The sequence below is a fragment of the Falco punctatus genome (assembly GCF_963210335.1).
Source record: "Falco punctatus genome assembly, chromosome: 1".
Taxonomy (NCBI): domain Eukaryota; kingdom Metazoa; phylum Chordata; class Aves; order Falconiformes; family Falconidae; genus Falco; species Falco punctatus.
Genome location: NC_137580.1, coordinates 35,244,005 through 35,316,093, shown reverse-complemented (window position 1 = coordinate 35,316,093; position 72,089 = coordinate 35,244,005). Strand labels below are relative to the sequence as shown.

At 36.9% G+C, this 72,089-nt stretch overlaps 1 protein-coding gene across 2 annotated transcripts; it reads right to left on the bottom strand.

Annotated features, from left to right (window-relative positions):
• Nucleotides 1-18,184: 18,184 nt before the first annotated feature.
• HPGD (15-hydroxyprostaglandin dehydrogenase) lies at nucleotides 18,185-55,581 on the bottom strand. 2 transcript variants are annotated; one of them, XM_080373144.1, is made up of 7 exons: nucleotides 44,613-55,576; nucleotides 44,364-44,487; nucleotides 40,152-40,258; nucleotides 30,514-30,610; nucleotides 22,318-22,394; nucleotides 20,223-20,386; nucleotides 18,185-19,122 (listed from the first exon to the last, which is right to left on the bottom strand). In XM_080373144.1, exons 1-7 carry the CDS (start codon nucleotides 44,703-44,705, stop codon nucleotides 18,984-18,986), a joined length of 801 nt encoding a protein of 266 aa, XP_080229270.1. In that variant the 5' UTR covers nucleotides 44,706-55,576; the 3' UTR covers nucleotides 18,185-18,983. The 2 variants fall into 2 exon arrangements, with proteins under 2 accessions (XP_080229270.1, XP_080229271.1); XM_080373145.1 differs by lacking the exons at nucleotides 22,318-22,394; nucleotides 30,514-30,610 and having other exon boundaries at nucleotides 44,613-55,581.
• Nucleotides 55,582-72,089: the final 16,508 nt, after the last annotated feature.

Sequence of the window (72,089 nt, the reverse complement as noted above, 5' to 3'; positions counted from 1 at the left end):
AATTACTAACTGTAATCCACTGAGCTAGAAGCCAATGCAACAGGATGAAATCTGTAAAATAAAATTAAGATTTGAATATGTAAAAGCTTCTTAAGATTGAAATCTATGAAGAAAGGGACATTTGATAGCAGTTGTGGAAATCCCAGTATGGTGGATTTTTGTAGAAAAAACTACACCAAATCCTGTCTGTGAGGAGCAGCCTGTATTGAAATATGCTGGATGATCTAATCCAGCAGGTCTGGCTAGGATTTTTTTTTTTTTAACAGCATAGAAAGACTGGATGCAAAAGATAAAGAAAAAAGTTAATTTTGAAATCCTATACTAGCGTTCTAAAAATAAATGAGTATTAAGGTGAAATGCAAAATGAAAACTCACTCCAAAGTTTCATCTAATTCCTTCTAGTAGGACATGTATTTCCCATGCAATACAAGAACATGTTTTAATTGTGACTTTTCATTATCATCTTTGAAAACTGACTTTCACAAGAAATTGTATTTATGTGACCTCAGATATCAGAGAATAACATTTTTGAAGCTTTTGATGGAGGAAGTTAAATGAGTTTACAAGTGACATTATTTTTATCAAGCTTATTTAAACTTACTTTATGCTGAATTTTCTTTGCAGTTTTCCCAGTGGGAATATTCAACACTCACATTGAAAAAGCTCCTTTTCTAATTTTGTTTTTCAGTTCACATTTGAGATGACTTTGAAGAAGACATGGTTTCTTACAGGTAATCAGAGTACCAGACCTGTAGAAAAAATGAAATTGTTCTTTTTCATTGGTTTCACAGCATGCCTTAAAAACTAGAGGTGTTTTAGGAAGGTCAGAATGACTTTCCAGATTATGTTGTCTGATGCTGAGAAGCAGCACTAGGTTCGCTAAAGTCCTGTAGATTGCCACTGATAAAGTAGAGAATATAAGGGAAAGTACTTTGATATCGCTAGTACGTTTCTGTATAAAGTTGCATAATAATTTATTCTGAATTTTAATGATGACCAAAACCACTGCATAATTTGAACCTTATTGATACAGCTTGAGTGTAGTTGTAGAGTAGAAACTTTGTACAATATGTTTGTCTGCTGCTGTTGGCAGTCCTGCACTAGAAGTTCATGTGTCTCAGCTGGGAAAAAAAATGGTCTTCTATCATTAGGCAATAGAACTGAGTGGGAGATGGGATCTTGTGCTGTGATGGAGATATGAGATGTTTTTTTGAAAATACACCAGAAGGTCAAGAATTCTTATGTAATGTCAAAGCCAAAGGACTAAAAACCAGTCTGTTACTTTGTAGAGGTAACAAGATTATTTGTATTTTTTAGTTATCTTGAGGATAGATATCTTCTAGGCATGAATCAATTTCAGATGGTGGGTACAGCTTTCCATGTTGATAAGGATCTTGTTACTGTTGCCTGCTTTCTTCTGACAGTGATAGTGACTGCTGTCAGAGACAGGATATGGAAGTTTGACAATTCCTGTGTACCCTCAGATATGTGCATTGTTTGCATAAAGGAGAGGGAAATACTTTTGCTCTATGTTGCTTTGAGTTTTAATGGAGAAAACAGATCTAAAAATACTAAATGAAAAGTCTGTGTGCCAGAGAAGTACTTCATAAAACATGCAGGAGAAGCTCTATGCATTTCAGATGTGTAACTTTACTAATTTTTCTTTCCTTGCCCTGTAGGAAGAACAACAGAAAAGACTATGCTGTCCCACTTTTTGAGATTTCGTAACAATTTTGATCCTTGTTTTTGTGTTTAAAAAAACAAACACCATAGACCAGCTACTGAAAGTTCCCACTTACGTCATCTGCCCGACTGTAGTCAGTTCTGGGGTTCAGGATCTGCCCTGTTTACAGTGACTGCAATTGATAGATGTTCCTAGGTAATTGGATTTGTTTCTAACAGTGTAAATTAATTCTCTTGCATTGAAATATGTTTTTTTGTGTGGAAGTTTTTTAGGAAAGAGAACAAGATTAGAGTAATTACTATACAAAGTGTTCCCAACAAGCCCAGCAAACAAAAGGAAGCCAAGATTGCAAGAGATAAGGAATGTCATTACGAACATTGCTCAGGGCTATTGTGACTTGTGGCCATAAACGCAGGAAGTAATTTTCCTCCTGGATCCTTTTTAAATATAGGAACAAAATAAGTGTGGTGATTGTAGGTAACAAGCATGGGAGATAATGAAAGTTCATGTAAATGTCTGGGCAATAGGATACAGGTATCCCCACGTATTTAGGCACAACAAAAGCTTTTGAAATGATGAATTAATTTTTTTTGCATGTATATGAGTGGTTAACTCTTAATTTTTTTTTAGGATGTCACCAGTAATACACCAGCATCTGAGGCAGAATTACTTAACTACTTAACAGCACTTCCTTTCTTAACAGTCAAATAATGTGGTAGGATGTCCCTGTTCTTATGCTCTGAACAGTATGTTCACAGAATTGCTTAGAAAAACTCATCACTTCAGTTTCCATTATGTCAACTACAAGAAGTACATGCAGAGGCTTTAGGCATTTTAATAATTAATGGGAGAACTGTCTAGATTGATTAAAAGCCCCAGACAAACGATGTATATGAAACAAATTAAACCTGCTGAGAAGATAAACCACAGTTTAATTTCCAGAACTTTGCCTCCTTTTTTAGTACAGATCAAATAATGTGTATGTTTACCTCTACATGTGCAGTGTGTATGTTTACCTCTGCATGTGTTATTTTCTATGATTAATAGGTATTTTTTTAGGTTTTATTTACAGTTCAACCAACAGTACTTTCACTGCTTTCTCAGGAGACTTTATTAACATTTATGTTTCTATAGTATGCATATGCTCTTTAATCCTTCTATAAATATATTCTCCATAAGGACTTTTTTTGGTGTTGAAGTTTAGCTAAGTATCTTGCTATTGGATTTTTGACTCAACCACACATTTTTCATGTTGTATTTCACAGTTAATTCTTGCAAATTGAAACTGATATCATGTTCAGCAAAAAAAAACTTATTGCTTATCTGACCATCTCATTTTCCAGTTGCATATTTTCTGCAGTCCACTGATTTTTCCCGAATGTTTTGAAAAATGAAATTTTATCTGTGAATATTCTTCCTTCACTACTTATTCTACATTTAAATTAAATCTTCTCAAAATCTTTGTACTAAACCTTGAGGGCAAACCAATCGCTTTCGTTTTAGATTCAGACAAGCAGCTTCCAGAACAAACAAAAATGAAGTTTTGGTGAGATGAGCCGAGTTTGCACATTACAGGAACTCTTCCTTTAAAATACAATCTGCAAGTCAAAGTTATCAGAATATGAAATTACAACACTTGGAGTGAAATAGTCATCTGTGTGGTAGCTGGGAATGGCGTTGGGGTTGGTAATAATCTTGCAGGTTGTTTCATTTCTTAGTGTTTCCCAGAGAAAGTGTTGTTTTCCTCTCCTCCACTAATTAAATGCTAGCTAGAAGCAAAGCGTAGCACTGGTTTATATAAAAAGGACAGGTCAAGAGGTTAGAGAGCTACTCAGATATTTGTTTCAATGCCCCATAGCTATGAAGCACCCATATGAATTTTTCCATACAAAATACTGTCTCCATTAAAGAAAACTGTAAAAGCCCATAGATTTTTTGAAGGTAGGATTTAATGTCTCAGTTTCAGGTTCTTCCCTGTAGATCATAGTTGTTCTTTACTGGACAACCAGGCATACAAAAAACCCAACGTGCTTCATTCATGTGAGGATGGGAAATGTAGTAACACATGAGAGCAGTGCAGAATGTGGTTGCAAGACTGGGCTTTCTATAACTTATTTAATTTTGCTTAAATTTGTCTCTGTCTGGACCCCTAGCAGGATTATGATAGTGCAGAGAAAAAATATGAAGTAATCAGCATTCCAGAAATCATACAGTGGACTCTGGAGGAAAGCATGCAAGCAAGTTAAGTAATGCATATTTCATTTCATTAGTGCTTAGAAATTATCAGAATAGAAATTGATCAGAGTGTAAAAAAATATAAAAAATGTTTTTAAAAAAGAGACAGAACGTGACAGTTGACAATTTTTGTCTCAAGGGAAACAAAATGCTTACTATTCAGTGGAAGCATATAAAAAAACCCTTTTCCTTTAAACAAATCTAAAACTTAACATTTATAACATTTAATTTCAATATTTTGTTCATAATTTATAAATATTTTTCCGAAGAAAAAATATCACAAAATTCATGCACATTTTACAAGCATTTTAATGATAGTATACTGGCATTTTACCCCTATCAAGTTCTGTAGGGAAAATTTAATTCAGGTCTCAATGTTAAAAGAAGATAAGGTAGTTTACCACACAGCCTTAAGTCAAGATTGACTATCGCTAGCTATAGCAATGTAAATTTAAAGTTAAGATATTCAAGGTCTTGTGGAAGCATTGGTGACTCTTCTGAAAAGTAGCCCAAGATGCTGCCTTTGGGGAAACTTGCCATAGGACAGTAAAATCATCACTGCAAGTTTCATCACAGTTCTGGTGAAGTCTTGTTTTTTTTTCCTTTAGGCTGCTTTTCTTAGAAGAGGCTCATTTACAGAACCCATATTCAGCAAAAGTCATTCTTCTGAGAAAGAGGTTCTTGGTCAAGTGTTTTAAGAAAGATTTTTGGGTTTGCTGTGCTATTATTAGTCATGTAAACGCTTAGGGGCTCTGTCAAAACAAGCTGAGTAAGAGATTCAGAGTAAACATTGTATAACATTTCTATTGTATCTTTTTATGTTACTTGGAATTCCAGTTTTATTTATTATGACCATCATTATTCACTCTTTGTTTTCTAGTCTCATTTTTAAATCCCTTTGCCAATCCCAGCCAGAAGCTGCTGGGTACTGTTAACTTTTGAAAGTTCCTCCTCTTCGGTATAGGCAGTTTGAGAAAAAGGTTTATGATCAAGGTCAGTGGTTTCGTAGAACCAGGGACAGAGTATGAAGCTGCAACAGGCTCCTGGATGAAGGAGGCACTAGAGTGTGGTCTAGCGAAGAGCAAGAGGAGAACGAATGAGGTTCATAATTAACCTGCCCCTGTAAGCATAAAGTAATTTTTTATGTTCTTTTTCTGTCTTTTGCTGAAAAGAGCTTGCTGGGAGAAGACAAAGAAAGGGCCTGCTTATCAACCACTTAGTACTTCATCAGTTTTCCTTGTTTTTCCCCATATACACTCTGTCTGCAAACCTTCTTGTAGCAGGGAGTCAGGCTTTAGTTATGAATGTAATTTTTCTGCAGCAAATTTTTTTTACTTAAATTAGGGCTACTGATTTTACACTGTACTATTTCTGCTGAGAACAAATTTCACATGAAAATGTCCGTTCCAGGAGGCAGGAATTTCACAAGACATTTTACTTGCAATGTTTTTCTCAATCTTCTCTTGATGTTTGGCTCACAGACCTTTCATATTCTTCTGTAACGTTGGCTGGTGCAAGGTTTCTAGTGAGAGAGAGGACATTCATATGTAGTAAAGAATGGTTTCATAGCATACCGGAAATCACAAATTTTTTTGAAACCAAGGATACATGGAAACCTATGACTGAAATCATACAAGTGCAGAGAAGTAAAAGATAACAAAGTAACAGCAGACAGCTAAAAGGCAGAGAAAAAACCTGAGACCAAAATAGAGAAAATTATAAATGCATAATTTAACTCCCCCAAAATTTCAGCATCTCTGCATTGGCAAGTGCCCTCTGAAGTTTTGAAATTAAATGTTATTAAAAGTTAATCCACTAGGCTTTCCTCCTCGGGCCAAGTGTAAGAAAGAAAAGCAGAACATGCAAGCCTGGTCTGTACTTAAAAACATCTTCCTGCGTGGTCAGGATGTGGGCTTTGGGCTTGCTAGTCATTCTCATGCCTCCATGACCCCATACTAGTGCTGATGCTGGTGCTCCCTGGTGGTGTGAACTGGCTCATCCTTCTGAAAGCTGAGTTACACATATTGTGAAGTACAAGACTGCAGAGAAGCTCTTGGATTCCTTGTGCCACTTTATCAGCAGCTGGCTTGTTTACAGGAACAGCTCATTAAGAAGGCCTGTAGTGTGAGCGAATGGGATGAATGGCTGGCAGTGAAGGAGCAAGGGGCAGCATGGGTATAGTCAGGTTATTGATTCCACTTTCTTTTCCTTTTTAACCTGACATCCTACGTTTCAGCCTTACCTGTGTATGTAACCATAATCTCCAAAAACGTGGCTTTTCAATAAACTTGTGTTATTCTTGGTTTATGCAACATACAGAAGGTGGCATACATTTGTTCCATTTTTCTTCTCATGGAGCCTGTGTAGTAAGAGTGATTATCTGTAAGTTGGAGCTATCTAAAGTATGTTTGTTTTTTCAAAAACTTATGAATTACAGAGTCTGTGGTACAGGTCACATGCTTGTTAGCACATATTGCCACATGTGATATCAGAAACATTGCAATTCAGCCTTTTTTCTGGAGCTTCATCCATAATAATGCAATGTGACCTTCAAAAACCTGCCTGGCTACTTCAAATGTTTACAAGAGAGTAAGGAAGGTATGGTGTGCTCTGCTACACAGATGTTTTGAAAGATCATTTCTTTCTATTAATATTTAAACTCTTTCCCCAATTAGTTTCTTTCCTTCTAAAATATATTGTACATAGAAGTCTAATCTATGTAATCTATTGCAATGTAGTATGATAAATATGACAGCTAGTGTTTGTGAGAAAATATAAATCATATTTGGATATCAATTACTAGGTAAAAAATAAAACTGCTACCCCTACACAATAGGGTAGTTGCAGTACGTAGTTATGCAGGGTCAAAGTGAGTTTCAGTTCCAAACAGGTCATGGATTCTTGAGACTAAATGATATGAGCTCAGGCCAGTAACGCTGGAAATACTTTCTATGATGTAACAGCATACATTATCTTTGAAATAGAAGTGTTTTTCCCTGAGCTCAAACTACCTGCCAAGGAAAATAACTTAAGTGCATCTAATGCTCCTAGCGTCAAATAGACCAAACAAATTCAGGATTGTGTTTATCACTGACAATAACATTTTTATATGAAGCTTTTTTCATCTTTTGGATAAAATGAAACTTCTACCTTTCCCCTTAATGCTAGAAAATATTAAAAGCCTTTTGAACATAATGCTAACACAGCCAACGATGTCTTCTGAGAAATAAGAGTTTACAGGGAAATTAGAAGTATGAGACTATTTTACTAATTAAGAATGTGATATTTTTATGCGAGGAAGCCTGCCTTAACAAAGTAATCCCATTAAATTTGCCTTCCATCTTGAAAACTGTCTGCTTTTGCAAAGGTAAAAAATATTGTATCTCAGTAAATGCTGCAGCAGGGGCCTATGAGTGTAAGTCCCCTCCTTAGCCTTTCAGTCCCTCTTGCCAGCTTCCTTCCTAAGCTGGCAGCTGTGCTTTTTCCTAAGCTGGCAAGCTGTGGAGTTAGGACCAGCCAAAGATGCACTTGATGCATGCTCCGTATCAGCTGATCAGTTCTTGCTGGTGCATGGGCCAAGAACAGGGGAGGAACAGCAGGTACAGTTATGTCCCCAGACCTCCTCCTGGGCAGAGCTGATGCTGGAGGGATATACAGGCATTCAGATTATTCTACTCCATTCCAGTCTGTCAAGTTTGGAGTTTCCTTAATGTAGCAGCATCTGGCTGCCTAGGAAGCCCTTTGAAATGTTAGATACCTCCTTTTCACAGCTGATTCCAGGCCAGCTTAGGAAAAAACCCCTTCTTTTTCTCAGACTGAATTCAATATCTACTTTCTGTCTGTTAATGGTACCTCGGAAACAGTGAAGGCATTGCACATGGTGTCCTCATGCTGCTGGCAGTGCTGGGGTTTTTCTACCATAAACAAAAGTTTCCCTTCCTTCATCAGGATGTGCACATGGAAGCAGCACTTCTACTGTTTCAGACAACCTCACAACTGGTTTCAGATTTTTATGTTGTGTTTTGGTGGGGGTTTTTTTGTTTGTTTTTTCCCCCCCCATTACACTACAGTTAGCATGGCTGTTATCAGTTGGTATGAGATAAAATCCTGCAACCCATTCTTCTATGTGTGATTTCTAAACCACTGGATCTGACATGGGAAGTGGAACTTTGCAGCCATGCTCAGTGACTTCAAGAGAAACCAAGACCTTTGCATCCAAAAAGGTATTTTTCCCTTCTCTTCCTTCTGACCCAAAGCCTAGAAACTGATTTTTTTTTAGGAAGGAAATTCATAGCTGTCCACTGTAAAGTGGGTTTTTATGCCATTACTTGCCACCATCTGTCACGAGCAATTTGTCAACAGATTGGAATGCTATGGTGGTCTGAAATGAGTAGTTCCTGAAGCTTCGTAGTATGGCCCATGTAGAGGCTATTAAAAAAGTAATGTGCAGAACCATAGAGCAGACCAGGTTGGAAAGGACCTTGAAAGACCATCTGGTCCAGCCTTTCATGGGAGAGGGAGCCTAGATGAGATTATGATCATCTAGATAAAGTTCTCTGTCCTGAAGCAGATGCCTCTAACAAGGCTTTCCTGAAGCTTGGGTTGATTCTTGTCTGTCTCCTTTACCCTTTATTCTCTTCACTGGCACTGGTTCATGTTCTTTCCCCATAGGAATTTGGAAAATTCATCGGGGCTCTGGGCTGATCTCCAGCCAGTGGGTAACAAATTCCTCTTCAAGTTCTTTTCTATTTAGCCATCTGGTGAACGAGTTTCACCAGAATTTAAGTGAAACTAACCTGGTACTAATGTGATTCTAAATATGCGGGGAAACACCGATTCAGTGTCCCCTGATTCTACAGCTCTACAGATTCGCTTTGTTAATGACTACCTTCACTGCACCTTCTCATCCTTGACCATCGGACACCCTACCTCAAAGTGTAAAACTGTGAAGTTGTAGGTGTAGAAAGGTCAAATACAAAAAAGAACAGTGTAATTTCATTTCAGCCTGGCACTGACAGAACAAGAAATTAAAAACAATGCTTTACTAGATAAGGAAGAACTGATTGCATATAGAGAGGCCCCAGTCCTCAACTATCAGATGTTCTATCTGACTCTAACCCACACCATTTAGAACAGGAAACCCAGAAAAATCTGTTTCCTCCAGATCATGTTGACGTAATGGTATACAAGGTAATTAATATTCTGGATTTCAACCTGGCCCACTGGAATCCTCAAAGGCAAAATGAGACAAGAAAGCAAACAAAACATTTCCTTTCTTTTCCAGAGAAAGATAAATAGGAACAGCTAAGCAAGCTCTGACAAGCTTTAAGGTCTGATATGGAATTGGATTATATTATACCACCTAAAGAGGATGCCAGAGTCATCAAATTGATAGAAGTTGGTTGTTCCACTAAATAAACCTCTGGTTTAGGAGGAAAAAAGTAACAGCTGGTGACTAGAAACTCTTAATCCAGAACTGCAATGCTGTCTTTGGGACTAAAAGTTGATGGTTTAGAAAGCCTAACTGTTTGCTAGATGTTAGAGGAAGCAAAGCAAATAATTTCTCAAAACATTTATTGTTTTTTGTTGTTCTCAAGCCATTTATTTAGGAAACAACTCCTGGAGGTATGAAATCTCTGCAGGAAGGTAATGGAACAGTTCTCTGAGTGATAAGAGAAACATTATTTCAGCATTACATCCAACTTTAGCTTAAAAAGCAAACGAATGTGCTTGCAGTTTATTACCCTTTTTCCTTAATTTGATTAAGGGTGGGGGGAGAGAGAGAGAGAGAGAGAGAAGCAGACAGAATGTGCTTTCTCTCTCCCCATAGCTGTCACTATCAGTATGCAGCAGGCTAAAGTCGATGCTACTTGTGATTAATTGATTGAGTTTGCACATTTGGTATGTCCACCAAGTTCTGCTGTCAGAGAAGATACAGTATCCTGGTGGATTTAAATTCTGTTCTTTTAATCACAAGTATGATTTGTGGCAAGAGGTTTGCTTTTTACCAAGTTCAAGTTTCCCCCCTTTGGCCACCAACTAAGAGTATGGTGCAGGATGTAGAAAAAAAAATACGCTGATCTTTGAGTACAGTTTTAAAACTAATTTTGTACAAATTTATCACTGATTTTTTTTGATATGGGAGTAGAATTGTGTATCCAACAACAGATACACAAAACTCTCAAATGCTGCCAAAGAATACAAGTTATACAAGTGGGCATGTCACAGGCTGACTTAGTGACTCAAGTCTTGGCAGCTGCCCTATAAACAAAGCTACTGAATTGGTTTGAATCTGTCTAATCATAGAACTTCTTATGCAGCTCACTTTCAAAGTATGCTTTAAGAATTACTAGAGAGTGTAATTTGGTCAAAATGCTTAAGTTGCTAATGAGTTGAAAAATTAGAGTAGAAATTTATAAATCCAATTGTAATAGTTGTATTTCAGTCTCTGAGTTTTAATCAGACATGAATACCTGCAAAATCTAAAGCAAAGATTTGCAAATGAAAATGCATTCTCTTGCTGTGTTTGCACTTCTACTTTGGGGCTCTAACTCCTGGGCCAAGCAGCGCTGTCGTAATGGCTGATCACCTACAAAAACTGTTTTTGAATATCAGGCAAATATTGAGGATATTTGCAGGTTGCTTTGCAGATGATTAGAGGCCTGTTCATATGTTCTGGGTGGTTTAAATATACAAAAAACCAACAGCATGCAAGGACAAAAAAAAAAAGTAATGTATTTAGAAACCAGTAACTATGATTCTGCAGGTCAGATCTTTCCTCAAAGTTCTAATATGAAAGAGGTAGTTGAGTTCCAAGATACAATAGTCATGCTGCTTATTAGCTGTTATTTGCCAGTTTATAAAAGTGTAATGTGTTTATACCCCAGAGTTCAATGGCAATGAGTGTTAAGTATTAGTATTTGTTGAGGATACCTTTGCTAGCATAAAATTACCTGCTTAATTGATAGCAAGCCCTGTTAAGCAAATCCCTGTAAATACTGAAAATTTAGAATGTTTACTACGCTATAGTGCTAGAGTCTTTATAGGTAATTTGTGCTAATCTGCACCTGTGACTGTAAAGTCTCATCTTATGTCAGCTCTTTCTTTCTCTTTTAATTTCTTCCAATGTTGTTTGTTGATTTCCAGAACTGGGGACTTGGTCACCTGTCCATGGAGAGGAGGGAAAGAGTGTGTGTGGCCAATAGGGTTTGACATTGGCATTTCATTTAGAAATTGAACATGAAATCTCAGTTTATGTAGTTTTTCAACTACTGTTAGCAAATCTTCGTGGTTTGTCACATTCTCTGGAGCATCATTTAATGTCAATTAGTGCCCAAATCCATGTAAATTAACACTTTCTTCTGCATTTTCTCTAGAATTGTGCAGCTCAGAAGCTGTGACCCAATACGTATGGAGATGAACTTTAGTTTTCTGTTATAGGCTAAAAATGGCTTTTAACTGAATGTTTATCTGAATATCTAGAAATTAAGGAAAGCTGGAAGCAAAGAGCTAACTACAACCCAGACAGCTAATGAAGACCGCTTTTCTCCAGAAGGTGGAGAGCAATGTTGTGCAGGAGGCGCTGGAGTGAGGCAGAAAATTCCAACTCATTTCTTTGAGGGATTCTTGCATAGTTCTTGCCTTCTCTGACTACAAGCGCTGTCCAAAATGCTTAGTCCTTACAAGAGGATTTGGCAAATAAGGAAAGCTCTGTGCCTTCAGGAGCTGTATGCAGTTAATGCTTCACTGCTATATGCTAACTCATGACTTTTTGTCTATAGCACAGAACTAGACTGATTCAGTTGACTTGTATGCTGGTTTCAGTCTCACTGAAATTGATGGGGTCTAAGCATTTCCCTGAAGCTGAGTGTGCATTTTCAAATACTGCCTTATATACAGATGTTTCTACAAAATGACTAATATTTCAGTGCTGATGTTCCATTTAATTTGAGAACAAAAATATTTTGTTGTAAATGCAGCACCAAGGTCTACAGAATTTAAATTCTACCAAATCTACAGAAATTAAACATGTTTAGTTTATTTAAATGATTATGATTGCTTTTCAAGCTATCAGTAATTGTAAATACCATTAACAAAGTGTAATAGGTTTTTAGTCCCTGTGTCTGTTAAACAGACCCCACAGATCTTTGTTGGTAACCTGTAATATTTTAATTTATGCTTATAAAAATAATCGTATTTTTGTGGTCAAATGTTCTAGGAAACTCGCCTTGGAAATGAAGTTTGGATGCCATTCCAGCATGTAGAGTAATTACTGAACCATTTTTCTTCCTTAAGCTGTATAAATATTTTTTTTCCAGCAGTATGGTTTAATGAAAAATTGAGGGAAAATTAGTGACCAAAAGCAACCTTACTATTCATAACAATATGTATACAGACTCTTTGTTGCTGATAAAGCGAGTCCTGTTCTTTCAGCCACAGTTTGCACCATGTACGTGTCATAGACAAATATCTATACTGGAAGAAATAGCTACTTATCTTCAGTCCAGCTTGTACTTTATGGAAACATTTTATTCTGTTTGGGTTTTTTTTGAATGGTTGACATTATTAGACATAATGAGGAATGACAAACAATAAGGAGGCTACTCAGATGATATATTTGATGATTTTTCAAAGAACACAGTCCCAGAGATGGACCTCCTGATCACATTTTTGGTTTTGGCCACACTGTAACATCTTATTTTTTTTTAAGCAGAACTCACTGTTGCGTTCTGTAGACAGTTATGCTCAATAAATGCAATGTATGTTCTCTTGTGCCTTTTTTGACTTGTCATTATTCTTTGGATGGATAGCTTTCGAAGGCGAGTTGTTCTTTTGGGAGTTTGGGTTTTTCTTCTTCTGTTTTTCTGTTCTGCAAGGAAAAAGTAATAATGCTAGCAGCTCAAACAGCAGGAGGAAGACCTGTATGGAAAAAAGTAAATTTGTTGTGCCACAACAGTGGATTCAGTGATCTTAGAGCTCTTTTTTTCCAACCTAAATGATTCTATGATTCTAAAGACTGTCACAAAATATTTGGGAAGTGTCCAATGCATAGAATCACAAACATTTCAGTGACTGGGAAAGTTATCTATCTATGATAATATATAAAAATAATATATAAGAAATTATAACAGATAAGGCCATAGATTTGCTTCAGCAAGTAGACACTTAGAATACATACTGAGTCAAAGATTATACATCAGCTAATGTGTGAATGTTTAAAGAGTAAATCTAATTTTTATGTACTTGGGAACAGAGAAGAAAAATTAAATTGCAAATTAGACTTAGATGAGGTAAAACCCGATCAAGGAAATGTAGTTTATACAGATTTAAGCATATTCCATGAACTTCAGAGAACAGATTTGGCAGATGAGTGTCTTTGAAAAATAATGCTTTACAACTTTTATAAAAGTTACTAGTTGCAGGTACATGCATAGGTAGTATGTGTTGCTTTAGAACAAAAATAATTTCCATTCTATGTGTTTTCTGTGAGTGTGTAGATATATATAAATACATATATGTGTGGAAAAAAAGTCACATATAGAGTATGTAAAAATGAATGTGTAGTAGTCCCTGTATGAAGTCAATATTTAGTGTTCTTCCTCTAGGAGAATATGAGTATTAGATGAAGGGCTGGTGTAGCACGGGGCATGTGTGAATGCCTAACTGCATTTTCTCTAGCGTTGCATTAATACATACCAGAGAAAGTAACTCTCTTAAATCAAAACAGCAGCAGCAACGGCTTTGATAAGTGTCAGCTAATTTGTAAGCATTGCTGAGGGCTGTGTATTTAAACAGCCTTATGAATGCAGGGAAGAAAAAAAAGCTTTGTAAAGGAACAGTATATCTGTTTGAAGCGAAGTTGCCAGAAGGATTTTGTACAAGGAAGCTGATTTACTTTTGCAAGAGCTGTTCCAGAATGAGTGGCAGAGATTACAGTATTCTCTGCCTGTCTGTGGGTCTTCGAGAATGGCAGCATTCATGAGTGTATGGGGTTAACTGCTTGTGGTCTTAATTGCAGAAATGCGTCTTCAAGGTCAAACCCTGTACAAGATTCTGAGGTGTTAGTCATTTATGTAAATAGGAATGGCTAGATGAGCTGAAACACAACCATTTTTCTGAAGCGTTTTACATTCCTGTGTTCCAAAAATATCTTTATTTCGTCTTCTCTTCTGTGGCTTTTGTTTGCAGCTGTGGGAAAGTGCACTTACAGTTGTCTTTGTGCTTTTTTTTTTTTTTTTTTTTTTTTTCTGAAAGCAGGCAGAAGTGTGCTTATTCTCATGTCCTATAGTAAGAAGTTCAAAGCTGTGTAACTGAGAGCCTTATTTCCTATTCTTTAGTTTCTCAAGATGGTGGCTGCTGAGGAAAGCTCACATTACAAAGTGAAAAATGCTGCTGAGATACCTTGGGTCACTTCTGTGGAGTGAAGTGCTATGTGAGCTAATAAACTGGCCTTACAGCATTTCTGAAGTCAGCGAAATGAGTGATGTCTTAAGTGAGTGTGTTCTCAGTGACTGCTGAAGAGGAGGAACAGTTGTGTTTTGGTGTAGCTGGAGCGTAGTTCACTGCTGAAATGCTTGTGTTTAAAGTAATCCAATGGAAAGATGCAGGGAAGGCGGTGGCAAGGTCAGGGTGATTGATCTTTTGCATTCTTCTTGGATGTCACTGCAATAAATCTGTGCTTCATGAGGCTGAATTAAGAGCCTTAAACCATCCAGAAATCCTGGACCAGAGGTCAGAATCTTGTCACCAGATGATCATACTGTCCTGCGTGGCCTCTGTTCTGGCTGACAGCAGGAGGGCTAGGAACCCTCTGATGAAAGTCAATGCTGAAAAAGTGCAATTCTGTAGCAAGAAATTAATTCTGCCTTGGCAGTGGTAATGGTCTCTGTAAGGTTTGCCCAGCAGATGCCAGCAGTGAATTAGCACAGAGCTTGTAGAAAACTAAAAAGAACTGAATGTGTAACTGTTGCGAATGCTTCACTGCTTAAAGAATGATCGCTTGAAATATATATTTATTTTTTTTATTAAGGTTAATTTTTACTGTGAAAATCCTCATTTTATCCTCTGAATCCCTGGGAATAGTGTGTTAGACTGTCTCTGTACAAGTTTAAATTTAGTCCACAGTTCATAATAATGACCTTCCACATAAACAGTGAAGTTATTTATTTTAAAGATGCTTTAGGTTTAGCCTTTTTGCATTTTATGTGTTTTTACCCAACCTGTTCTCTTCCTGTTTACTGTCCCTTCAGACTAAGAGCGTAACTCTTCTTGTTTACTGTCCCTCTCAGTTTGAATTGCAAATTTGACCTGACATTAAGCTGTTCCTTTTTGTACTGGAGGGAAAAGAAAAAAAAAAAAAAAAAAAAAAAAAAAAAAAAAAAAAAAGGAGTAATCTAAGTCATATGGTATTATCCTTCACTTTCATTGAACCATCTGGACTCCTGGAGCTAGAGCTGAAAACTGTCAACATCCCTTGATGCAAAGCAAATAGCTAAAAAGGAAGTTCAAGCTGGAGAATCATCCTGTAGAAAGTTTATGGCAGTTCAGCACTGGAGGAAGGAAATCATTATCTGTCAGAAGAGCCCCATCCTGCTCAAAAGCCATAGAATTAGGTATCTGATGCTGTTCCTTTAAAGATCGGGCTGATATTCAAGATTTCAGTGGAAACCAGATTCTGGTGTTACAAAAGTTTAATCTTGGTTTGCTGTTTGTAAAGCTTATGCTCCAAGCAAGAGGAAGAGGTCTAGTCTCTCATATCAGGATTTTCTTAATTTAAGGAAACTACAAGAAGGATTTGTTACTGCATGGATCATCCCCTTGATAATAAAAATATTACGCATGTAATTTTATGGTACATGGTAATACAAGTAGATCCCAGGTCCTTCTGAACTATAGAGAATATAATGTCTTACCCCCATAATTATGTTGATGACTGGTTATGTACCTTTTAAAAAAATTACCTTGAATCAAGACATTAAATAATACAAATAAAATAACACTGTCGTGTCACAAAGCAGTTGAAATGCCTTATGATTTGGGCTTTCGTTTAGAATTGTAAGCACTGAAAAAATGGAGCTCACTAGTAATATTTATTCTTTACCCTTAAAAGATTCTTATTTGAAACTGTAAGGACCCACTGAAAAGTAAACTCTTGTCACATGGGATTAAACGTTCACTGCAAATAATGATTATTATATGAGTCTAGATTATTACTTCTCATTTTATGTTCTTAGTAATTAGTGTATCTCATTTAAAATATTTATTTTTCCTTTTGGCTGAGCTTCCCTACAAAACTGGAACACTCTTCTTAAAAACGATCATCTCCTAGGCAAAATAAATTAAATCTTGGAATTGTGTCAAGACTTTTAACTGAAGATGAAGTTTCAAAACAATCTTTGTGCAAAAATGAAACTCACTTTCTTCCTTTAACTTATCTTTCTACTTACTGCTTCTCTGGGTGTTTCTGTCTGTAAATCAAACATGCTCTTTTTCTTGCTTTCTGGAAGACTTCCAAAGGTTAGGGGGAAGTCTTACAGGAAACCCTTCCAAAACATATTTAGGACTTGTTCTTCCTGTACCGATAAAACCCTCAGATGTGTTTTAATACAGACTAACTGAAACTGGAAAACTGTAATGTTTGGTTTGGGGCATTTTTTTTAATTAAAAGGTAGAAAATTGATTTTTCTATTTTTCATATTAGAATTTGCGTCAAGGGTTTTTACTTCGTTGTTACTTCCTTGTTTCTTTCAGTGAGTTCCAGATGTGCTAATAATTTAAGATTTATCTTAGTATAAACATTTGATCAAATGAGCATCTATTGAATTCTGAGGCTTCCTTATCAAATTATCAGATGGAAGTGAATGCAGTATCTGCCTTTCATGAAGTTTTCTGTATGGCTTTGATTTGAAAACATCTCTTCTAGAAGAGTTACAAGAAGAATCCAGAAGAGACCTATACATAGAAGAAAGATACGGCTTTAAATCTTTCCCAGTTATAAGCTTAGATTTTCCAGGTGTCCTAGAGTTTAATTACATATCTAATTTAGTCTTGTGTGACTATTGATACACCACATACATGGATTCCATTTTTAGAGTACTGCCAATTCACAGAATTAAATTTTGTACCTGTGAAATACCACAAGTTAATTGTGCAATGTCTGAAGTGGTTTGCTTTAATTAACTTTAAATTTCTTTCTGTTTCTCTTCCTCCAGGAGGCATATATTGGACCTCTGGCCTCTTATTACTAACATTCTTACATATTCTTTCGTTGATACCTTGGAAAACACAACCCTCACTATTTAACAGATATTTCTTTTGGGGCAACAAGGAGTAGAGATGAAAAAAAACAGTCAAGGAAACAATATGTCATCAATATACATATTGGCATTTACAATATTCCTATTGTTAGTTGAAGTATGTTATTAGAAGAAGCTTCTGTGTCACTATCTAACAGCATGGTGTTAGCATAGACTATCATTAAACCTTCCCTTGTTTATAAACTACATTGAAATACTGCTGCTTAACAAGGAGAGAAGCAGAGGTGGATGATTATCAGTGTTAAGACCTGACTAAAGAAGTATGCTGACTTTAAGTTTGCATCACATTTTTTGTATTACTCTGTTTGTGTTAGGAAATGCTCTGATTGTAATGAGACCAAAGTAGAAATTAATGCAATCAAATCGGATAGTAACTGTTAAACCAGAGGCATACACAGATGGTTTCAGGGATGCTAATGGTGTGGCTAGCATCATGTGTGCATTAAAAATAGGCTTTAAAAATACTGTTAACATAGTGAAAAGTGGAGGTGGTGGGAGAATGATGAGTAATTCAAGGTACATGTGTCTGCTGCTTTTATTCTTTCTACAGTTTTACTACTCCCCGACTTCCTCACAAGGTAAATAGTGTTTCCACTCTTTCAGTCACAATGCTGAAAACCCCAATGCTTACATCAGTGAAATTAATGTCAGTACTCCTAGGAAGGGTAAATATTAACTTTTCCTACCTTTCCCAGGAGTTATTAAAACTTCTTGTGCTATAAGCATAAATAAATTGCCGTGTAAAAATTTATTTTTATCAGGCATGTAACCCATGGACTACCAAGGTTTGTTTCATAAATATAGCTGGGGATTGACCTGGATTCAGGAGGTCTGGTGGCACTCAGGGGGTAGGAAGCTAATTTTTTATTTTCATTGCTGCTATATGACATGCTCCATCTAAGGTTATATATTGTGATACCAAAATGGACATGTATAAAACACAAAAAAATCAGATTATTCAGGATTTAATTGAGGTTTCAATCAGCCAAGGCAAGAAATTAGATTTAAATGATTAGAAAATGAGATTTGATAAGTAAATAGACATTTCAACCAATGCCAAAGTATTCATCCTTGTATATACAGAGAGCAAAAATTCATATATATATATATATATATCCATAAAAGAAAACAAAAATATTTCTGAACTAATTTATAAATAGCTAAAATCAAAGCAGATAAAAAACCCTGTACTTGTGTGATATGCAACATATCCAATTGCATATACAAGTGAGGAAAGAGAATTTTGCCTCTTGTTCTATGTTATGTTTCCTAAGAAAAAGTAAATTCTTAACTCCTTATAGGGGTATTTGTGTTCTAGATTCCTGAACTGAATTTCTGTACTGAAGAATTCAAGATACAGGTAAGTAGACGCTTACGACAGTGAAAAGAATTATATGAAGTAAGTCAGGTCCACCAAATAGGCTTGGAGTATGTAGATCAGAACTACCAGAAGGAAAAAAAAAACCCTGGCCCCTATTACTACATAATCAAAAATCTTCAGAGCAGTGTATTTATTCTACTGAATAATTATCTGAATAAATACTATTATTAGTACTAATAGAATCAAACCAGGATGGTAACATTTTACCACACCAGATTTTCTTGTCCATCTCTTTCTTATTAGGATGCAAATGTTTGAACACTGCCACTGCTCTAGATACAATATTAACCCTTTTTTCCAAAAATAATTCTTTAATTTTTTTTATACATTTAAGAAAAGCAAAAAATAATTAGCATAAACCAGTTATTTATCTCTTTGATGATGTAAAAGGTGTTTGGCTGTATTGTTGAAAATGAATCCCTTGGGATGCTGTAATCTTCATAACTTCTCCGTTTAGAGTATCATCTTCAATTATAGTTATCAGTCCCTCAGCAATTATCGATGGGCTGAAAAAAAAAAGTTTTTATTTCAGAATCATGGTGTAATAGAACATGTTGAAAACAGAAGTAAAGAAACTCAATGTAAATCTATGTACCTGAAAATGAAACAAACTGATATTTGAACAAATTAATTTTCAAGAAAAGCAGAGGTGGTATGAGTGCTTCAGGAGAGAAATCCAGTCTCGTCAATCAGGGCATACAACATAAAGCAGCAACTTTGCAAATCGTTTGTTTGCTGTAGTTGCTGCTAAATCCCAGTGGACATCCAGCTGCCACTGGGCTTCCTTTTTTTTTTTTTTTTTTTTCCCCCTCCTTTCTCATGGCAATGGACAGAAGGAATCCTTACACAATCCTCTGCAGCTCTTTGCTGTTGATTTATCCTGTTTCTGTAGCAGGACTGACATACCAATTAGCTTAAGGAAAATTTTGTCACATGCAGTTTACTGTGGTCAATAGGTACAATATATTTTACATATGAAAAAGTGAAACAACAGAGTCATACAATTTCCTTTGTGGAGAAGTACCCAATCAGCTAATTGTTAGAGGCCAAGAAAGTGTTAAGAAAATATCACTTTATGCTTATCTTGTTCTCACACTCTTTCCTAGCTGTCTGCTTTTGGCCTTTGTTGGCCATACCGTGATGGGCTAGGTAAATGATCTGATCCATCATTGGTGCTACTGGTCTCTTGTGAACTTAGACCAGTTTTGTTAGTTCTTGGTCTGATTTTTACCTTGGTTTGCTTGCAAATTTTGTGGAAGTTCAGTACAAATTATATACCCTGTATTTCACAATAACCCTGATCAAACAAATTTATGGAAGAATGCCAAGGGCTATTAAAAAATACACCCCATCACCTTTAACTTGGGAATTTGATTTTCACTTTGGGAAATAGGAATGCATAAAGGGAAATATTGCTATATAGGTGATAGTCTTAAAATAGCCTTAGATATCTGCCATTTGTTCCTTGTATACAGGATGACATATTTGATAGGCTTTTATCTGAGGCAGCATTTCCCCTTTATTGTAACTCTTCTGAAAGTGCTATTGTTCGTGCTTGTTCTTCACTAACAGATGGCGAAAACCCTCTGTATCTGACTTGACTTACTCCATCACGCCGTAGAACTGCATCATATTTTTGATCTCATCCTTATATGAATAATATTGTCCCATATTCTCTTCTTTATCTATTGACTGAAGAATTGGTGTGTTCACAAATCCTGGACAAATTGTGTTGAGTCTCACACCGTAGTTTTCCATATTAGCAGCTAACTAGAAAAGAGAAAAAGTTAGGCATTTGTCATCAGCATTATAGAAGAGTATTGTGTAAGTAATTTTTCAAAGAATGAGATTTGCCACTGAGTACTCTTAAACCTTACCTAGCAAGCAAATTTTATTACTACTGATTGTTTTGTTTCAACAACTAGGTTTGAAGCACATTTTCTCTAGTAATTGTACTAGACTACTAGAAAAGAAACATTGCAGGGAGAACAATTCTACAAGAAATCAACGCTCTTCTTTCCATGCAGCTGTTTTTTCCCCAAATTTTTCTTATTAGTGCTATTGGCCTGTACATTAACAGTATTTGAGGGTGATGATGCAACTTTCATAAGCAAAACCAAATGAAAAAATATCTCCCAAATATATGCTTCCAATTTTACATGAACTTTCTTATTAAAAGAAAACTATGTGAAATCAAATGGAGATTTAACTTGAGGATTGTATTTAGCTCCCTCACATCTACAGTAATACGATTTGATCTCTACCCCTAGAACTGTAATGCTACTCCATTCCAGCTGCTCTATTGTCCCTGCCAAGGTATGAATCTGCCACTGAGCATCTTCACAGGAAAGCCCAGGACTGAACTCCAGGAAACAGGAGTTTTTTCAGGAGCATGATGAAAACGGGCAGCACAAATTGTGCTGGGAATGGTAGGACTCTTCACTTGTGGTGCTACTGATGCATGTGTGCAGCAAAGAGTCTGATGAGCATCCAGACATATGTTGAAGGCTGGATGAACTTAGCGATAGCACAGAACTTAGAAACTACAGATGATACATCCAAGAATAACCATAAATGTTCAACAATGAGTTCTATTTATTTTAACATTTAGCAGGAATCCTTTCTGGTATATTTAAATCACATGTCATCTTCATGATATGGTAGCCTGCTCTTTTGGTCTGGAGGAGAAAAGAAACGGCAGTCCTAGATGTTTTGTATCATACCGGCCCAATGTTAGGCTGTACTGCCTTTTCTGGTACACACAGTGATTCGTTGTGTTTATTATTCTTTTTCTCCTTGGTAGTCTCATGTTCCATAGAGACAGCATTTCTTCCCATTTTCTAACAGACCCTTTATTTTTGAACTTACATGATGATGGTTATGTTATCATGAGAAAAAGAAAATGGAAAAGCAGGTGTCAGGTTTATGCTGTGGCTAATATTATATGCAACACTTATCTATACTAATCTGTTTAGGTTAATCTAAAAGAGAAGTTATTTGATTGGGGTTGGGGGCATAAAATATGGATAAGCTATCCAAATTATCATTTTTGGTGCTTTATTCTGGAAATTAGATTGGAAATCTTATATGAGTAGTCTATCTTTAAGCTTAGCCTAGGAAAGTAATAATATTTGCTCCCTCCAAGTTATTTTATCATACTACTTGTTCAATTTAACTAGAAAGTTATGTAGTCAGGGGCTAAGACTTACTATGTGGTCATATGACATCTAACATGTCCCATCCTCAATGTGTCATTTTATATTTTCAGCATATTAAGTCTTGGTGAGAACAAATAATGGTAAACATTTTTGTACTCATCACTTTTTGTACGCTTTAGTGCCTGTTTATGATAAAAGAAGTCATCAACCTGAGTTATGAATAAGGAAGCCAAAATGTTAGATGACTGGGATAAAGTTATGAAAAATATTTTTAATGCTTGGATAAAACTTTTGGGCTCCTCTGACTGTCCTTAAATTACTTTGCAACATCATTCTTCCATGCTCCCAAAACCTTACAGCAGTCATAAACACACACATGCCTTACTTATTCCATCTTTGGATTCCCTTTAATTTCCACTGCTTCAGACACTTTGTTTTCTTTAAGAAAATTAGTTCCAGTTGTGTGATAAGAGAGAGGGAACATGAGAAACTTAGGATGTTCCCAAGTTGCTGCTGAAACTATTTTCAAAAACACATACTTACTGCTATTGATCGTGTGAATCCAATTACACCATGCTTTGTAGCACAGTACACAGGTTGGAATGCAGCAGGCATGAGTCCTTTAAAATAAAAAGGTAGCTGAATAAGGATGTTGGGTACTCCTATTTATGATTACTTTAAACACACATATAAGTCTGTAATGTAAAAAGTGATGGATTTATAGAGCTGTAACAGTATAGATTAATAAAAATTTTCAAATTGTATTTTGTAATCTGAGATAGGCTGGGAAAAAATTTGAGATGGATAAAAACATGAGGAGGCAAAAGAAGAGTAATAAAAAGTGTAGCTTTGAAGAGGAAAGGTTGTATCTGTGTAGTATGACTGAAAATGAAGGACAGGATCTGGAAGAAAACACTCAAGGATGAGACTTTTGAGCCTTCTATGAATCTGTAAAGTAGTTAAAGTATATAAACTATGTAAAGTATTTTAGATAAACTCTGATTGCTGACACCCTAGCTGTTGGTATGTAAACCAGCCACCTGCAATCATTTACAGTGGTTTTAGGGAGGAAGTGTGGGCAAAAGTAAGGGAAATAGTAAAATCCATTTTGACTACTGTAACTGATTTATTATCTTTGTAATATATCAAAACATAACGTCTACTTAAATCCCTTGCTTATGTTGCTTCTGTGGAATAGTGACAAAACAGCCTCAGATAAAACTTTTCCCATAGCCCTAATGCAAAAGGTAGGAACGAGCGTGCTGCGCAGCTGAGTGAAGCACAGTGAGCCAATACATCTGCCTGCGCAATGTTGTTCCTGCCTGTTTATTTGACAACGTATGTAACAAATGCATACTCTTCTGTATAGTGCATTTTGCTCAAAGAAGCAAAGTAATTCAGACTTGATCCACCATCTGAGGCATTGTGAAATTTATTTTACTTAGAATATTACTCTGATAATATTTCATAGGTGATAGGTTTTTTAAAGAGATTTAAGTGAATTAAGGAAGCCATTTTGCAATAAGTAAATGGAAAAAGCACTAAAAAGTGAATGTAAGACCTCAGTGCAGAGAGAGTATAGAGATAAGTGAGTGAACACTGGGAGTGGAACGATAAGAAGATCTCAGATAATGAGCAGAAAGAAATGAAAGCAGAGATGTGGATAGGAAAGCTTTTTGAAGTGTTTTCTAGACTGAATTAGATTGGCTGAAAAAGGATTGAATGATATGGTACTTCCTACAGTAGGTTCTGGAATGAAAAGCCAGGATGAAGATTTTTAGAAGGGAACAGGAAAAAGAACAATCCTGGGTAATATCATTGCCATCTTCTGTAAGGAAATTGAGAAGTGAAATAAAAAATGACTGCTGAACCTTTATGGTGGGAGAAGGAGAGCATAAAATCATCATTTATAGTACAGAAAGAATAGAACAGGTTTTGGAGGAAAATTAAGAACTCAGTTCTAATAAGGCTGAGTTTGATGTCAACAAGCTGGCCAAGGAGACATGAGAGACCATGAGTGTATATACGTTTCTGCCCATTATGCCAACAATTTCCACTACACAATGACAGCTGAACTGGACCACAATGGGTGCTGTAGTCCACCTGAAAGGTAGGGTTTTGTGAATAGCAAACCACAGCTTGTCCTGAAGTTAGAGGATAAAATTTGCCAATGTTCCTGAATGTGGTATTGTAAAACTGGATACTGATTTTGGTGTGTTAATGTTTGATTCTAATGGAAGTCATCCCAATTAATATCTCAAGTATGTTTTTCATTCTTCATATTTCATCTCTTTAAGTGATATAATCAAGAAGGGGTGTGACTTATCTCAGTGGAGATAGCTTTAAGTAGGGATTTGCCAGAAAAAATTATGTATGCCAGAGACTTGCATGGGCTTTTTGCTCTGGAATGCATTTTGTCTGAAGGAAAACACTTTCTATGATGGTCCAAAGCTCTAATTACAATCCTGACAGCTTCAAGGCTTTATCTTGGTATACAAGCTACATTGGTGATCCAGTGGAAGCAACACTGTTATTAGCACTATCCAGTGGTGGGAAATTAAGAACTTAACCTAGTGGTGGTTCTCTTAAATTTGTATTTATCTTCTTAGCTTGGATTAATGTGTTATGCTTCTGATTGTGAAGCTCACTATGAAAAATGGCTTTTATGTTGTCTCCTGCGGGTTGTGGTCACAATGAAGGGTTAATATTCCTGTTTGGTGACTTTTGATGATCATCACCATTCTTCAAATAATTGGAAACATTGGAATATTAGCATGTTAGAAGTGATCCTTTTTTTAAAAAAAAAACTCCTGAGTAGTTTTACATGTTTTAAAGAGAAAAAAACATTCCAATGAGGCTGCAGCTAACAGACATACAAAAGATGAAATCTACTAGGAAATACAGAGGAGTAATTTAAAGGTCTTTTTTCTTTTCTTTTTTCTTTTCTTTCTTTCTTTCTTTCTTTCTTTTTTTTTTTTTTTTTTAAACACAGTAAGACAAATGACTTGTTACTTGAGAGGGAAGAGAAACAAAGTCAAGAAATAAACGAAGGAAGGGCACAGCTCACAATGATAAAGTGGAATAAGATTCAAAGACTTAAATGTCAAAAGACAGGAGGAATAACTAGGCAGGAAGGGGGGAACATTTTTTTTTTTTTTTAATTGAAGTATTAAACCCAGTTATTTTCTAACTGAAATTATTATTTTTGCTAAAGTGGAGAACCAGTAAGAAAGCAATTGCCTCACTTTCAGCCAAAGCAGTGACAATGAAAACAACTCCTAGCATCACTCACCAAAACTATGACAGTCCTGTCTCATTTTTGTTCCTGAGTTCAGTACTTGGAACTATGGTGTGGGATTTCCAGCTCTGAGCCACTTCCCTGCCCTGGGAAGAGCTGAACCTCGATCTGCTAACAGTGTGCCCTAGGGACACTGCTAGCAAGTGTCTTGGGATGAAACAATGTGTGACATTGAGCTTGCTCTGCTTGAGCATTTATTCAACCAGTGAGCAAAGATGAGTTCATAGTGTATTAGGGCATTCATTTGTTAGAAAAATCTGGATTCTGTTTGCTGCTACCATGAATATTTAATTGTCTTATGCGAAATGGAATGGAAGTGACAGACTGGAGAACATTGTGCACAAAATAACAGGGGGAGGAAGGGGAGGATGTTCTAATGGATGGTGATGGGGCAGTGTACTGCTGGAAAGTGGTACCTGTGGTTTTATGTTTCTCTTAGCAAAGGGAGGCAACTATGCCTAGATGTTCCTCTCTCTGAATGTTGCTGCATCACTGAATTGTTACAAGGGAGAAGATGGGGAACTTCCTTCTCCCCTCAAACAATATTCACTGAGAATTAGGTTTTGAATGCAAATGTTTTCATGATGACTGAAGGTGCTCTTTGGTTTACCAAAACCAATTTAAGCAGACAAGTAGTAATCCTGTGTGCCAGTGTTAATTATTCTTTTTTTTATTTTTCTCAGTTCCTGGCAGGCTGAAAGAGACAGGTCTTGCCCTTGGTTATACTCAAGTCCCATTGTTGTTACAGTGTCAAGACCACTCTACCATTTGAAACATAGTGTCAGGCTTCTCACTACAATGGGTTATTTGTCATGGTCAATAGCTTCAGTATCCACAGCTTGAGAAATTAGTATTGGAGGTAGAGGGTAGTTTAAATAAGCTTGAATTATATCAGTAAGCATTGCTGAAACCAGTATTTCCCTTCAGTCCCCTGAAGAGCTTTGATGAATATAGCATTAAGTAATTTTTCCCCAGGTGTGCTTTACCACTGAACATGTTGCCCTCAGAGATTTGAACGAGTCTCTTTCTCTGAACAAGATTTACTAGCTTTTAGATGACCTTTCTGCCCACTGTTTGTTCCATGGGTGCACTGTTAGGTGGCTAGAGGCAAATATAATTTCTGTTTGATGATATCTTTAAGTTTCATTAATTGTTAGAAGCTTGTACTTCATGTTTGGATGAGCGTGGCACAGAATAAAGAACCACAGTCTGGTTTCTACCAGAGCTGTTGATCTCACAGAAGCTTTGGGTTCATCAGAAAGCACTGCTGCTACGCTGTGATTATGCAGTGATCAAGCTCTATTCCCAGTTACGCTGTAGACAAATATATTCACTGTTAAAACATTTAAATATTCCATTAAAATATTCACATTTTTTTTAATGTGATAATCATGGTATTGTGTGGCATTCTAAAATTCTAAAATTTTCCTTGTTTATGGAACAGATACATGAAAACATTGAAAGGTAAGTTTTGGCAAGCGGATGGAACGTATTTAAAAGCGAACCAAAAGTGTACTTCTCTGTATGCTGGAAAATATTGCCGAAGTAATTTGTTTTCTTTTCTGTATTAGGTTTGTTTTATAAAATATACTTATCAATGCCTATTGCAAAACACAGAATGCTTATAAATAAATAACATTGCAAGATTTAGCTGTATTTACTGAAATGAAATGTCTTTCCAAACCACATTACAGAAATCTCCTTTGTCGCCCTTAGGCAAGTCTGGATAAAGCGTATGGAATGTGCTTACAATGTTCTTTTGAAGGCCAAAGCCTCTTTTGAAGAAGCTGATATGTAACTAGGGAAAGGAGCTAGGGGCATGGTGGTCCTGCAGAGTGATGAGAGAATTTATTAAAGGGGTTATATAATACCCTGTTCTTAAGAACAGGGAGAATTACACAGTCACATTTGTTACGTCCGTTATACTGACGTGATCTGTGTCAAAACAAGGAAAACACAGAAATCCTAGAAAAAATTCTAAGCTGTGTCATTTCTAGGAAAGTTTTTAACAGTGAACCGAAGTCCCAAGGGAAGTTTCTAAATTTTCTAACCTCATCCTTGTGGATTCTGCTCAGCATCCTCCTTTTTACAAAGGAGAGGGACCAGAAGCATTTTCATGACACAGAACTGAAAGCACCAGTTGTACAGCCTGTCACACCTTTGTTCCACTCTATCAAAAAAAGAGTCTTGCCATTACTCAATGATGTTAACCATATACTCAGCTTTGTTCTTGTAATATATATAGGATCAGGTCCTAAAGAAATTTGTTTGCTGTGAAGGGTTACTTTAAGTATTTCTTTAGGCTAAAGGTTTCTTTCTATATGATGACAAACTGGCTGCTTGTAGAGCCTCAGTGCTTGAAGTTGCATGCAATCAAACTGTCAATATGGCTATTTGGAAAGGTATCCAGATACACTACACATTGAACAACCTCTCAAAAAACCCTAGTGTGATCTTATGCTAAACATTTTACCATTTTTTAAGTTCTTTATGAATAACTAATTTTTTTATCTGCCAGAATCCAGACAGATACAAATTCAGTTTTACAGAATACCTTCTTGAAAGTATGAAAGCTGTCAAAACAAAAGTGCATACATACATGACTTCCCCCTTTACTTACTAAAAGTGTACAGGTACCAGGCACCAAAAGGTAAGAGAGAATGCTAAATTTAATCATGTAAATGATGTCATGAGTTAAATTTATTTCTGTATGCTTTTTCTGTGCTTGTAGCTGTTCTGTTAAATAAAATTAAAATTAACATGCATAGCTTCCTACAGAAGAAATTTTAGAACATTTTATTTTTTGATTTTAAAATGAACTTTATTACAATGCAAAAACCTGCAGTCATTGGCTTTATATTTTATGGGACAAAGTTGGCAGTAAACCACATTTCCCATTATCTCAGTTGTTCAGCAGCATTACATCCTTTTGATATGAATGCACAAATCCCATAAAATTAAGAATGTTTTACAGCTTTAAATGGGTTGGGATTTTGGTGCTTGCTGCATGTGCTTACATACTTCTCTCCCTTTCTTACTTAGTCCTGTCTTGTGGGGACACTAAAGAAAGGAAGATTCAATATGGGAAAGACAGGGTGGATGCTCTGGCTTTTATCCAGCTGATTGAACACTTTAAGCTTCTACTTCATACGAATCATTGAAGTAGTTCCATAGGTGTTTGGAAATACAAAACAGTAAGACTTGATTCTGTCCCTAGTTCAAATCATTGGCAAAAGTCCCATGGTGAGCTGGAAACTAATTAACGTGTAAAGCAAATAGTATTAAATATTACATAAGGACTAAATATAACTCTTGCTACTCAGCAAGACACAAGAATATTTGCAATCTGGAGAGTGTATCTGATAAAATATTGTGGAGAACTTGGACGAGGGGATCAAAACCACTCAAAAGTTTAATGATCAACAGAAGCTATCTGAGAAAAGAAAACACTCAAATGGAATTTTAAGCAAGCCAATGGCAGTTTGTCTTTTATATATGGAATAAACTGCAGGACTTAGACCTTCAGACTGGAAAGGATAATTAGAGTCACAAAGCACAAATAGTAGTAAATAAATAAACAATAAAAATTAGGTATGTCAGTTTTTATAATGTGTTGTTCCTTATGACCTTGGAAACTAGTACTAAATACAAGCCCTGTAAAAACAAACAAAGCAAAGAACACTTTTGTTTTGACCCGTGATCATTATGGCACAATATTAATGTTAAAAAGTAAGTAAATATATGCAATTTTTAATCAAATAATTAAAATGGCACTTACAAGCTCTTAACAAACCAAGAACAGCCAAGCTGTTAGGTCTTAAAATCAGAATTTTGTGTTCCTTTGGGACTAGTTAGAAAAGGAATCAAACAACTTGCTACCTCTGCCCGCCTTTAAGGCACTGCATGGGCATCAGCACTTCTGTGAAAATGTTTAATCTTTTACTTGTGTTGATGAACTCTCGTACTGCAATAGCAGTTTTCTCTGGGTTAATTTGGTCCCCATACAATGTCTATTTGAGCCAACGGAGGTAAACTTACTGGTGGCAGTAGGCAGTGTTAGGCAGTATTGCAAGTGCTGACTTAAAGGAACATGGAGACTTTTAATAAAGAACCCCTCACCCATATGAGATAGGTGCATGTATTAAGTCAGACCCTCAAGATCCACATGCGTTATGTTAACGGGGTGAACTGGACTTCTCAGCACAAAAGCAAAGGTTTAGAAGAGAATTTAATAATACTCAGAACATGCATACCTATCCACAGTCAGGAACTACGGCCGCTGCTGTCTTACTGGCTTTTCATTGTTAAAACACATAGGAGTACACTGGAGTAAAATTGCTATCATTTGGTATTCTGCATGGATACCAAAGAAAGCACTGACAATCCAAGTGTAAGCTAGCCTATGTATTCTTTTTCCCAGACAGTATGACAGTAGCAAGAGAGAACAAACTCTTCAAACAAGCATGAGGGAATGCAATTATTTCCCCACACAATTTTTGAGGAAGGGTGCCAGGTGACATCGTTCTCCATTTACCATTTCCTCTGCAGTTGTGCTTTTTTGCTGTGAGCCCAGCTACTGCAACATTGAGCGTACCTACAGGAAAGGGTGCAGAATTTTGCCTCACAACTGAGCAGCAATAACTCTGACTGACTTAGAAGCTGTATAATTCTATTTTTATGCCAAGAAGTTGAAATACAGTTATAGCATAGATAAGTAGTGAGCAAAGAATGTGCTTGCTTAAGCTCAGTGAAATATGAGTGTTAATTTTATGGCTTCTCAAGTAGAGGTAGATCACATCTGAGGGGGCTTGGAACATAAATTGGTGTGTGACAATCTTTATTAATACAATAGATACAGTCTGATCTTAAATATTCCTACAGCTGTGCTACTATGGAGTTGAATGGAGGACCTGTTACTGTTTCGTCACTCTCTGTGAAAAAGATTATCTGATTTTCCATATTCGACACCCAGTAAATACTTTATAATATAAAAAATAATTAAATTTACAGTAACTCAGAATTCAGATTACGTCTATATATGTTACACCTTGCTTTTTACAGTGTGGTGTGCATTATCTTTTAATTCAGCAGTGATACTGAAGTGTTGAATAAGCATGATGAATTCAGGCTAGTTAGGTTTTCCTCAATCTATGACAGTATTGAAACCTGAAATAAACTGTTTACATTATACTTAATATTATTAAATGAGACTTACAGATTAAGAAAATTACTGATTTTTTCATAGAACTGGGTTTATAAAAGCAATTGAAAGTTGAGGTCCTTTGATATTACTTCTGTTGCTATGATGAAAACCAGATCAAAATTGGAATAAACAGAGAAGAGCCATAAGAAAGAAGAAAAAGTATGATGGATCAGTAAGATTTATTTATTTCAGAAACAAACCAGTGAGTAGAAAGTGTTTATACAGAAAATATTCTGACCTGCTAAGGATGAGATATTAATGATTACTCCTCCATTGCCTCCATTTCCTTTTCTCATGTATTCTAGGCCGAGGTATGTTCCTCTAATCACAGATGTCTGATATGGGGGGGGGGAAAGGGATAATTATATTCAAAATATCAATATTAAAATATATCAATATTTGAGCTTCTAAAAACTGAAACTTGCTTTAATTGTGGTGCCTAGAACCTGCATTGCTTTACCAGTGATGTATTTATACTTTGAAGATTATAAACACAGAATACATTCCACAGTAATGCAACTCTAACTTCAGAAGCACAATTACAGTGGATAGAAATAATAGCAGCTTAATTATTTTTCTTACTAAGAATCAATAGTCATACTAAAAAGTTACAATGTGAAATAAAAGCTGTAAAGAAAATGAAATAAAGAATAACTAAATAATTTACAGATGAAACACATACTTTATCTAAGGATAAAATTGGTGGATAAATTGATCCACATCCCAGCATTTTTGTTTAGATGCACTGCTCGGCATTATAGAAGTCTACACTTAATCTGAAGATAACACACTTCTAACTCTGTTTGGCTCAAGGCATGAGAAATTTACGCTTTTTAGGATTAAGTTATGTGATATATTTCTGGACCCAGGATATTAAAAATTTGTATTCTTTTCTGAGTGAAGTTACTGGAGTTTTACCATTCCTTTCAAATGAAAGTTAGCCCAAACAGACAAATACAGATAAGGTAAAAAAGCATTCTAAGAGATGTACAATGTTGTTAGGATAATATTAGCTGCAATGTGATTTTTAAAAGTATTGTTTTAGGGTTTTTTTTTTAAAGAAAACTTTGAGGAAGAAATTTACTGAGAACTGTGTAACCATGATTCCTTAAAATATGTGTTTGAACCCTACTGCATTCAGAAATTCTGCTGGAATTCCTCTCACCAACCCTTAGACATTTAAACTGAGATGCCTAAAGATACACCAAGCCTGGGGTTCTCAGCCTCCTGAACGAATTGAGAGAGTCTCTCCCAGAGAGTAAGTCAGTCCCTTTCCCTGAGATTTTAACAAGTTATACTAGAAAGGCAGCAGATGCTGCTGCTTGTGGAAGATACTAGCTTCAGTGAAATGTTGTAATGTTACTGCATTAGTGATGAATGTCATAATTATTTACAGATCTATTTATTTATTTATTTTTAGATCTCCCTGCAATCAGTTCACATTTGGTTTACAATTTTTACTTAAAATGAACAAATGCATTGAGTCACTTTTTGTTCTTAAGGAAATATTATTTCCACTTTTAAACGAGAATTCCATTTGTATTTTATTACTTGTTAGTGCTATTTATTTGTCCCAAATAAATTAAGATGTTCAAAAGATGAAGTGGCCCTAAAAGTATTTCCACATCTGTGCATAATTATTTTTTTTTATTTTTGACCAGGGAACTCTACAGAACTGTAAACCGTGGAGACAAAAATTTCCTAAAGGAATAAAAAAGCACAGTGAAAAATCTGTATATGCCTAAAACCTAATGGCTAGTGGCTAGTTGTACTGGAAAAAAAAAAGATATTTTAAAATCAGAATGTTAAATATTTGTGTGTTATTATTTAAAATCTCAAAGTAAAATTGGAAATAATTTTAAGATGGGTATTACATTTTATTTTTGTAGCTTATATTTTTAGACATACATGTTAAAACACATAAAGTAAATCTTCTAATTCAATTTCAGTTGTCCTTCATGTTTGTTGGTTTTAATACGAGTCGGATTTGGAAGACTGGATGTCCTGCTTTATTAATGTCGCTTGTTCATTTTCCAAGTAACATCAAATTAAGCTGCCCATTGCCAGAGATAAAACAACTTGAGACCTCGTTGCCAAGTTTGCTTTGTAATTTTGATAATGAATCAGCTTTTTTAATTTTCTATAGTTGCAGCATTTTATATGATATTTTCACTATTAATATATTTTCAGTATAGCTATTTCCTGGAATAGTGTAAAAAATCACAAAATATGAATAATTCAAAATTCTCAAACAATATTTTTTTTTTACTTAAAAAAATCCCCAACAACTCCCATAAAAAGCTTTTTTTGTTTCTCTCCTGGAAAGTTTTGTTTCAGGCAACATGGTTTTTAATAATGTTTTGATTAATATCCAAAAGAAAGTTACTCATGAAATGTTTTAAAAGAAACTTTCCAAAGAACTGTCTTCAATGGCTTGACAAATGCCATGCTAAATCTGATTTCTCTTGCATGTCCTGGAAAGTAGCAGAGCCCTTATACATGCAGTCTAGTGCTGGTTAATGTTGATTGTCACATGTAAGTTTAAAGAATTTATTGAAAAACAAGATCATTAATGCCGGGGACTGATGCTGTGAGGCATACTTATTCTGAACATAAACTCATTGGCAGCTCAACTGAAATTAGACTTGGACTTAAGGTGGGTGGCGGTTTTTAACATGTTCACATGATAGGCTGTACACAAGACATTTTAGAAAGGCAGGGGTTAATGATGTCTATGGAGAGCAGGTGCAGGTCCTATCACACCCTGGAGCAGTGGTTCAGCCTGCTGAACAGAAAAAGAGAATTCCGCTTAAGGTGATTAGAGGGAATAAATCAGCTAGAGAAGGAAGTAGCTTGGGGCTCCTTGAAGATTTTTCTATTCCTCCAGCCTTCTAATTCAAAGAGATAATAGAGCTAGATGAGTCCCTGGCCAAACCACAATTATAAGACAAGAAAAAAAGTGGGTAGCTTGACTCTTATATCAAAATCTCTGTACTGTTCTTTTTTCTCTCTAAATCCATTAACTTAGCATTTTTTCGGGTGGCTGGGGAAGCCTTCTTTCTCCTTTACGTAGGTATTGTGAGAGGTCGTCTTCAGAACAAATGCAGACTTTCATTTGGATATTGCCCTTACACCTGCTGTTACCCTTGAAAAAACCTTATCTTGTGGCTGATCTGCAGTGACGTGGCTGTTTCTGATGTTTGGGCTGATAACATGAAGAATTATTCTGGAGATAAACTCTGAACCAAATATACAGTGTGGGAAGAGCCCAGCTGTCTGCACAGTCAGCAGATAGCAATTCAGATGAAAAGTGTGCTGTGAGAGATCTCCCACTGTCTTGCCAGAATTCCCCTCTCCAGGAGAGAGTCCTCTCCATAGTTATCCAGGGAAGAACAGCTGTGGCTGAATTCGCTGTAGTACAGAAGTCATACAATGTGTGCTTAGAAGCCTTAGTGATGCCTTCTGGTCGAGCCTGTTGATCCACCTGAGATGATAAAGTGTGGCTCTCATATCTGGGTGCCAAACCCTCAGATGGGAAAGAGGTGTACCAAAGAACAATAGTCTTTAGACTATTGTTTTCCAAAGAACAATAGCGTATTAGTTTTCGGTTTTGTTAAGAAATCCATCTTTGCAAGTGCCTAAATTGCAGCCTCAGACATCTTTTCATATGAAATGTGACTTTGGATTCTTATCGATTGACATCAGAATACTGAGTCTGAATTCTAGAAGAAAGGTTGTCAGCTGTTACTTCACTATACCATGAAACAGACAATAGGAAGTAAGACAGGCAAAGAATGATGTGTTCTGTGCAGCCCAGTTTCCTCATTTTGGGATATGATGACAAATGTCTGTAATTTGCCTTTCAATAAATGGAAAGAAACTAAAGGTGTCTTCAGATTGTGTAGTTCTCCATGTATACTTTTAAGAATAATAATTTAATCCCATACTCATAGCCAACAATAATTCATAGTTTGTTGCAAACAGAAATTCTGGGAAAGTTAAATTTAAAATTACGTAATTAAAAAAAGTTGTCTGACTTGTTTTAAGATGAAAATATGCTGGGATACTTAACTTTGTACAAGGAAGCGTGTTGCATTTTAGACTTGAATTTTTTACAATTCCTTTGTTTAGAACTGCATTTAGCTGCATGGATGTTGTCCATAAACATGTCAAGAACAAAGAGTAGGAAAGTAGTCAAATTTGCAATTAAATGCAGGTAAAGGGAAAATTGGGACAGCTGATTCTCAACTAGGTTTCTTTGCTCCTGGCTACTGTAAACTAGTGTCATTAAAATCAGAAAATAATCTAAATGGTTGTCCTACTCACTGTTGAAAAACCTGTGATCTTAGTGATACTGCTGTTTGTTTTCTTAACAAAATGCATTGTTTTACTATAGCACATAATGAATATGGATCATCAAGGTGCACTGCAAGTCTGAACGTGCTCCCAGGAGAGGCAATTTTACTATTCAATTGTCCGTAGAAAATTTAGGATTCTTTCTAATGAAGTTATAACAGTGAGTGTAGGAATATCTCCTAGTATCAGCTTCCATAAATGATTTACATTAGAGGAGATCAGACATTCTGAAGCACCAAGTAATAAATGCAATAATAAATCCAAAACTTAGTATCTGACAGCATGGTAAACTTTGCAAAATAATGGTGCAAATATTCAAATCGTTTGCCATTGCTGTTGGAAGTATCATACCAGTAATCAGTAACTTATTTAACAAATGGTTAAATGGCAATTTAGGTATCAACATCAAAACCAGAAACAAACCTTAAAAAAATCTGCGACTCTTATCATTTCTATGTATCCCACAGCTGGATAGTTTTAATTGTATTGTTCTAAAAGAAATTATGTATTTAAAGTCTGATTCCAGTAAGACTCCAATTCTTCAATAGAGAACTAATTCATTTTTTCTGGTGTTAGGAACCAATGTTACCAAGTGTTGTACAATTTTCTTGTATTCCGACTGTAAGTCAATTTTCATACTCTGTGTTTCATTTTACCTTGATCTACAAAATAAAAGTGTGTTCTTTAGTGATGGTGCCCAGAATATTGTTAATCATCATCCTTTGCAAGTGACAATTGTTTTGAAAGTAATTTAGTACACAGTGCTTTTTTTCCTAGTGTTTCAAGGCAGATTTTCCAACTGACATTGTTTCTTATACCTATTTAATATACCTTGCCACATCTTGTCTGATACTTCTGCTGTCTTGTTATGCATGCTAATATTTTATGCTGAGAAACTATAGCTGCATTCTTTCAGTGCTGAAGATGACTGTGGTTATTAAGGTGATAAGGCAATATGAATTCCTTTGAGAGAACAAAATGGTAATCAGTTATCAGTCCTAATATTTTATGTAAGTTTCTGAGCTAATCCAGTTCAGTGCTAGGGATACCGAACAGAAAACAAATGAAAGAGCCATTGACTTGTGGTTTCATAAAGCAGGTTAGCACAAGGCTGGAATTTGACCCAAGATCATTTGACTTTCGTACTGTGATGTTGTAAATTGATGGCTATCTATAAGGAAAATGTCAAAGTACTTTATGAACTGCGTAAGACAAACTTGAAAAGTCTGAAACTAAGTGCTGTTAGTGATATCCATGGAAAAGTTTAGCATTTTGCTGTTAGACAGGAAGGTGGGACTGAGTTTGTCTTTAATGTAGATTTTCTAGGAAGCAGACAGGTTATAGCAAGCATGCAAGTCCCTTGGCATTCCTATGTATAGGTTAGTTGCTACATGAAATGAAATTGCAGGCTCTTGAATTTCAATTTCTAGCTCAAACTGTAGAAAACAAGAAGCCTAGGGAGGGAGAACCAGAAAGGAGAAAGGAATGTGCAGTAGGATTTGATTATTTACTAGAAATCAGTAGCTTTTATACAACATGGGAACGAAACACTGTTTTAGTGTTTTACCGTGTGGCTTTCTTTATAAACCCACACCCCCACCCCCCCAATTCCTGAAGGACAGAGGACTAGTATTACATTTTGACTAGCTGGGATTAAGTAGTTAGTTGAAAGACGTTTTTTTTTCATTGTACTTCAATATTGGTTACTGTAAACGTACATTAAAACTGTAAGCTAAGAAGTTCATTGATTTACAGGGCAATTGAGATAAGTCTGTGTCCTTCCTAGTGTAATATGAACAACAAAAATAGTTATACTTACAAGCTGATTTATGCACTTAGGGGATTGACCCTCATGCCACTGATTTCAAGGTAAGTGGTACTTCTCACTTTTTGATGGCCACATCTCTCCCTTGGCACTTAGTCCTCTTTCTGACATCAAATTATGCTGAAGAATAAGCAGCTAGGCCACTGAACAACAGAATTGCCGTGTTTCTGGTTGTCTTAGAATGCAAGCTTGGTAAACTAGTTACCTGTGCCATTTTATCTTCTACAGTTAGCACTGTTTGTTTTGTTTTGTTTCTGTGTTGGTAGCATTATGAAACGATGCTTGCCTCTGTCTGTACTGTGGGACCTCATGGTAATTCCCAGCTGCTGAATCCAGCTATGTGTCCTGGTCACACTATTTAGGGATGGAAGTTCAGTCCTTGTCATTTTTTCTGGGTACACTAGGAAAGGAGAGCAAGGTGTATGACCCAAAGAAGGTTGCAGCAAACATCCAGGGGATCCCTTTTATGGCTTGCATGATGGAATAGCTTTGTGATGATCATGAAGTCTTTGTCCCCCAAATAAATAAAATTAGTCACTTCTGAAGTTTGCCTAGTTACCCTTCTGGTTTCTGCTCAGACATTAATCGGCCTTTTGAGGAATAGTTCCTTACTGATGAGCAAATGAATTGATTTTGCAAGGTTTGCTAATTGCTGGAATCTTTTCTTCACCATAAGCTGTATTGAACAGAGCCACCCGTATATATACAGTGTTGCATTCTCTTCTCTGTAGTACCAATTTAAGTATTTTGCAGGGACAAACCCTGAGTTAGGTAGACTTGCTTTTAGAAAAGGACTTTCTTTTTAAATTCACAGAAACTTGTTACCTTTGTCATTTGTGGAATTAAATTATGCAAACCCTTAAAAAATGTAAAAACTTTGAATTGTTGGGCCCTACCACGTTTTGCCTGGCAATGAAGGATGAGATTGTCATGCACCTGAACAAATTTTATGCGTGTATTTGAGTTCTACTTCTTTCTGGGCAACACCTAAATAATTGGATCCCATATGACTGGGTTTTTTTGGCATGCCCAAGTTGTGCCCTGCAATTTAAAGTTTTGCCAGAATAATGCGTTAATACATGCAAAATCAACACATAAACAGAAGATAATTGTGATTTTCCTGTCAGATTCTTTCACAAGTCTAATTTCATTTGGGGAATCCATTTAAATATATCTACAAAATAATTAAATAGTTTGGATAAGAAAACAATAGTCAAAAGTTATGTAATATGTTTCTGTACTTTTGATTCAGGTAATATTTAAAATGTAAGCATATGTGATACCCATACTGCTGCATTTAACTGCTACCTATCTCAGTGTGCAGAAACCTCTGATACAAGCATAAAAGGAACCTGCAAATAATTTTTGGGATTGTCTTAGTATAAAACGTGCTAAGTGCATCTGTAAAGAGAAAAGATACTGTAATTACAGCAGCCACTATAATTACAGTGGTTCCAGAAAGCCTACATCATCAACACAAGATAAAATTAGGGAAGCTTCTTAGAACACCAAACTGTTTAACTAACACATATGTGTAAGGCTCATAAAGATGTGGGCACTTTTCTTTCTTTAGGGACTTGAGAAAAAAGTTAGACTATAAAATTTTTGGATTCCTTATGAAGTTCTTATGATGTTGAATGCAAGGAACGCTGTTCTTGTCATGCTAGAGAACTGTAGGTATGACTCTTCATAAGAATGTGTGTGTCATATGTCCTTGTGCTATTCTGTGCATGGGGGTCTGTGTGTCATGGACTGTTGAAACTGTGCTGGTAATATCCATTTAAAATGGAATTCCTGTATGGTTGCCAAGATCTTTTTTTATGTACCATAATAACAAGAGCGTACATTTGTATGGATATTAGTAGTTGAAGCTGCCATTGATCAAGCTGATATTGATCAAGTCAACGCTATCAGCTTTGGAGTTTTCAGGTGTGGAATGAATGGCATCGCTGGAATATTTCACTAAAGAAGTTAATAGAAATATATATGAAGTAATGAAAAGGTGGATGTTTAGCACAAAATATAGCAAAACGGTGAAAATCACTGCAACAGAAATATCTTTTTAGTAGTTGATACTCTTTCCCCTCCATTTTTATCAAGCTGTCTTTTCTCGCTCTCAGGAAACTGTAATGGATAAAAGTAGGGATTGTGTTTTCTTCCCTCTTATTCCTTTGAAATTAAGTCCCACTTTTTGAACCTGCTTCTTCATTTCTCTTCTTCATGCTTTCTCAAGCAGTACTATCAGGGAACTTCCTTACACTCCTTTAAAAACATTCCTGGAGACCAACCGGTTCTGTGAACTGTTTTAGCCATAAAGAACACACCCCATATGTGTTTGTTCTGATTTATCTTGCTCTGAACTGCTCTACTTTTGTACTTTGTACTTTAAACTGGGGAGGGAATATTTGTTGTATCAATATATGTGATATCACTAAGATGAAGACTGGCATGTAGAGGATTTTTGTCCATTTTTCTAAAGTAGACAATATGCACATAATGTATATCAGAATGTGTGGCCATAGAAGTTATTCCTGTTCTTAAGGACAATACAAGGGATACTTCAAATGTCCAGTGTTGGGGCAAAGGAGACATTTTAAAATCATGTATTTCATATATATTTTGCTCCTTTCTGTACAAGAAGAAAAAAATATTTTATGGAACCAATCAATATAATGTATTACATGTGGCAGCTGTTATTCTTCTGTGGTTAAAAAGAAAAAAGTACAAAATGTTGTATCTTGGTTTATGGAAATTACCATAACTAGATAGAAATGCCCTATGGAAATAAGCTAGTTAGTTGAATCAGGGTTAGACAGGGGAAGAATATTTAAATTAAAAGATAAATTAGGATATTTGGCTCTTAGAGTGTCCTTGATTTAATCCACATGGCTTTACTTCTACTCTGCTTGACCATTTTAGATGTTCTTATGCCAGTCACCAGCATGTATTGATGAATTTTTTCAACCTTTAGCTATTAAATCATTAGGACATTTATGGTGAACTTACCTGTACAATAGTGTATACACTGTATAAACTTCCCTTTTTTAATTTTTAGGGGCAGTAGCTTGATAGTTATGCATATAGATTTCTAAGACTTGAATTCCAGTTTTTCTGCTACTTGAGATGGTTCAAACCCACCTACAGTCTGCTTCAGCCTAGTGACTGGTAATAAGACAAAAAGAACAGAATCACAGAACCACAGAATTACTTAGGTTGGAAAAGACCTTTAAGATCATTGAATCCAACTGTACACCTGACACTGCCAAGTCCAGCACTAAACCATGACCCTAAGTGCCACATCTGCAGGTCTTTTAAACACTTCCAGGGATGGTGACTCAACCACTTCCCTGGGCAGCCTGTCCCAATCCTTGACAACACTTTCGGTGAAGAAATTTTTCCTAATATGTTACACCTGGGATTTCACTGAGTTTTATAGAAAAAGAATGTTGTCTGGTGTTAGCCTGAGTACCTGTACACAGTGCTGTACATCTTGGGTAGACAACTTAAAGGACCCATCACACACTTTTATTGGTTAGTACATGTGCAATTACATGGTTGTTACTTCAATAGCTGTGCTTGCCAATCAAATAATTAATGTTCTGTAATATGGCATGCTCCATACAAGCCAGGGGCTGCTAAGTGTATTCCAGCATCAAATACTGAAGTATGAACATGTGAAAGGAGATAATGCTTACCAAGTTAATTTGTATAGTGCTTTCCCAGTCCTTCTCATTGTTCACTCCAGCATTATTAACCACAATATCCAGCCTTCCAAAATGTTCAATTACTTTTTTGAAAGCACCTATAGTGAAATCCAAGGATGAAATTTCTTAGTATTTCTGGAAAGTAAGGTATAAAAATATAATGCATGCATACAAATTAATGCTTTGTTAGTCCACCAAAATTTCTTCACTGTTTTCTTAACCACTAATGAGCAAGATTCAATTAAATTATTTATCTAACTGCTCACCAATATTAAACATACTCAGAAAAACTGAAAGGTTTAAGATACCATAGTTGCCTTTTCATTCAGTTTTATAAGACTTGGTAACAGGAGATAATGAAAGTTCCTAACACCCATACATTTTGGCTTTATATAATCAGTTTGGCACACTGATTATATAAATTAAGCATTTATAGCTTGATTTGTAACAGTTTGATATAGTTAATGAACTCAAGATTTTGTGCCATCTATTTTAAATGAAAAACGAAAGCATCAGGTGTTCGTAAAAATTTTCTTGGTTGAGTCTGAATTTAACCTAAGAATGCAATTCTTAGTAATATAACTAATATGAATCTTTCAACTACAAATAGTTCATCATAATTCTTGTTTAAATATATTGATTTATGAATAAGTAGTTATACATCCTACTTGTCAGGTAACTTTAATAATGTGTTTCTCAAAATCAAATCTTCCTTCTGTTGGTGAAAACAGTGACCTGTCTTCCAAATAATTTCAAAATAAAGGACTGGGAAACTTCCACAGTGACATTGTATTCTCCCAGGTGACAGTGTTTGAACTAAGATAAAAAACATGTATGGAAAAACATGATGATGTATGTCATAGTGATGAGCAAACTCATCTAGGCTGGCTCTGCTTTGACAGGATAATTGGATGGGATGACCTCCAGATGTTCATTCCAGACTAAGATTTTTCCATGACTGCAGACATTGTCTGACATATCTATATATAGCTTGTTTGTTTTTCCCTCTAAATGTTGTTCCTCATCACTAAATATTTATTATTATGTAAACCAAGACACTACCACTCCAATACTGATACAAAAAGATAGCATTTGGTGACTGATTAAAAACCTAGACTGTTTCAGGTATGCTGAAATTATGCTTGGCAGGCCTTAATGAAACCACTTAGTTAAAAGGTGATCCCAAGACCATCTTAATTCTCTGATCTTTAGTCTTTGGCTATTAGGGTCAATCAGTAGGACAGTAGCTGCTTTGAGACACTTGTCTTTTTTGCAGCAGTTGCAGGGTTTACAAAGTTTTTTTCTTGCACCAGATGGTCAGTACTGTTGCAGCCTTTTCTTTGTCTGAATGCTGGAGGTCCATCACAGTCATCATCTTGTCATCAAAACAAGAGCTGGGCAGCTGCTTATTTGTCCATCTGCCTTTAATGTACAGATTTTTCTAACATTCTTACTCTGTACTAGACCATTTTAATATTACTAAAGCCTCTATTTTTGTCTGGCTGCCTTTTTGGCTTTTGTTATGTTTGTTACTAATGCATTCTCTGCTGTCTCATCTTAACTCCTCAATCAATTCCCATCTTTCCAGTCCTGTATCAGCAAGGGCAATTGGAAACCTCTGGCTTTATTAGGAGCAGAACTGGTTATCTAACTTAGTTTCAATGAATAAAATAAATACAAATTCGGTCCTCAATTAGTTCCCAAATTCTGGAAATTTTCAGCCTTCTCTAAATAGCATCTTTCATCAACCTCATTCTTAACAGAATCTTTTGCCTTCAAAAAATACCATGGATAATGGTACTCTTGCCAATAGATACTTATTAAAATCACACGGTCTTGACTAATTGTAGTTTTCTAGTTTACATATTGAGAAAAAAGCCAAATCTTTTTCAGCTGTTTGCATATCTATGTTAAAATAAGGAATGATTACCAAACTTGGAATATTTCTGGTAAAAGTTTACTTGTCTACAGTAGTCCCATCTATTACATATCCCCAAAAAGAAGGATTTCATTATAAGTTCTCAATAAAGTTACCAGCCACCCATTACTGTATCATCATTCATCACCCATCACTTGTCGTTCTCTTTTCAAAGGTAGAATAATTCTCTGTTTGCATTGCACACTAGTTAGTGCTTCTGGAATTACAAAAAATAAAAGCAGATGATCATGCAAAATATTAGATGAAGAAAAATTAAAAATTAAGAAGAGGATCGATTTTAAAGAAGAAGGAAGAAAAAAGTGGAAAGTAAGTACAAACAGCAGTTTTATATAAGCTTCTTAAATATTCACGGAAAGCAAAAGTAAATAAATATATAGTGATTTTTCAAAAGTGGGACAAGATAGAAGAGTTCTGTAGGGGACTATATGAAAGAGCCACCAGAGAAAAAAGCACAGGCAAGACTTGAGAGTAGAGGAAGCAGCTGACTTCCTACCCATAAGCCTCATCTAACTACAGATACTAGTCTTAGTACTATGACTTGTTTCATACCAAAAGGGCTAAAGTTAAAATAAAAGGAACTTTATTCACACACATGCATGACCTTTAACATAAAAAGCAAGTACAGCACTTGATGCATCCACCAAGAACTTTAATCACTAGGAGTGAAATTAATCTAAGTTTTTTAAGTGGTAGCTTGCAATTACAAGTGAAAAAATAGGAAAATAAAGCAGGAAAAAAACCCCACAAAACCAACCAACAAACAAGCCCACTAAAAAATACCCTAGAAGCCCCAAAGAATTGTAAGACGTAATTGCAAATTTACACTAAGAAACCCGCAGCAGGAATAATGCAGTATCAGATATGTGTATGAAGCAGCAGCTGGCTGTTCCTGCTCTCGCTCCTTGCGAGAGCCCATTCCGATCCTACTCTGATTGCTTTTTTCCTACTAACTTGGTTCCAAAACCTCCCTCGCTGACCCGTCCCGCTCACTGCGGTTCCCAGCGCACACCCTGTTGGTCCTGCACTAGCCTGGCACTAAAGAGAGGAGGAATCAAGGGAGAGAAACACACTGGGGTAACACCCGTGCTGCAGCACATGCTATTCCTACCCCTAGGATGCTTTTTCTTCCTCCTAGGTTACTCCTCCCACCTGAAGGAAAAGTCAAGAATCAAAATCATAATCAAATAACAATAATAAAAAATAATCAGCCTGGCTGATAAAAACTTTGTTTGCTGATGACAGCATATCTCAAATTTGAAGTCCAGCATCTATTTTACAAACAGACGATATAAGGCTTTGTAATTAGATCATGCTAGCTTGGAGCAGCGAGCAATATTGCTGAATTCTGGACTAGCTGCAATATTTTGTGAAAGAGGAATGGACAGGCTCAATCCCCGCTGTTGAGAAAGCAGCCAGTGAAGCATAGTGAATAAAAGCAGAACTAAAAACGTTCACATCTAGCTTGACACGAGTGAATCTGGGAAAAGGGCACTGACAAAACTGATGTCAAAATCTGAATCTGAGTCACTATATACGAATGTATCATTTAATAATGAAACTTTGATGAAGTGATGTGCCTGTTATGAAATACTGTGGAGGGTACATCAACGTTATACAATACTCTTAAGAACTTACTAGGGAGCACAATTTGTTCGCTAAGTGAAGACACAAATGCAAATCACACAAGGGAAGCTCCTTGCCACTCCCTGTATCTGCAAAATGTATGTGAAATGTTATCATCCCATGTTTAACACCATGATAAAGCCATGTACCAGCTTTTGCCAGTTGTGCGTTCAGCTACAGCAGCACACGTTCACAGTAAGTGTGCTGTACGGAAAGAGCACTGCAACCCAGAGCAGAATTTATTACCCCTGTGATGAGGGAATGCAGCTTGGAGTCTGTACTGAAGCCTCATAAAAAGCTAGTCTCTGCTTTAAAGTTTATATATATATTACTCATAAAATAACAATTATCTTCTGCAGAGGCTTTCATGCAAAAATGTCACACACAGCACTCAATGGAAATGATTTCTTTGGCTTTTCTTTACGATGTGCCAAGTAACACGGTGAAACACACACATGCTGATGGTAATATTTCACATCTGCAGGTTCTGAAACAAATCCTTTTTGAGTCACTGTCAGGAGCGATTGGGATTAGGCTGTCCTCCAGAAACCTGAATGGCACACTTACTGGTGCAGCAGCCCGGGCTCCTTCAGGTTGCTGCATGTTTCGCCGGAGCGCAGCGCTGACAGTTTCCTCCTTACCTCTCAGCTGCTCCTGGTCCGTAACGTCGCACGGGATGAACACCGTCCTCTGCGCTTCGAACTGCTCGTCCAGGGCCGCCTTGCTCTCCTGCCCGGCCTCGGCGTTGCGGTCCAGCAGGGCTACCTGAGCGGGAGCGAGGGAGGCTGGGCGGGGGGGGCCCGCCGAGCCGAGCCGAGCCGAGCCCCGGGGCTGCCGGCCGGAGGGCAGCGGGCGGAGGCGGAGGGGAGGGGGCGCTCGCCGGGCCTTACCTTCGCGCCCTTACCCAGCAGCGCCTGGACGAACGCCCGGCCGATGCCCTGCGCCCCGCCGGTGACCAGAGCCACCTTGCCATTGACATGCATGGCTGCCGCGCTGCTGCCGCCGGCCCCGCGCCCGCCGAGCCGGAGCAACCTAGTGCGGTGTCACCTGCCCGATTTCCTCCCTCCCTCCTTCCCTCCCTCGCTCGCTCCCTCCCTCCTGCCCTCCCTCCTCCCCTCCTCCTCCTCCTGCCGCTGCTGCGGCTCATTCCCCCCCGCCCCGCTCCCCTCCCGTGTGACCGACAGCCGCCCGGCGCTGCCTGGGCGGGGGGAGCAGGGGCGGAGTAGGTCACTAAATCCCTCTCCCGGGTGCCTGGAGGAACCCCAGAGATCAAGGGCGGGAGAGGAGACCGGCTCCATCCCCTCAGCCCTCCGGGCTCTCCAGCGAGGAGCGGCCCCGGGCGGGGGGTGGGGGTCCCGGGGCAGCGCTCGCCCCCTCGCAGCGGGGAAGAGCCTTGCGCCTCCATAAATCGCGTGAGAAATGGCTATACGCTTTGATAAGGGCTCTTGGCAGCTCCTCAGTCTGTGTGCGTTTTGGTTGGCCCGAGCTGCACGAACAGCAGGGTGAGGAACTGAAAAGAAAGTTCAGCCTCGAAAAAAACAAACATGGGGCCTTTTTTTCACACTTCAAAATACCCCACCTGCCTTCTCCTTCTGCCTTATCCAGTCGAACCTGTATGAAAAACCAGCCGTCAAACTTTATGGATATTAGACATATCAAGATAAGTGCTTTCTAGAAATTTTTGGGTCTGTGGATAACATAGCTTGTACCTTAAACAAATGTTTAGCCACTTTTACAGCTTGTAAGCCAAATTCTGCTACATGATGTGAATTATGTGCAACCAAAATTCATCGATACTAAGATATATATCACCATATGGTAGAAATAAGAGCAGCCTTAATGACTAAAAGCCAAAATCGATTTTCTTGTTCATTAGTCTGTTATAAGAATCACAAATGTTATCCCATTGGAAATACAGTGTGGTGGAGTGTTGGGTAGGTGGGGAAAACCCCTGTTGTGCCAGTTCTAAGCTCCATAAATGTATGTACGTCATGTATGTGCGTGTGTGTTTTAACACACGTGCTTGTCTTTTGGCTTCTCTGTTTTCTTTTGCCTAGTATACCAGGTTTAAATTTTTTGCTTGTGTTTTCAAGGCCCTGAAGTACTCTGACTCAGACTTCATCTCTGTCATTAACTTCTGTTGTCATTTTTCCTTGCTTCTCAGCAACAGTGTGCCTATCTTGCCCTGTCGGTTTTCTGCTAGGCCGCCTTCATGTACGGACTTCCTTTCTTTTGTATTACCTAGAAGAAACAAATTATATTGCTCCTAACACCAGCAAACTGTTACAGAACCATTAAGGTAACTATGTTACCTAATTGAGTAAATTGAGTAACACAAGATCTTGTTATTATAACCTTTGTCCTTAAAAATGTGAACTAATATAATCCAGCTGCTAAATTGGATAGCAGCCATTTAGTTTTCCTAAAGATCATGATTCACAGTACTTCATAAAAGCAGTTGGAGCTGGCCTCTGGGATTAGTGATTTGTCTGAGTATGATACCTGTACTTCTGGGAGGGCTCCAGATTGCTTTGGAGCTGTGAAATTTGTGCCACCTAAAGTCCCATGCCTAATGAGCTATTTCTCAACCAGCTGAGCCAGCTTCCCTAATTTCTTGAGAGACTAGTGCGCTGCCAGGTCAAAGAACATGTGAGAACAGTATTACCATGCAGAGACCTAACAATAGCATTGCAGTGGAGTCCTTCACCCTCAACCCAACCCTCGTAACACCTCCTCCCTCCAGCTTTCGGCCAAGCCATGATTAATATCTGTCATGGTCTTTCTTTATTTCCAAAATGTAGTAATATTGTTTTAAAGTGTTATGCAAAGGAAAAGATCAATAAACTCCTGTGTATTTCCAAACAGCTGTAGTTTGAATGACCTTTGGCAACTGTTTTCTAAACTGTTGATAACTTGGCATGAATGTTAAGAACAATCTGGACTCTTCAGAGATGCTGGAATGCTTTAAGATCTGAGTGCACACACTGTTTCCATAAAACAAATCTTATAAGTCTGTGTCCCAAAGATCAGCTTGGTTGAATATAATCCTGGGTATCATAGGTTGAAATTGTTTAAAAGTATTGTGATAAACTAACCCAGGGTTTCTAACTCTGGTTTTGATGGCTGAATAGACTCTTTCCATTATTCCATTCAAGCACCTAAATGACAAGTCTTGCAAGATGGCAGGAAAGGTTCCATGTCAATACCCATAACTTTGGCGAAGTATATTTGAAATTAGAGCCAGTGTTCCTACTAGAACAGTATGTGTCAGTCCTCCAGGTCCAGGAGGAAGTAATAGAAATGTTCTGTGATTTACCCCTGGAGCCAGCAGAGATGGCTTGGCTGTAAGGGGTGTGCGTGCTCTGCTACTTCAATCTGCACTGGCTTTGCTACTAACTCGCTACAGGTGCTCTGAAGAAATTTGTTGCAAGATTTTCCTTTACTACCCTGGGCTTGTAATATGACCAACCGCATAAAAGATAAAATGTTGCCCATAATAAAAAAGGTCTTTGTAGACATTTACTTTGTTAGAAATCCGGAGTTAGCATCTCAGTCTTCTTGCTGACACTTGGATGGGTAGTTATGAAACATTTTTTCTTAGTGATTCATAAATTGACAGTTTTTGAAACTTGCCTTCAATTTTCATTAAAGCTTTCACAGAAGCGTTAGGACTTCCACTTCTCAATGTTTCGGTGGTCTATCTTTTCAGATAATCTATCCTTAAGAAAAACCAGTACCTGACTTCACATAAAAAGTTTGAAGAGCTGTCACAATAGGCAGTAACGTACTGTAAAGGATCTATATTCCTAAGTAGTCAGCTTACAGAAGACTGAGTATATGCTTTGGGTACCTTATTCTGTCTGTGAGAGAGGCTGATATACTAATTTAAGAAAATGTGAGACAGTTAAAAATGATGTTGCATTATTCAATGGTAGAGTCAAACCAAATCCTATCATATTTATGATTTTTTTTCGCTGAAAGGTGCACTAACACTCACCCTAGGGGATTGTATCCAAGATGTTAGCTAGAGTCAAAAATATGACAAAAAACTACTACCTAAAATCAAAGGTATGAAAAGATACTAAATGAGTCCACGCATGTTAGATTTGGGTGCTTTGAGAGAGAAGAAATTCCATATAGGCAATCTGCACATTCTGCTAAAAGTTAAGAAATAACTATTATACTAAATATACCCTTAGATGCTGAGGCTGTTCAGAGTAAAACTTCCATACGCACCCCTGCTAACAGTTCAATGCCGACTACATATTACCATTTGCATGCTATTGGTATGCAGAATGTGATTTCATCTACTGTTTTCCAGTAGATCTTTTGGCTAGTGATACAATGTCTTTCTGCTTTCATTTTATGGCTGTGGTGCTTCCTCTTCCATTTCTCTCCGTTTACTTACATTTATTCTTTTCCATGGCCCATAGCCTATGCTCCACTGTTCTGCATAGACCACAGTGGCATCAAAGCATGAAGAGAGTCCAGATGGTTTTAATCTGTTTTTGAAAAGGAAACAGGAGTATGATCTCTCTCAGACATATGTCACCCTATTAGTTCAAAAATAGTTTTTCAAAAAGCAACCCATGACTCATTTTTGTTATCATCTCTTCACATTCTACAAGGTGTTACTCAAGTTACTGTGAAACCTAAATAAGCTGTATCACCTCTGTGAATGGATTATCAGGCAATGCATTTAGGAGAGCATCCAAACACAGTTATGCAGCACGTATGCTTTGGTATGTAGTTTAGTGTATTTCTCCAACTTCTGCTGAGAAAGAATGAGTAGAAAAAAAAAGCTAGAGAAATGCCCCAAATGCCTAGCTTTGTGTGGGGTAGCTGAAAGACAGATTTCAGGTCACATAGTTAATGTGGTGTGACCCAACCTTCCTTAGTAAGAAACTTAAGTGTTCAGAAAATACAAGACAGTTTTCTGTGTTCAGGATTTTTTTTCATAATGTGATTTCTGTGTGATCTCTTTGTATGCACTGTTAGAAAAACAGCAATTACTGCATAAGAAGATGAGGTTATGCAGCTATGCTTTACTTCAGATATTATACCTAGCTGTGTATACAAAATAATTCAAGACAGATAGACTGGCTGCCAGAAATGTCAAACTAACTTAGAGGGCAAGAAACTGAATGAACAACAGGCTTGAGATTTGCCAAAATGCATTTTTACAGCACAACATCATATCAGCTTGTGCTAGGTCTGTGGCTAGATTATTTTGCTCATCCAGGACACCAGCAGTACGTGCACAAAAATATCATGTACTTGGGGAAAATAAGAGAACACAGGATGCCTAAAAGCAGAGTATAAGAAAATAGTTACAAAAAATCTATTATCAGAGCATACTCATACTATATGAGTTGTTCAAGATGTCAAGACTTCCATGGCGAGATTTAGAGGAATCCATTAAAACAAACAGCCCTGTGGTTGGCTGTCTTTTCAAAAATAGCAGGCAGGGTAGGAGAACGCATAATGTGCTTTTTGAAAATATGAGAAATCGCAATTGAAGTTAGTAGTAATGTCAGAATAGAACTGGAAGTTAATGCCTTAGCAGTATACCAGAATAAAAAGGCCTGGTTTAGTAGCTTAAGGAGGATCGAAAAGTGAAGACTAGATCCCTTTGCTTTATAAAGTAGAAAAGGGAAGTCACTGGAGACATTCAAAAAGGGAATTAGAAACTTGTAGGGTGCAATTTCCTGAATTGTAAGAATGCCTAGAAAGTATGCAGTTTTTGTGAAAAGATTTGTCAGAGCATGTGGGAGGATGTTACAGTAAATGGGAGGTAAGAGAGGTGATGACTGGGTTTTAGATTGCCTTTAGCTGGCATTAGAGAAGGAATGCCAAGAGTGAGAGAGCTTTCTACTACTTTGGAAACATCTATGACTGAGAAAAAGGTTTTGGAGTAAAAAAAAAAAACTAGTGAAGAGGGGTAGGAAATAGCTGCCTAGCGAGTTACGGACAAGGGGATTTAGGAATCCAGTCCTGGATACCTGTTCAGAGAGGCATTCTAGCTTTCCTGCATGCCTTTCCTTGATCAAATTCCTACTGTCGTGCTGAACATTACCACAGCCTGTATCTTAGGCATCACAATGGTAAATTTTTCAAGCCATTGTCCTGCATATACGTCAAAGAACTGGGAAACGATAAGCTGCTAGCATTTCATCTGAGATACTTAATGCTTTTAAAGAAAAAAAACAAACCAAAAGCAGTTAAGGCAACAGGGTGCTCAATGATGATATGAGTATTATTATTTAAATCACTTTTAAAAAGTCACTAGATAATTTAGGGAATATGGGGTTAATTCCATACCTGAGAACCAATAACACATTTTAAAAAGTTATAGTCTACTGGAAGAATGAGAACATGAGCTTGAACGTGTACAGCCAGGGCACTACAGGCCTTGCTAGGAAGGCAGTTCTGCAAGGTGTTTAACTTCTCAAGGCTTGAGCCAGGCTCTAAATGAATAAGGAAGGATTCAGTGTTAAAGCATGCCCTGCCCTTTCTCTATCTGATATAATTATAGGAGAACCTTTAAAACCCTGTATTTGGCACTGTCTTTAAACACCACAGCAGTATGGCAGCTGGCAGTAAAAACAAAACAAAAATATGTGAACCCCTCCCATGCCTCTTGCAACTTTGGCAAGACACTATACGAAGGACTGACTGTCTACCCTATTCATTTGATTATCAACTCATCAAGCAGTACAAATATCTATACCTTTGGAAAAAATTGTTGTAGGCTTACGCTCAAACTGTAAAAGGCTTCTTAAAAAGCTGGTGTGAGCAGTTAAAATGAGACCAGACACCCAAAAGTAAAGTCACTTGTGTTTCTTAGAACTGTACAATTCTAGTGCAACTGAATTGCTGTCTACTTCCTTAAAGGATTATAACTACACAGATAAATCTCACGCTTTTTGATATTTGTTGAAATGCTGGAATCTTATTAATGATCTTCTTTGATAATTACTACTAATGTACTTTCTTTGACTAATATCCAGTTGAAGAGAGAGGGAATATGTTTTTTTATTATGTTGTAACTTTTAAAAAATAAGAACCTAGAGAGAGAGAGAGAGAAATCCCAGAAAACCTTCATTCTGACTTTGAAAAATAATGAGTTATCAGGGATCCATGAATACAGTGATCCTCCTTATTCTGCTCTTCAAATTTCTGTAGGGTCTGACAATGATAGTTATCTTTCAGGTTAATGTTTTGGCTCCCTTTTTTTTTTTTTTTTTTTTTTTTTTCTTCTACACCTAATCACTGTCTAGGTAGATTAGTTTCTGGATGTCCTGTTTTAGAAAAAAAATATCACATACAGAGCCTTTTTGGGGTGGGGCAGAGTATTTTGTGCAGCCAAGTGGTTGTCGTATGTATGTTTCAGGGAATTCAGAGAACTGCCATAATTATCTTGTGTGCAAAAACTGGAAGTGCTACAGAATGCTTATAATGTACTATAGATTACCACCTGGTCAAAAGAAGGCTGTGGTGGCATTCAGAAATAATATGGAAAAGTGAACCAAACCTCAAAGAAAAGGTATGAAAAGGGAAGCAAAAGAAATGATGAGTGATGTACTTACTAGAAATGACACTTATCAGTTAAGGTGAAATTAAGATGAGTTGAAAATTTCAAATGTCAACACCATGACACTTTTGCTTATAAGTTCATGCCTTTAAATTATTTTTTATTAAATTAAATCAGAAACTGAGTAACAAGAACAAGAACAAAAAAATATAAAACTACTAGAATCAAGTTCTCAGTTTCTTAAAGAAATGTAACTGCTTATATTAGTTGGTGAAGAAGAAAAACAATGCATAAATCTTTATTTCAGGAATGGTCCATGTAACCTTAAATGTAGATATTAAAAATAACAGCAGTTATTAAAAAAATTATTAAATGTTTTAATAAAGTAATTCTAGGTCAGAGGGAAGACCATAGCTAATACTTAAAATTTAAGCCAGTAATCTGTGAAGTATTTTAGCTATTAGAAATTTACAGTCAATTACTGGATGTTTCTGAGAATTTAAAATGTTTACAACTAGAAAATAAACTGCATTTGCTAGTCAATTGAGAATGATGTATTATGGGCTTTCTAGTTGAGATCCTCAGATGAATTTTGACTTACAAAGGAACATTCAGGGTTTTAAGAAACTTGTCTATGCAGCTTGGTAAAAGGATCATGTTATGCTGTATAAGTGCCTTTATTTTTTATAAATGCAGCCACATTCATCCTTCTGTCCATATTAAAAGCTCTAAACAAAATATTTAGTACAAATCTATGTGGAGGCATCATCTGCACATGCTGAATTCATTTGCTGAGACCTACAGATTAGTTCCTGTTTATGTGATAGTGTTTACTTCATATTACCATTAGGAAGAAACTGAAATCCTCAGTGTAATTATTAAGCAAAGTTCAAATTGGCCATTATATTCTAGGATATCTGGAAATCTTACTAGTAAGTACATTCCTCTAGGATGATATAAATAGATATGTCTCTTCCATTTTGTATTTGTGCTATTCAAACATGCAGAAATAGACTTATTCATTTTCAGGACTAAAGGCATCTGAAAGCCATTTTTGCTTCCAGAAAAATTATGTCTTTGACTATGTTACGAAACGTGAAACCTCCTGACATACTTTTGTTGGAACGGTAAACCTGTAATGCGTTGCAAAATTGTTTATGCAAAGCTGTATAAAAAAGTCTTCCAAGATATTTCAGAAATCATATAAAAACACAATCCACGGCCATGTCAAATACAATAACATACTTAGGTTACTAAATAATTGAACATTAGGTATTCAATAAGGTCACCAGCATGTAATTTTAAACGACAACACAGAAAACCCAATGAAGAATTATTGTGAAATAAATGAAGACCTGGAATTTGAGAACGTCATATACAAAGGGAGATACGTGATACAGCATTAAGACTGTGGTCTGAAGTAAATCTAACAATTTATTTAAGATCTAAGAACAGGTTCAGCCCAACACAAAGTTCCCTTGCAGCTGACTGTGAAGCTATTTTTTCATAATGATTTTGGTAATGGTGAACAAAATGCTGAATATGTGCCAGCACTGTGCCCTTGAGGCAAAGAAAGTAAACAGCCTCCTGGGCTACATTAAGCCAAGCATCACCAGCAGGTCAAGCAGGGTGATCCTTTTTCTCTGCTCAGCCCCGGTGAGATGTGTCTGGTGTGCTAGGTTCAGTTCTGGGTTCCCCAGTACAAGAGAGACATGGATGTACTGGACCATGTTCAGCGAAGAGCCACTAAGATGGTTCAGGGACTGGAGCATTTAGCATATGAAGAGACACTGTGAGAGCTGGGACTGTTCAGCCTGGAGAAGAGAAGGCCAAGGGGCATCTTATCAATACATATCAATAACTGATAGAAGGGTGTAAAGAAGACACAGCCAAAGTCAGTGGTGCCCAGTGACAGGACAATTGGCAATGGGCAAATATTGAAATTCAGGAAATCCCACTTAAACGGCAGAAAAAACTTTTTTGTTCTTGTGAGTGTGAGCACTGGAGCATGTTTCCCCGAGAGCCTGTGGAGTCTCTATCCCTGAATGTAGCCAAAAATGTAAATGAATGAAGTGTTGAGGAACCTGCTATAGGTGACCCTACTTTGAGCAGGAAGGGCTGACTTGATGATGTCCAGAGGTCTCTGCAACCTAACATTTTCTGATTCTGTGAATATTATAAGGATAGTTTGCACTTGTAATGTTATCAAGCTAAATCACCAACCAGTAGATCAAAATACACATAAATATCTTTTTTTTATTTTTTGCTGTTCAATATGAATATAGCTATGGTTAGATGATAAATGCTTCCAGTGTGAAAAAGACCTAAGTCCATAAATAAGCTATAAACAAGCACAACAGATTTCTCCCTACAGCTCATTAACATAACATTATGCATTTACAATTGCAGAGCAACCTGGGATCACTTTGTAGAATCAAAGAAGGAAAGCAGATCGTTTTCCCACCTCTTTAAGAAAGTGGCTTTTACTGGAGTAATACAGCTGTACAAGGAACTACTGAATACACATCACAGCAACTAAAAGGTGTTCAACACAGCAATGTACTTACTTCAAACTGAAAAGTAATTGATTACATTGGTGAAGAAACCTCACTAATACCAAGGCATGCTGGATTGCATGAAAACTCTCTGTGAGGCTTCCTCACTTAGGAAACTGCATTGCAATGTGCGTATAGTCTGAGTATGTCCCTGGTGCATACTGTGTGCCTCCATGGAAGTTGAGTCAGACAGTTTCTGACAGTAAAGTAACTGATACACTGTTTTTAATGTTTTCATATTTTTCAATCAGTAGTTACAGTACAGAATTAAAAAAAAAAAAACCACCAACCTCAGCTATTAGTGGATTAATTACATTTTGAGGTAAAACGGACAGCACCTGGCACTAAAAATCATTTAACCTTATTTCATCTCATACATGTACATTCATGAAAAGAATAGTATGAAAAGGTTAAGGTCACGTATATCTATGAACTGGGGACAATAAAAAAGATTTCCAGAAAATATATTATTTTGTTCATGCACTGACATTACTGCAGTGAACAAATTATTTTCTTCAAATTTAGTGTTTTTAAACAAATATTTTGGTTTTTTTGAACAAATATTTTGTTTTTTACTTTCACAATTATAGATCTTCATGAAAAAGAGCGTAAAACCATTTTCCTAGAAATTATTATGTGGGTAGCTATAAACAGGGTTGGTAGCACAATCTAAGAAGTTTAGAATTAGTCCACATAAAGTTCTTCATAATTCTACCATGTCAAAAGTAAAAAAAAATAAAAATCATACCAGGTCTTTTCTTCCAAATGGAAAATGGTAGGTAAAGACAAGTAAAGAAAGAATTAAGACCAGTGAATGGTAGTCAGGAATTTGAATTGGCTCTGGTCTGCCATGGAGTTCCCAAAAGAAGGGAAGGGAGGCCTTGGAAGTTTCATAGTCTACATTGTTCTCTTGTTTTGGAGAAATTAATGGGACATTACCCTTTTTGGCAAGGCAGAGGCTCCACTTTCCTGCTCATTTGTCCCTCTGAGCCCCAATAGTATTAGCTATGTCCTTCCATTCTTCAGTAGCTGTGCAAAAAGGCTGTAGAGTGACTATAAATAACATCTTACAAAATGTATTTTCTTTGTGATACCAACCTATGTTTTTATGACAATTAACTCAATTTTCATATTTATTAAATCTGATAAAAATGTTTACTTTTCTAATAAAGCTTTGATAATTTTTTACTTTCCAGTTCTGCTTTGCTTATGTTAATATTTCACTGCAGCATTGAAAAACCTGGATGAGTCTGAACAAATAAACCAGGAAACTTTCTTGGGGATAAAATGCATGATGTCATAGTATTTAATTTCCTAAACCTTTCCTTTAATTTAACATTTTGAAGATGATGTTTAATGCTAAAAATGCATATGTAGGAGTGTGTTAAAAGGTTGAGGATTAAAATAAAAAAAAAAAAAAAAAGGCATAGATAAGGTGAAGAAAGAACTGATGTACCTTAAAACATATGAATGGCAATTAATTTAACACAGGGGTATGCATTTAAACCTAACGACATTTGTTTTGATGGTGGGTTTAAACAAGGAATACATCATTGTTGAGATTATGGAGCAGTGGTTGCTTTGGAGGAGGTGAACTATATGTGAACAGGTAAGGACATACAGGTAAGGACGTTGCTAGTCATGTTTATATGCATTAAATATGTTGTCTGGTACACTCAAACAGTTAATGCAGCATAGGACAAGATGATTTAAAAGAATTCCTAATTCTTGTGACCTTTCATAGATTCAAACACAGATACATATTGTATTTCTCCCTGACCTTTGGCTGTGTCATGCAGAGCTACATCTGTAAAAGAACTTCAGTAGTTTTTCAAACAAGTGCTTAGCTATTTGGATGTTTTTGTTTTTACCAGGAAAACTCCCTCACTGACAGTGCTAATATGTGAAGTGTAAACTGTGTGTTAATCTTCGTCTAGTACAAGCATAAAATCTTCCAGTCTCCTGATCAGTCCTATATGCTGCGATGTGAGCCATAGGCACAGATACTGATTTGGGCTTTGTACATAATACCACGGCAACACCTCTCTTGCTAGATTATATTTATGTGCAACTCCTACTTTTCAAAGTAATTCCATGGCAAAATATTTGCCTAGTCTGTGGTTCTTTTCTTTTTCCTATCAGGGAGAGGGGAAGGTTCAAATCCATATCTGTATCTTTTGGGAGGCTTTTTTTACCCACCTAAGTTTAAGCTGCTTTAGGGTCTAAATGCTTCTGGCATTCTTGTGATACAGGGAAACAATGAAATTTCATTAGGCCAGCCACAAAATGAAATACAAAGGCAGGGACACAGCAAATACCTTCCTCTTCTTGCTTCCTACTTACTACCTTTGAACAGATTTACAAATGTGTACATTGAACGAGCTGAACAATCTTGTATTAAGCTACGTAGATTATTTATCGGGATACCCAATTTCCATCCTATATTTTATAATGCATTTCTATTGATGGAGTTAACAGGTCTATAGAAATGAGACATGTACATAACTACAGAGATATAGACATCTTTTTATGGATCTAGACCTTCATCCTTATGTGACTGATTTTAGTTTTTGGAATGATGATTGCCAATACCTTAGCATTATTCTTTAAAAAAAATATCTATTTTTGTGAAATGCTTTATCAGTTAAGAGAGAAATACTGTTCCTATCTGAATTATTTTGTTCCCTGTAATGTTACTGAATAGCAGCATAATGTTTGAGACATGAAGGATCTCTACGTAGTTTTTTCAAAAGAAAAGTGAAAAAAAATCCTGAAAACTGAGATGTAAAAAATCCGAAATAAGAATATGAGAATGAATATAGGGAAATGGGAAATACTCTACCAAAAATCTGTGAACCATGTAAGACTAGAATGAGTCCCGGTGACAGTCTAAGTATTTTTGTAAATGTGAAATTAATGAGAGTGGATCATTCCGCCTTTCTAAATCATTATACCACACCATGTTTCAAGTCATTATTCTCTATAAGTAATAAAGTAATCCCATAAGTAGGGATGTTCAGTGTTTCAGTATTATGAAAGCCCAAAAGTTCTCTTATGGAACACTTATTTTGACAAGTTTCAATGAAAAAAACCATTAAAATAGGACTGTTCTTACTTAATTAGTAATTATAAGATTTCTTTTGAAAAATGAATGTGTTTCATTCTGAATTTGTGTTGCTGTTGTTTATTTGGGATCTTATATTCTATCAGTTCTGTTATGTCATAGTGTAGTTTCTGTTATATATAGTATTTCTTGATATGTTCCAATTTCCTAGCTTTTTTCCCTTAATTTCCAATTTCATAATACCATGAATAATTGTGAAGTTTCCTAACTTTGAACTCCTTTGTAGTGATAAAAGTAAGTGTGAAACGTGAGAATTTTCCATAAAGTTGAACTTCAAGTTCTCAGCCATTCTGGTCCGTGTTTTAAAAAAAATTATAAACAAATACATTTAGACAGATTTTCTGTCTGGAGAACAAATAAAGATAATACTATTAGACTGCATTCACATGAGTGAAACCATCTATTCAGTGCCCCCACAATATTCAATGTCTTCCAATTATTGACTTTTCTTTTGCTTTAAGTCATGAAGCTCCAATAAGATACTGAAGTGTGTGCTGTAGAAACATTTATTAGGTATACTGGGATATGATAAAAACATCCTCCCAGTTTTGGAAGGAAATTTTGTGTTGGCTTGTGAATTGCAGCCTAGGTGTAAAGAACTACGTAATCCATTTCTAAGCAGCTGAGACAGCAAAATCTATAAGGCAGTTTCCAGTATTGCAGCAGAAATCTTCAACAGAATTTAATTAAAACGTTTTGGTGATCCAAAGATATTAATAATCCAGCACTGAAATTAAAGAAGTCCACATCAACAGAACTTTTTCTCAGGCTTATGATGCCAGTTGGCATTGTTGTGCACATACATATATCTCACGTGTATAAATCTACAGTTAATGACCAAAATACAGAATGGCTGTTCAACCACCTCCAAGTAAGAAAAGCAATGCCAAGATATGAGGCACCTAGTCCCAGCTGGTTGATTCAGATCACTTAAGTGTGGCATTCTACGCATAAGTTTTCTATACCGTTCGTGGAGAGAATGAGGCGTGTGATCTAAAGGGGAAACTTTTCTGCTAAGATGCCTAGAGCTTGTGAGTAAGAATGTTAAGCTTCACATAGGGCTGAGCCCTGTGCTTTGGGTGTCTGTTTGTTTGGCTCCAGCACCACTTCTTAGCATCAGTGTTCAAATAAAGGAATATTTGGCTGTTTAAAAGACAGATGCCAGTGGTGATGGAATTATTACAACATACACAATGCAGTTAGACTGTGGAACTTATTGCCATAGGATGTCATGGTAATTTTACATGGGTTCAAAAAATGCTCAGCCATTTAGGTTGATTAGACATCAAATTACCATCACTGAAGGCAAGACAGCAAAACGCAGAGGAATTACAATACATGTATGTTCTGGTTACCGTGTCAAAGATAGGATTATAGAATATGCTCAGAACGAGTACAGTCATGTTTTTCATATTATGACAGTACTATAATGCCTACCAAGTTAACTAAATCTATTCCACACATTTTTCAGAACATTTTTCAAGAGAAAATAGAGTATTTCTGAAGAATGTTTGAATTTTTTTAACCTAAACTAGCTATATTCCAATCTGTCCTTCTCTATATATCAGTATGCATTAAATAATCTAAATATTTTTCTGTGTATGTGTGTACTTATATACGTAGCCTGCATACCTTTTATACCTAGGAAATAGTCTGGTTCTCCATGTCACTAATTTCTACTTGAAAGATAAATTAGCCCTTTACAAACTCCCCAAACTGGTACAACCTGGAAAAAGAGCAACAGTATTTACTGAGTGAGTTTATGTTTTTCTTCCTGGATTAGGTGACATTAGGTGGGGCTGATAGAGTTTGGTGCCAAGAAAAACATATATATGTATCTCAAAGTGTCTTTTAATGAACTTATCTGTTTCTATACCTTAAAAAAAATTGTTCTTGTTTAAATGAGAAGAAATTTTGATATATGATATTTTTAGCACTTTTACAGTAAGAGTTTTTGTTCTTGCTCCTCCTGGATTGTGTGATTAAGGTCAAGGCTATAAATCCAATTTCTGTGTGATTCTAAATTAATTTCAGATAATCTGGAGATATTTAATGGCTCTTACAGGCCTGTCAGTCTCACCTCCATCCCTGGAAAGGTGATGGAACAGCTCATACTGAAGGTCATCTCAAAGCATGTGTAAGAAAAGGAGGTTATCAGTAGTAGTCAACATGGACTGACCAAGGGGAAATCATGCCTGACCGAGCTAATAGTCTTCTGTGATGGAATGACTGGCTGCGTAGACAAGGGGAGAGCAGTGTATGTTGTCTGCCTTGACCTCAGCAAGGCTTTTGACGCTGTCTCCCATAACATCCTCATACAGAAGCTCAGGCAGTGTGTGTCAGGTGAGGGGACAGTAGGGTGGATCGAGATCGGGATGGCTGGCAGAGCTCAGAGAGCTGTGATCAGGGACGCAGAGCCCAGCTGGGGGCCTGTAACCAGCGATGCTCCCCAGGGGTCAGAACTGGGTCCAGTCCTGTTCAGCTTATTCATCAGTGACCTGGATGAAGGGACAGTGTCCCCTCAGCAAGTTTGCTGGTGATACCAAACTGGGAGGGGTGGCTAATACCCCAGCCAGCTGTGCTGCCATTCAGTGACGTGAACAGGCTGGAGAGTTGGGTAGGGAGGAACCTCATGAAGTTCAACAAAGGCACATGTCAGGTCCTGCACTGAGGGAGGGACAACCCCACACACCAGTACAGGCTGGGGCTGACCTGCTGGAAGGCAGCTCTGCAGAGAAGGACCTGGGAGTTCTGGTGGACAGCAAGCTGCCCATGAGCCAGCAATGTGCCCTGGTGGCCAAGGCGGCCAAGGGGATCCTGGGGTGCATTAGGAGCAGTGGGGCCAACAGGTTGAGGGAGGGTATCCTCCCCTTCAACTCTGCCATGGTGAGGCTGCATCTGGAGTACTGTGACCAATTCTGGGCTCCCCAGTTCAGGAGAGACAGAGAACTACTGCAGAGGGGCCAGCAGAGGTCTACAAAGAGGATTAGGGGCCTGGAGCACCTCCCTTATGAGGAAAGGCTGATAGAGCTGGGCCTGTTTAGCTTGGAGAAGACTGAGAGGGGATCTTACCAATGTCTACAGATACCTTAACGGTGAGCATCAAGAGAAAGGGACATCAGGCTCTTTTCAGTAAAGCCCAGTGACAGGGCAAGGGGCAATGGGTACAAACTACAACACAGGAAGTTTCATCTGAGTGTGAGGAGAAACTTCTTTACCCTGAGGGTGGCAGAGCCCTGGGACAGGCTGCTCAGAGAGGTGGTGGAGTCTCCTTCTCTGGAGATGTTCAAAACCCACCTGGACACGACTGTGCAACCTGCTGTAGGTGAAACTGCTTTAGCAGGGGATTGGACTAGATGATGTCCAGAGGTCCCTTCCAACCCTGACCATTCTGTGATTCTGTGGTTCTTATGCTTCTAAGGACTGAGAATCTGGTTATAAACATGATCATATGCACAAAAGACAATTCAACCACAGAGTTTATAATATGGTTTAGAACAACAGACAACCAATATTTTATAGGGGATGAAGGAAAAGAATATCACTGGTTAGAACAGATTTTCATAAATGCGTTATTTTCACAAATTACAGAGCTACAAGACATTAAATATAAGCTAAAAATATTCTCTGCTTCCATAATGCCTATTGACCTACTTGAATTATGTAAAAGAGTGTGTATTCTTAAAGAAGATAATAGCACAGTACCTTTTATTATCATTGGATAGTCTATTCCTAAATATAATTATTTATTCTATTTTGGAATTTTTGCTTTTACAAGTAAACCTGCTTATTCTTTTTTATTTAATTAATGACTATCTTCTGTAGGGTAAAAATGTGTTCTCTTGAAATCAGTTCTGTAGGAGCTTCCCAGGTTTAAGACACAAAAGGCAATTCTATGTATGTTGAATCAGAGGTGGCTAGTAAGTACAAGTTGTACTACTAGGCTGAAGCCTTCAGGTTTCCTTTTGGCAGTTTTTCTGAGGTTCATTTTTTTTCAGTGTTGGGACAGTGGATGAAGCATTTGTTTGCTCAAAATTTTCAGAGTACCTTCTACGCATAAAAAGTGAGGGTGGATCTTGGCACCACTGTAGGTTCTTTTTCCATATCTGTTTTGGCCTTTTCTTTTAGTTTCTGGGCTCTAGCTCAAAGTTACTAACCACATCTGGCATCTGGAGCAGAGAAAGTTCAAGGCAGGATGTCTCAACAGCCAGCAAAGATATCCAAAAATTTAGAGTAACTATGTGCGAATTCAAAATCATACACTAGGAATCTAGGAATCAAGACAAATCAAATATTGCATGACTAAATGTAATCCAATTAAGCTAAGACACACATGAATTATTTCATGCTGATTCACTTAGGTATATGACTAATCAGGCAGAGCTAACACAGTAGCAAACTCAAAAGGGAGAGCTGGAGAAATCAGCAAAGTTGGAGAAAATATCAGTAATTGGGAAAACACTTTGTTTGACACTTTTTATTTTATTTGTTTTTATTTATTTATATTATTTTATTGCATACCTACACCTTTCAACCATTATTATTAGTGAGGAGGCAGTCCTCATGGTAGCTGATACAATACTTGCTAGCACCAGTAACTCTTGGCACTCCTGACTGCAGATAGTGTGGGGGTCAAGGGTAGCAGTAACTTTCCCATAGTAAACATCTACAGTTTCTTGTAGTACTGGAGTTATCCTAGCTTAAATCAAGGCTGAGGGAGTTTCACGCCAAAATCCACAAAAATATTACAGTGCCAAAACTGGATCTGTAGATGGTTTAAGCATCTAAATCCAAGACTGTGATTCTGAAAAGCCCTGCTGAACAGTGTTAGGAACTGTATTTTTGGCAGTAAAACTCCACTAACGCACAAGATTCCACTCTTTTCAGTGACTGCCATCTTGCTAGGATTAAGACTGGTAGCTGTTTGAAACTTAAATCTGATCAGTAGTCTGAAAATAGACATTTCTCTGCCCAGGTATTTACCTGTCCTGCTTCATATTAACTTCAGAAAAAAGGTAGTTGTTTTGGCCACTTTTTTAACATTTACAGAATAGGTAGGAGAGAGGAGCTGTCCTCTGTTTTGTGGAATACCTGAATAATTAAAGCTTTCCCATTCAACATGGGGCTAAGGGGTTTAAGAATTTCCACAAAACAAATGAACTCAAATCCACACCTCCCTAGAAAGTATCTTAACCATAAGTCTGGGAGTCTGTATGGTGGGACTGTTTTGGCATGCAGGACTGCCCTTCTTTTGAAACTATGGCACTTTAAGTAATGCTTCCAGAAGCATGCCTGTATATCTTAAACTACATGATCATTTTATGTAGCTGTGGAAATAACCAGGATTATGTGAGGTAATTTTGTTGTTCTTTTGTTTTTAAGCTTTTAAGTTAAAATATGTACCAGCATGATTAATTTAAAGTCTAAACAAAATGATTCCTTGCAAAGGCTGCTTTCTCACCCTGTCGGGGATAAAAGGAATCCTGAAAATATCAGCTCCAATTAGAAAATTCATCTTGTCAGAACTGTAGAATAATTATTGCATCTAGATATAGCTAAAATAATTTTCAGGAAGAGCACAGAATGAAAGAAGGATAGATGCAGAAGTAAACTAGAAAGATCTGTGAGTCTGTCGAATTCTTATTTGGGATTGTTGTTCATTTAACCTAGAAGTTACATCAGCAGGAGATGTCAGTTCTCATGACATTAACTAGTTGTGACTAGTGTTTAAAATGGTTATTTTTTTGGGGAAAAATTTAGGTAAATAAATACAGCTGACTATCAACCTACACTGAGACAACTGTTCTCTCTGTTTTTCTGGAATCAGACAGCATTTTTTTTGTCACAGAATCCAACTGGATTTTCAATGCTGTAATTATGAAAGGCAGATGGAGTCAAAATTAATGTAAAATAAGAAAACCAGAATTAGAGAGAAAAAGACAGTAAACGAGAAAAATAAACACACAGTATGTGTTAACCACGATTTAGTAAATCATGAAGTTGTAATACAGGTGGAGTATCCTGTGCTAGGGAAATTGCAACTAAATGTCGGTTTCTTCCAAATGTCCAAAGAAAAATAGATTTATGTCTTATGCCCAGTCATTTAAGGAACTAAATTATTTAAATATGTCAGAAAATGTCAACTTCATATTCAAATTGTAAGAACTTAGTTTGCATGTTTATAGATTGTCTTTAGTACAGTCACCAGCAATTAAACAATAACCAACAAGAATGCAGATTTACCCCTTATAATTATTTTTTTCCTTTAGTTCAAAGACAACAGAAAGTATGTTATGTCTTTTGTCTACATGAACTAATAATGAAGGCCTGACTTTTGAACAGTGGCTATTCTGGCTATCTTCTGTTCCCTAAGAATTCTCGACATAAATCACCAAAATAGTTATTACTCAAAGGTCAAGTACTGAACTGAATCTTTGACTCATGCTCTACTCTGTGATATACCCTTTACTTCAATTTAGAGACAATAATGGGAAGTATTCTGCTGCTGAAACATAGGCATCTACGTCTTATTAGATGCTTTAAGGAATCTTAGATATCCATTGACAAATATGACATAGGGCATTCAAGACACCCAGATTTTCTGAAGCAGCAGTGAAATTGTAACCATGAACATAACCCTGAGACAGAAGTCTGCCCTAATGCAACAAGTAAAGATTTCCTGTAAGTAAATATGTTTCTCAGTGGCATAAAGACTGTCATATCCTGTTGATAGTGTTAACAATCCTGAGATTGAAGAATAGTGCTGAGGTGACAAAGCATATATGTGCATCTGTATGTGTGTCATATATATACATAGGTGGAGACAAGGAGTTAATGAGTTCATGGTACATGAAATATTTGAGATCACATCAATGATTAATTCTCAATCCACTGTGAAGTAATTTTAGATTAAGCCTAGTGCTCTCTCATCTCAGAGCGACTCATTCTAAAGGCATCCTAGCTGAGGAATAATATAAGGTGATAAATCAAAAATAATTTAAATATTTTGTCTGTCATAGCAGGATGTTTACAGCTACAGAGCATGAAATGAATTATTACCTTAGGATGACGCCAAGAAGATATTATATTTGTATTTGGAAGATGGAAGATTTTAAAAAAATGTTGCCTCTGGCACATGAGAGTCTGTTATTCATTTCAGTTTACTTAATGGATTCATTAGTAGTGTTTAATTTAGCTGTGGTGACTGTATGCCAATAGTTGCTATATAGATTCGTTACTGCACAAGTACAATCAAGTGACTATTCACTTATGTGTCTTTAGCAGGATTTTAGCTCCTCAGTTTGTTCCTAAATGCTAACACCATTGTATCACTCCTGAATAGAGGATAGATCTTTCAGGCAGTCAGAGAATACTCTGAAGATCAGGTCTCTTGAGTTTTATGAATCTGCTCTGTACTTTGCAAGATTTTTTCACTAAAGTTGGTCCAAATTTTTCATGAATGGCATTTTTCCACAGAAAATACTGGTAAACCGAAGCCACATAATTTGTATTGGCTTCAGAAAATTTTCAGTATCGTGCCTGAGCTAATTGAAAAATATGTTGCCTATTTGGTACCATTGTGGCTTTACTATTTAATTCTGGTTTGATTTCAGGAAGCTGTACTTCTCTTACATGTTATTGCATGTGTCTGTTGACTATGTGAGTTCACACTTATGAAACACATGGTTCACTGTAGCAAACTGAGATAACACTTGCAGTCCGCCCCTTATCATAGTTGTAAATTTATTCTTTTGAAACTATGCCTGTTTACAGTCATACAGGGAAGGGACTGCCCAGAGGAACAGTAGTAGAAGCAGCAGTCACTGAAGAGGATTCTCTAAAAGAGCAGGCTGGTTGCTGTATACTTTTTGAATGATGAAAAAGAAAATTGGGAGTTATTAATTTTCTTAGTCTCAAGAAAGAGAGAGAACTATCTCTGATAATGCAATATTGCTGCTTGGTCTGGCAACCTCAGAGTTCCCAAAGCCACAAGTGGTGTTTATGGTTCTAGGAACAGCAGTACAGGCTGTTCACAGGCAGCATTCCTCTAACCAGTAGTTCAGAAGGAGAAACAAAGAAGTCCTCTACTTCTGGAAGCTTGCCAAGTGGAACAGCTAATCTGGAAGTTTCGCAACATGAATCCCAAGATTCGGTGAATATGAATTAGCCTAAAACAAACTCTAATCTTGAGGTGCAGCCTGCCACTTTGAGAATGCTAATGATGTGGAAGAAGAAGAGTATCTCTTTCAGTCTAGGATCGTCTGAGGTAACTTCTCCAAAGCCTCAACAGTTGCTGCCCATTTCCCAGAGATTACCAGTTCATTCAGTAACAGTGGTCTGCTTTCAGTTCTGGCAAGAATGATTTGGGGTTTTTTCCACAGCACCTAGCCAGGCAAGTTCCCTACTAGATCGAGTGACACATGACTTGGTACAGACCATCTCCACTTGTAATTGTTAAATTCTGTCAGCATTTGAATCCAACAATATTGAATGGCACAATGGCATTTTCCAGCTGTGCAGATGTTTTGGCTGTGATCCCAAAAGGGTGGGAACATTAGGCATGATAAAACAAATTAAAAACAATCACAGAAAATATGGTCCAGGTTACTTCAGGTGAAAAGCAGGCAAGCGCTGTGTCTGCTAGCAATCTGAATGTAACACACACTGCTGCTTCTCATGATTTCATCAGCTCATTGCAGCAGCATGGCTCACAGACTTTAGCAAGTCTTTTCAGAGGCAGTGCAAACACCCTAGAGCCATGAACTTGGCTGTGTAATGTGTGTCGATGCTGACCACAGTTATGCTTTCTTCTTGGGAATAGCAGAGACATTAGATGCTTTGTTGCTGCTGTTTGCCTCCAGTGACAGGTTCCCCATAATCTCTTTTGTTAAAAAGGCCAGTTGCCAGCTCTGTAGTGCCATGAGAAGAATACTACTATACAGAGATGATGTTGGAAGAGTACAACTGATCAGCTACCCTACCAACAACTGTCAGTAGGATGGTACTGCCTTTCAGATCAAATAAATAAAAACATATCGTAAGGAGAATATGTCCTTAAAGAACAGTCTATCAGGTGATGCATTTGTCATGGTGAAGAGCAACATGTTCCCAGTAGTGACTATGGAAAAGCAAAGTATCATGAATGATCGATCCTGAGAAGCTTCTGCTGAGGTTTTGGAACATGACAATAAAACTTCATAGGAGGCACAAAATGATAAATTTTACCGTGACAGATGAGAAGTTTCCTAAAATGTATGTAGACCCATTTTCCATGATGTCACTTTAAAATGCAGAGTCATATTATTTGCTCTTCTAGCAAACTGGCATTTCTGGCCAAAATACTGATGCATCAGTTGCTACTTACTTTCTTTCCTCAGGAAGCAGCAAATGCAAGAGAAAAAAACCTCCCAAAATGCCTTACAGACGGCACCAAAATCTATGTGTGTTCAAGACAGTATCTGCATCAGATAGAATTAACGTTTAAATTTTGTTACAAAGCCCATACTGAAATGTTTTTGAGTCTATCTTGAGCAACATATGCCTCTTCTTTTTAATCCTGTGGATAGGACAATGAAAATGGCTTAAAAAAATGCATGTCCAGAACTCTTTTAACCTAACAGCTCTTTTTCTGGTTTTGAACACAGTAATATACATGATTGTATGCACTGCATCATGTAATTGCATGCTGTCAAGTCAAAATATCTTCATGCACCACCTTCTAATTGTGAAAATGAAAATAACAAGTATAAAAATGTTTCAGAAGATAGAAATCCTAAATAGACCAACTTATCATTAAAAAACAACTACAAATCACTGCTGAATGTATAATTGAAAACTCTTCCTCATGTTTACACTATTTTTAGACAAATCAAAGGAATGATTTGGTCTGAAAAAATTAAACTTGTGAAACATTTTTTATGGAATTTAAACTTTCTGTTAATACAGATTTAGTCAGTATTTTGACAAGTTAGCATTACTCTGTTGAGGATTCAGATTTTATATGTAATGGTTAAGAATTTCAAAATCATATATAGCCCATGTTCTTAGAAAAAGGCTGAACTGACTTGAGCTTTACTTCTTTAGCCAAATCTACTTGCTTACAGAAGCACATTCTCTAAGTTAAGACAAAGGACAGATAACCTCCAAGACCTTTCAGAACTGTACAGAAAATAACAGGAACTAAACTGTCTAATAGTAAAAACATAGTTCTTGAGAAAATGTTCAGAATGAACATTAAAAAAAATTAAAAAAAGCAGTAGCCCTCTTTGAGGAAGTTAGGAGTGTTTTTCTTTGGGGGACGTCTGATGCTAGAAGATACGTTTTGGGTTGAAGGCACCCCAGACCACAACCAAAGGGACTGAAAGGTTGCATATTAAAGAAGCAGGACACATTGATGTAACAGTTCTGAACAAAAAGGCTTTGAAGAAAAAGCCATGGTGAGCACAGGAGGTGTGGTCAATGTAAATGGAGAATGTTTCTTCAATGATGTGAAGAAACTGAAGAAAACATCTAGGCTTTGATCTGAGAGACTAAAGTGTAAACTTCATCTAGGATAAACTGTCGAAAACAGTCATCCTTATGTGGTATATATTTTGCCCTTAACTTTACATGAACAAACACGGAAACACAGTCTTCTTGTTTTTAAACTGCTGTTGTTCAGTAAATTCTGGCTGATCAGCTGCAGATTTTGAAAGAGCTGAAGGCAGTGCCTGAGGTATAACTCCATAATAGGTAACAGCATAATAACCAAATTCCATACAGAATGAAATCAAAAGGCCAGTGTTCCCCAGTAGCAGCAATGAGCATTGTAATACGAGAAGCAGGGTAGAATGGTTCTTTCCCTGTTATACACATAAGGATCTAAAAAGTAAGGAAAAACTTAGCTCAGAGTCAAGCTCAGAGTTCCTCTTTAAAAAGCAGTTATGCATCCCCATGCCTGAGACAGTGCTTCCAAGTGAGAGAGTCATTCCTTGGCCATTGGGTAGACCTGGAAGTTTCTGTCAAAATGTCAAAATGTGCAGCTGCAAGAAGTTGTGGTAACTAAGATATGGAAAAGGAAGCAAAAAATTAGTTCTCTAATTTGTCTGCTAAACCAGAATATTTAGAAAAAGAAAAAAAAAGTTTTCTATTGAATCTATTGTTGTTTGCTGTACTGAAATGAGCTTGAGCCTTACTTTCATCCCCACTTTGTTCAAAAGGAATGCTTTCCAGGTTTAGTCAGAAAAGCAAAAGAAAGGAAGGAGTGTGTTCACAGAACCAGTGGAAGATCATGTTTCCTTCTGCCAGGCGGCTAGGGTATTCAGACATAGACTCAGGGGTCTAGTGTTCTGTTCTGCTTGAGAGATTTTGAAGCCATGTCCTTTACCTTCTGAAAGAGCAGCCTGACTACCTGGGTGCTGAATGGCTGTCTTAACTAGTCCTGATATGCTCCATCTTGTGGAAACTGCAGAAAGAAAAGTGTGAGACACAAAAAGCAGGAAGATGAGGGACTCTGTTTGGTCACTGGGACATTCACTATAGAAATGAGGCACCTTGACTCCTGTTTCACTGCAATGTTTCAATTGCTTTTGTTTGCAAGGATAGCTTAAGTGCACCTTCCACTGCTAAGGATGTTCAATTAAAAGGTGGAAGATACATATATTCAGAAAGTTGTGAAGTAATTTTTCACAAATTTAATCTCAAACGGCCTTCCCTACACAGGCTGGTGCTTGCTATTCATGTGTTCAAATTTTGTGAAGTAGAAATTGTATTTCTTTTCATCCTTTCCTTATTTCTAAGATATGAAAGCATGCAGAACTTTTAATAAGTTCACTGTATTCAGTATTTTGGTATTTAGCATAAACCTCACCAAACTGAAAACATTTTACCAGAAAAAAAGAATCTAGCCACTGTGGGTTTACAATATTTGTTTATATTTCTCTGCACTTGGATGTTGCCAAGTTTGGTGGTTTTTTTTCCTCTCTCTCTCCAAATGCTTATTATTGTATGAGCAAGCATTACACTTAATCCTTTGTGGTTAAATGAGAAGATTTAGCAACTTCATTCCGTGCTTTCATCTTTAACTGTTCTTACCCATGCATGCATGTCTCTTGCTACTGTTTGATCTGTCCAGGAGAAACTTGGTCCAGAATGTCATCTATATGGAGTTTCATCAAGGGTTATGAGCACATGGTATCAGGGCTGATAACAAATTCTTTTGCCATAAGTTTGCACCTCCTTAGGTGGAAGTAGTTAAGGAGAACTATAATATATTATTGATGATCAAGGCATGAGTGTAAACTGTTAATGGATGAAGCCATGAAAACAGGCAAATGTGATTTTGAAAAATTCCCCACCAGGAGAATTCCAGGAGGAGAGCCAAGGAGTGGGCTGATAGTGCTAGGCCTTGGTGTGCAGTCCTCCAGGATAGTCAAAACTCTAGTTACAGACATGAAAAAAAATGAACTGGAAGTAGTTCATTTGCAGAGAAGGCTACTAGGGTGACATGAGGAATGGAGAACCTGACTAATAAGAGGAGGTGGAAGGGTGTGACTTGTTTAACTTTGCAGAAGGAAGGCTGAGAGGGGATAAGATTGCTCTCCTCACGGATAAACACCACGAGGGAACAGGTCTGTTTAAGTTAAAGAACAATGTTGGCACAAGAACAAATAGATATAGGCTGACCCTGAAAAATCCTGGGCTGGATGTTAAAAGAATATCAGTAACTATTAATAAAGTGTTCTTCAAGTAGTCACAGCCATTCTTCAAGGATGACTAGTCTACACCTGCACTTGAAGAAAAGGTATTTGCATCTCTGAGTAAGGATGAATAGCCCGAAAGAAGCAGAAAGTCTAGCCCTGTAGGTGTATTTCTCTAACATCAGCTTTTTTTTTCTCTATATGTGGTTTACCAAATGAGTCTGATGTTGTGTTGCTTTTATTAGCAAGGGTCCAGGTGTAAAGAGTCTCTTCTAAGCTCTCTTCCAAGCACATATACTCAGCATATGTTCCCATTAAGCTCCTAAAATTTAACTGATAGAAGTTGAATTTTTCTGTGCTGTGAGATATTCCTATTCAAGAGCAAGTTGCTGAGTTGATGCAGCGTTTACTTGCTGTTCTGCTGTTGATCTTAACTGTACCTTCTAGTCTTAAAGCACATTAATCTCTGGGTGATCTGACCTTAAATTCACTGGAAGCCAGGGTTCACTAGTATTTATAAATAATAAGTGCATTTTTTAAACCAGCAAATTATTTTTGCCAACAGGAATTTTGTGAGGTGTCATCAAAAAAGCTGCCATCAAGCTTTCTTATTACATTTGCAAAGAGAAAGTAAAAAGGCTTTGAAAATTACATGACTTAAAATAGATTATTTACCTTTGGATGTCACTAATGAAAGATTTAGAGCTTTGCCCAAGCTATATTGCAGAAGAACATTAGGGATTATGAAGTTAAAAGCACCTGGTTTTGAGGTAGTAGAATGATATGAGATGTACTGTCATATGTTGTAATGTTTTCTTGGCAGGTAAAGTCTCTGCTCTGCTGACAGCACTATACCGAGGAAAAATAAAACCAGCTATTGACGACTGTTTTTAAGGTATCTCCACTTTTGTAGGGAACAGACATATAGGGGCAAACATCTGGCATAAAAAAAAGCTAAGATAAGGTCTATTGAGAATTGTATTCTTAGATAAATGAAAATAAAATGCTTATCTGGAAGAAAATAAAGGTTAAAGCATTTCAGTTACCACCTTTTTCTGAGTTAGTGTATCACTGAGGTCTTAGTAATCTTTTTTTAACTCAACGTTGAATAGCACTTTCTAAATTTTAAATTGTTTCCTTGTCCTAGATGATTTACAATCCAGTGAATCAATCCAGAAAATATTAGGTTGAGCATAAACCGTTAAAGAAGCAAAATAAATGTAGATTCTTACAAGGATCAACAGAATTTTTAGAGTGACAGCAAGTAATAATGCTTCATTTGTCCAGCAAGGAATACCCTGTTTTCAAAATCCTGTTTTCACAAAAAAGCAGCAGATATTTTTACTTCCTTTCAAAAAATATTGCAATTTCTTCATCCAGATAGCTCAATGATCACAAAGACTAGCCTGTTTTGCTAGAAATGTGTGCCTCACATTTGACTTGTTTTGGTTTCTAAAAATGACAGTATTTTTTCCTATGGCAGGAATATTTGTAAGATATCTCTCCCACGTGGATTTGTTTGTTTTTAATAATGTATGAACTGACGCTGCATCTTTCCTCAGTTTGAAAAACTGCATGGTCTGGATTTTCTCCCTGGTCATCTATTTTCATGGAAACCATCTCCACCCTTCTACGAGATTTGTTAGAATCTGCCAAACCATTCAAGAGCTATTAGAAGAAATCAAACAGTCAGGAAAAAAAATACACTGACAGCACATTCACATTTAGTCTTGTTTCCATGGAACATCAGATTAAAAATTAAAAGAAATGCACTGAAAGTATTGTCTGTTGTCCTGCTTTCCTTTAACAACTCATTAGTTATACTGATAGTTGTTTAATAGCCTTTTATACATATTTTGAAAATGTAATAGTAAACTCAACAGCAAAAGGGTAGTTACCTGTAATCTTTTGAAATGGAAAACCTTAGAACTTTAAACATTTTTGATCATGCTTTAGCATCTGACTAAATCTTGTTCTCACAGAAACTGGGAGCCAGAGTGGGAGAGCAGGAGAAAGCCAGCAATGGAAAGATGGTAAGTGAAAATCAGTTTGAATTGCTTAGTCTTCATTGAATGAGAATTTGCTGAGCAGTAAATTGAAAAACAGTGTACATCTGCGGGAACTTGATTTCTAGTACCTTAGGCACTCATGTGAATCTACTGAGCAGGAGGAAGACCATTTCCCTAAGATACGAAACCACCAATTCCCTTGCTGCTGAGATGACACCTCATGTGATCCCAGTGTTTTCTGATGCTTGACCTTCCACAAAGATAAGCAGAGCAAAGATGGCAAATTGACAGCATGTAAGGAATGTTTCTCTTTACTGCAGACTGGCTAGCATGACCCAACATAAACAAGGGAACAGTTTCTAGTCATGTAACTCTCCACACTTTTCTTCAGGGTTGCAAATGTCTTTGTAGCCATAAATGCTTTTTAAAAGTTCATTTTATTACTGTGCTTTGAAAAATGTTATATGC

Bases quoted from the DNA above. Each gene is read 5' to 3' on its own strand.
- HPGD (XM_080373144.1), bottom strand. From the start codon at position 44,705: ATGCATGTCAATGGCAAGGTGGCTCTGGTCACCGGCGGGGCGCAGGGC. The intron at 40,259-44,363 runs GTAAGGAGGAAA...ATTTCACTATAG, and splicing joins GGACCAGGAGCAGCTGAGAG to GTGCTTTCAAAAAAGTAATT. The intron at 30,611-40,151 runs GTAAGCATTATC...CCCCCATATCAG, and splicing joins GCACTATACAAATTAACTTG to ACATCTGTGATTAGAGGAAC.